Raw genomic sequence first — 72,089 nt, 5'->3', positions numbered from 1 at the left:
TTAGCCAAACTCCCCTAGTATAAAAATATATCGATATACTAAAAAAAAAAAAAAAATGAGGTTCAAGGCATTGGGCTTCATACAGCTCTTTGTTTTGCCCAAACATTTAGTGAAGATGAGATATTAAATAGGTATGATACAAACTGGTTTTATACATGGTTTCTTTTTTGCTTAAAATGTTTTCTGAAAAAAATAATAATAAAGAATACATTTCATAGATTATGTGACAGAGACAATGGTGATGCTTCTCTCTCTCAATGTGGTATAAAATCTGTGGATAATAGTGTACCCAACTTGGATGAAAGCCGATTAATGACAAATTTCTCATTGATTTTTTTGTGGGCATCCCGGCGGCAAAAGAGCTCATTTGAAGTCTTCAGGTGATTTTTTTTATTTATTTTTTATTTTTTATTTTTTTGAGCAACGCAGTTGGTTAGGGCTGAATGAAAAAGTCAGAGGGTTTCAAATGCAGTTGCTCTTACTGTGATATGGCACATTGATCAAATCACTGAAGTCTCCTTATTTTAGTAGTTGTTGCAGCACTGATATCACATTCAATTTTTTGTGTTATCTGCTGCCTTTTTTAATCTCATTATCCCCGTTTTTTTTTTGATCTTTCTTTTGTTTATAATCCTTTTCTGCTGAAATATTGCTCTTCGAATTGTTTTGAGGATATCTAAATGCCCAAATTATTGAAATTTGGTAATTTAGTGAGCTTTAATGTGCATTTTCTATTTGATTCTTATTTGAACTAAATCGAATTTGTAAGAAGTATCTTGGCATAACACAATTTTTATATGAATCCAAGTTTTTCAAGAATAGTAAAGGAGAGAAGGGAGTCTGATGTGTTTGGTGTAAAGTTAATTTGTTTGTATTCAAATATGAAGTACAACTTTTTTCTTACATATTAGACCGAATTGGTTTCAGCATGATTCAAGTCTCAGTATAGCTGGATATTGGTTTGCTCACACAAAAAATTTGTGCATACCTTCATGCGGTTTTATATAGAAATTATTGGATTTATTCATCCTGAATTCACTTTTGTAAAACTCCACCTACATGCCATGTTTTAATGATTAGTTAGTGGATTTTGTTAAAAGTGTTACATGTAAAGATTGGATACATTGAGGAATCGCTCTTTTGCATTTGGTGAAGAGGAATTACAATAACTCATGAAAATGGCCATGATGTTTGAGGAATTTTTTTTTACTTCCACCACAAGTCAGGTACTTATCTAAAACATATTTAATTACTTACATAACTTGATTTTCTTTGTTTCCACTCTGTTTGTGTTATGAATATCAATGGATTCTAAGTTTAGCATGTATTTTTTTTTTTTTGTTTTTTACAGTGGGATTAGCTACAATTCTCTAAACATGCTTACAGTGGAAAACATGATTCAGAATAGAGTGTACAAGTCTTTACAGGCTAATCCTACAGGTAATAGAACTACGTCCTTTATCTCTGCTTGCATGCTTTTTAATGGAGAAAATTTGAATTTGTATGTTAAAATTAGCGTTCTTTTTGATGTTTAACTATTGGAAAGGGTTCTTGAATTGTATTTTGGAATTAGTTTTTTTTATTCAGAACAAAAGGTCAATAATTCCCTTCCTACATTCCACATGTATGCAAGTAGTATTGTTTATTGTATATAATTTTACATGTTTTATATGATTTTAAAAAGAATTACCCTATAACCTCCCCCACCCCTCTCTCCTTCTCTCTCCTCCCTCTTTCAGATCCTAGGCCTACGCTTATGTGGTTATATATGAAAACTTTCTGATAGGGACTAAATTTAGACATGCAAGATTGTGTGATCAGACCTATAAAAAAGAGCTAGAGCAGGGATTTCGACCAAGGGGACCAAGGCATAGTCACGAAAGCCCCAAAGGAGCAACTGGAGGAATGTGTCGATAAAAACTTTTGTATATAACAATTCACCAAATGTTTTCAATGCAAATAGTATTAATGTTTTGCAACACAATCTTATATCTTGCAAACATAATCTTTCATACAGTTTTCAATCTCGCAGCAATGCGCGAGCACAAATTTCTAGTTAGGTTCTATTTCCCTATAGCTAGGCACTTTTGATATGGAGAAGAGCCAGTCATTTTCTGAATACACCGTAGCTTACTCCGGCGGGTTCGATTTCCGGGATCGGTTGAACTTGTACAACTTCAACGGGCCAACTCAGAAGGGAAGCGGTTTCGCAACATCAACTAATCCAGAACTCCAGAGGCATAAGAGGGCCGACTCATACAATGTGTTTACTATGGAAGGTGAGATTAAAACAAGTCTAAGAAACAACTTCAAGTGGATCAAGAACAGGTTCGTCACCGATGTTCTTTAAGATGGATGAATTCGAAATCCATAACATAAGCCTTTCTTGTAGTCACTAGCTACTTGTTCTTTCTTGGTTGTACACGGTTGGTTTCGTCTGTGATGGTTATTATTGGTAATCTAATGGGAAATCCTCTGAAAATTAAGATCAACATTGTAAAAAGGGTTGTTTCTTTCAATGCAAAATTGCACTAAGACTACGGTGATATTATGTTGGTGGCGGCCTTAGGGTGCGGCCATAGACAATTCATAATATATATATATATATATATATATTTTTTTTTTTTTTACCTATTTTGACCATTTAGTTTTATACAACTTGATGGGTAAAAGATCACATTTTGTTTTTTTTTTTTTGTTGAATTTTGCATAAATATTTTTTCACATAGCGATGATCAGGAACTATTTTCGAGTAGGAATCCCTCCATAATTTTGTGGAGCGAAGGATCTCATGCAAATAGACATTTTCATACCTTGAAAACGGCACCAAATCCTCCTTCACCTAATTTGTTATCGTCTGAAAACTTATTCGTGGCAGTTTCAATAGTTCCCAATCTAAATTGCAATGACTCAACAGTCGTCTTCATATCATTACTAACTACAAACATTGACCAAAAGATTAGATGTCTTAAAGTAAAAAATTTATTAAGAAATTGAAGTAATTATTAAGAAATTGAAGTAATGTATAAATACTTTTCAAATCTTTTTATTAATTAATTACCTTTTTTCTTTTGTCGTTTGGAGTGGGATCTCTCTTTGACCGTTCTGAGTCTCTTGCGAAAGAAGCATCCCACAACTAACGAACAGAAAGCAACTGATCCAAGAGTACCAACGATGATTATCATCGATGAGGATTTGCTGCTTCCTGTATGAATACAAAATTATAATAAATATATCTCTGGGCCTACCTAACAATAATCAAAGAGCTAAACGATTTTTATTTTGATTATTTGCTGTAAGAATCATCTTTAAAGGAGAATATAAAAATGAACAATTCATATTATTACGTCGTGAGATGAAACTCAACACGGTGATTTGTGGCATATGGAATTATATACGAGGGTAGCAATTTTTATCAGTCACAAGAATTGTAGAAAGCTTGAAGGATATCATCATTTACCAGATCTGTTTGTCAGAGAAGGCGGCGGCGGCGACGGTGAAAGCATAGGCGGCGGCGATGGTGAAAGCGTAACCGTCGGAGTAGATGTTTGTGACGACGGTGTGTTGGCAATTACCGTCGTCGGAGTAGCAGGTGTTTGTGACGACGGTGTGTTGGCAATTACGATGGGAACGGCATCTGTGGTAGTACTGGGCAATGCAATAAGAAGTAAGAGAGAACGTAGAAAGGGATCATGTCGCGTTGCTTGGAAAAACCAAGGGATTTTGATAAGACGATTAATTTGTTCAAGTTTTGCTAAAGTATCTAAGTTATAAGTTTATAACAATGTCAATGCACGCGGCGGCGCTTGACTGACCTGACTCCTGAGTTCAGGGGTGGGTGGAAAAAAATACCGAATATTCCAAATTGAACCCAAAAAAAATCCCGAAATCGAATCGAGAAAATACCAAACCGAAAATCTTAAAAATTTCGGTATCCAATACTGAACCGATCCCAGAATTTCAATACCGGAATCAGTCTTGCATTTTCATTCGTTCGGTAATTCTGAACCGAAAGTACCTCTTTGCCTGTGTTGGATTTTAAAACATCATTGTCTGATACTAGTCTATTTGTTAATGACAGAGATGTTATTACCAAGGTTCTAAAAAAACTAGGCGCTAGTCGGGTAGTGGGCTAACGCCTAACGCCTAGACGACTAGGAGGGATCTAAGCGGACGCCTATACGGATTTAGATAAATTTCTTGTATATCTTATAAATAAATACATATTGACACTTATAAAAAATTATACTTATGTAAAATTCATGGATAAGATAATAAAATAATGATAAAATACAAAATAAAATATCTAACAAGTCCCAAATTTAAAAACATATTAAGCCTAAATACCGTATAACTTAAGACATTTTAAATGATTATATCTAATTTAAAAAAAATAAAAGTAAAAATCCCATATAATGGATTGGGTGGTTCGTAATAAAGAAAATTCTGAAGTTAATATGGGTGATTTATAATAATTTATAAAATATTTTATTTTTTAGAGATCATATTAATTTATGTTGAATTTAAAGAGTAATAAAAATATCAAATATGTGGATGTGGAAAGGGCACACTAGGACGCATAAAGATGGACTCTGCATCAATGCTTATTGGTAATGACACTTTCAGCCTGACACCCCCATCAGTTTTTATGAGAAACTGACAGCCTATGACTTTTGACAAAAAGCAAGTAATTTGATGCTAGCTGTCCAAATTGATTGGAGAGAAACTAGGAAAAAAAAATTAAATAAGAAAAAGTATGTAGAATGATCACGTAGTGTGCAAGGAAGAGAGAGAAAGTGATCGCCTTCGTCTTTTCTCTTCGCCAAAGTGAGAATCAAAAGATACCTAAAAAAATGGTATTTTTCTTCATTTGAAAATGAGAGATTTTAAGGTCGAATTTTATGAATGACGTATTCGATATGAAATTAGGTTATATATTATGTTATTTAGCTGAACTCCCCCTAATGTAAAAATATATCTATGTACTAAAAAAAAAATGGGGTTCAAGGCATTGGGCTTCATACAGCTCTTTGTTTTGCCCAAACATTTAGTGAAGATGAGATATTAAATAGGTATGATACAAACTGGTTTTATACATGGTTTCTTTTTTGATTAAAATGTTTTTTGAAAAAGAAAAATAAAGATTACATTTAGGGCTGCATGAAAAAGTCAGAGGGTTTCAAATGCAGTTTCTCTTACTGTGTGTGATATGGTGCATTGATCAAATCACTGAAGTCTCATTATTTTATATTTAGTAGTTGTTGCAGCACTGATATCACATTCAATTTTTTGTGTTATCTGCTGCCTTTTTTAGTCTCATTATCCCCTCTTTTTTTTTTTTTATCTTTCTTTTGTTTATAATCCTTTTTTGCTGAATTATTGCTCTTCGAATTGTTTTGAGGATACCTAAATGCCCAAATTGTTGAAATTTGGTAATTAAGTGAGCTTTAATGTGCATTTTTTATTTTGTTCTTATTTGAACTAAATCAAATTTGTAAGAAGTATCTTGGCATAACACAATTTTTATCTGAATCCAACTTTTTCAAGAATAGTAAAGGAGAGAAAGGAATGTGTTGTGTCCGGTGCAAAGTTAATTTGTTTGTATTCAAATATGAAGTACAACTTTTTTCTTACATATTAGACCGAATTGGTTTCAACATGATTCAAGTCTCAGTATAGCTGGATATTGTTTGCTCACACAAAAAATTTGTGAATACCTTCATGCGGTTTTATATAGAAATTACTGGATTTATTCATCCTGAATTCACTTTTGTATAACTCCACCTACATGCCATGTTTTAATGATTAGTCAGTGGATTTTGTTAGAAGTGTTACATGTAAAGATTGGATACATTGAGGAATCACTCTTTTGCATTTGGTGAAGAGGAATTACAATAACTCAGAAAGTGCCCATGATGTTTGAGGAAACTTTTTTACTTTCGCCACAAGTCAGGTACTTATCTAAACATAACTTACATAACTTGATTATCTCTGTTTCCACTTTGTTTGCGTTATGAATATTAATGGATTCTAAGTTTAGCATGATTTTTTTTACAGTGGGATTAGCTACAATTATCTAAACATGCTTACAATGGAAACCATGATTCAGAACAGAGTGTATAAGTCTTTACAAGCTAATCCTACCGGTAATAGAACTATGACCTTTATCTCTGCTTGCATGCTTTTTAATGGAGAAAAATTGAATTTGTATGTTAGAATTAGCGTTCTTCTTGATGTTCAACTGCCTGGAAAGGGTTCTTGAATTGTATTTTGGAATTAGTTTTTTTTTATTCAGAACAAAAGGTCAATAATTCCCTTCCTACGTTCCACATGTATGCAAGTAGTATTGTTTATTGTATATAATTTTACATGTTTTATATGATTTTAAAAAGAATTACCCTATAACCTCCCCCACCCTTCTCTCCTCCTCTCTCCTCCCTCTTTCAGATCCTAGGCCTATGCTTATGTGGTTATATATGAAAACTTTCTGATAGGGACTAAATTTAGACATGCAAGATTGTGTGATTAAACCTCTAAAAAAGAGCTAAAGTAGGGATTTAGACCAAGAGGACCAAAGCATAGTCATGAAAGCCCCAAAAGGAGCAACTTGAGGAATGTGTCGATAAAAACTTTTGTATATAACAATTCACCAAATGTTTTCAATGTAAATAGTATTAATGTTTTGCAACACAATCTTTTATATCTTACAAACATAATTTTTCATACAGTTTTCAGTCCCGCAGTAACGCGCGGGCACAAATTTCTAGTTAGGTTCTATTTCCCTATAGCTAGGCACTTTTGATATGGAGAAGAGCAAGTCATTCCCTGAATATACCGCAACTTACTCCAGCGAGTTCGACTTCTAGAAGTGGTTGAACTAGTACAACTTCAACGGGCCAACCCCAGAAGGGAAGCGGTTTCGCAACATCAACTAATCCAGAACTGCAGAGGTAGAAGAGGGTCAACTCATACAATGTGTTTACTATGGAAGGTGAGGTTAAAACAAGTCTAAGAAACAGCTTCAAGTGGATCAAGAACAGGTTCGTCACCGATGTTCTTTAAGATGGATGAATTCGAAATCCATAACATAAGCCTTTCTTTTAGTCACTAGCTACTTGTTCTTTCTTGATTGTACACGGTTGGTTTCGTCTGTCACGGTTATTATTGGTAATCTAATGCGATCTGAAAATTAAGATCAAAGATGAAAAAAAATTGTAAAAAGGGTTGTTTCTCTCAATGCAAAATTGCACTAAGACTACGGTGATATTATGATGGTGGCGGCCTTAGGTGCGGCCATTTGAACTGTGATACGTTTTTGTAATAATAGATCCATCTAATTTGACATGGCAAAGAATTAAATCGCAAGGGTATATTATGGGAATGTCATGCTAACAAACCCTCACCCTTTTCATCGCTTAGCAACCTGGAGTTGTTAATTGAAGCTAAAAGCAAAGATGTACTTGGTTTTCTAGAAATGTCAATTTCAGTATTGTGCTTTCGGTTTTGTCAATTTAATCATGTTTGTTCTCAATTTTAGTCAAATTTCTAATTTCCGTCAATTGTACTAATAGAATTAGGCAAGGGGAATCACTACAACAAAAAACCTCGCCAGATGAAAAAAATTTGTCAGCTCAAAGCTGATTTGGTCGTCGTACCCTTTCACCAATAGAGGTTCACCGTGAAAAATTAGTCAGGCAAAACCTGTTGCACGAAGCCTAAAACGATCAAAATACAAGTCTATTTGGCAAAACAGAGTTAGCTTGACTAATATACTCATCGGGCGAATGTGCGTTGACTGAATTGACCTGACGAAATCTTCTTGCCTGACAAGAGCATCTTGTTTGCCAACAAAATATTAAATAATGTAATAAACTTGACTCGACGAAAGACCAACTCTAAGAAACCAAAAATTAAAAATAATATAAATTTTGTGTGACGGGCCAACAAATCGGAGCTAAAATGACTGTTAAATCGTGATTTTTCATTCTAACCGTTGAATGATTTCATCCTGCAGTTACCTAACCTCTGAATGTGTTTTTGGGCAATTTTTGGCCTAGAAGATCTCAAAGTATATGCAAACATGTTTGACGGTTGGATTGTGGAAACTAGTTTTGTAGCATGCGTGTCCTATCAAAATAATGAATTCCAAAACATTTACAGTTTAGTCTATACTTCCATTAAGTAGAATGTGAGCTTTTGTTGTATCCACATGTTTGATTGACGAACGGGTTTTGTCATTCTATTATTCTAGGGTTAAGGATTGTATTTGTATAAATCAACAAAATCGAAGCTCAAATGACTGTTAAATTGTGAATTTTCATTTCTAACCATCGAATGATTTCGTCCCCTATCTCTGAATATTTTTTTGTGGTGATTTTTGTTGCTAGAGATCTCAAAGTATATGCAGTCATGTTTGACAGTTGGATCAAGGAAACTAGTTTTGAAGAATGTTTGTCCCGTCAAAAGAATGAATTCCAAAACACTCAAGAGTTTACTTTATACTTCCACTAAGTAGAATGTAAGCTTTTGTTGTATCCACTAGTTTAAATATTTAAATTGATGACCGATCCGTTCATCATATTCTTCTAGGCTTGATGATTATATTTGTAAAAAATTGACAAAAAAATGGAGCTAAAAGGACCATTAAATCATGAATTTTCATGTCTAACCGTTGATTGATTTCGTCCCATTACCTTATCTCCGAATGTTATTTGGATGATTCTTGGCGTAGGAGATCTCAAAGTATATGCAAACATGTTTATATCCCTTCCAACTACTAATTCTAATATTACCATTAGAATCTTATGTATGCGCGTTCCAAACCCCCACAATTGGCTACCATACTCCTTCCTTTTCTCGCACTTACTCTTCTAATTTTTATCACCAATACTACTCTTAAAGCTCAAGAAAAAAAAAACAACTATTTTGATATTGGCAACAGCCACTAATAAACCTCACGTAACACTTTTAATTTAGGGTTAATCTCAGTTTACTACCCTGAAATTTTGTGGTTTTCAACATTTGATACATAAAGTTTTTTTTGTCCCAGAGTTATATCTCAAGTCTTAATTTTGAGATAGTCTCAAGTTGGTTATTAAGTTTGCCATTAGCCGATGACGTAGCGCCCATATGGACAACGATTGGGAGCCACGTGTCAATATGGGCCCATATGAATATTAAAAAATTTAAAATTTAAAAAACTAAAAAAACTAAACCTAAACCTAAACCATCCATCATCGCCCAGACCCTTTCTTCCTCTTCTGTCCTCACCAACTCGGTCTCCCTCCTTGGTCCTTCTCCTCACTCGATTTCCTTCCTCCGCCCCTATCCCACTTGCACTCATCCTTCCCTCACCACCTTCCAACCCGACCCATCCCTCCCCTAATTGCTCCATAACCGACTTAGATTCCCGATTCGGACTCTTCATCACTGTGAAAACATAAAATTTACAGGTGCTCCGTGACTGGATTTTGTCTCGGTAGCCTCTTTTGCTGCCTGATTTCTCCTCTGTAATCTACAACCTCCCCCTCAAATCTGTAGACTTAAAAGCTACTATGTGAACTACAGCGACACCACGTGCTCCAAGAAGCTCCCCTCTTCTGCCCGCAGCCTAGGCACCGAATCCGACATGTAAAAAGTGGAGGACACCGCAGATAGAGGGGAGGACATTTCAAATTCTTCGGCACCCCATTCCCATCAATGGCATCCATATACGATGACGCCGCCCCTTTTCTTGCTGCCGTTGACAAAAACGAGGGAGAAGTTCGATTCTGCTGCCTCGTTGTTGTTGTCAATAGAGACGAAAGAGAGAGAAGACAGGCAGTGGTGCTGATTTGGGAAAAGAGAATAGGGAAATTGGCTTTGGTGGCTATCGAAAAGAAGAGGAAGAACGAAAGGTCGTAAGGGTGAAGGAAAAGGAAAGCCCAAATCCCTATGGCTGATTTTTTTTTTTAATTTTTCTATATTTTTAATCCTTTTATTTATTTTTTTTTAATTTTGAATTTCCACCTGGACCCCTTAATGACACATGGCGCACAGTCATTGTCCACATGGGTGCCACATCATTAGTTAACAGGAGACTTAACAGACTAACAGATGTATGAGACTGTCCCAAAACTAACACTTTAGGTATGACTCTGGGACGAAATAAACTTCATGTACTAAATGTTGAAAACCACGAAACTTAAAGGTAGTAAATTGATATTTACCCTTAAATTTATAAGGCACTATGCTAAGGGTTCTTTTGTGCAGATAAAAACAAATGTGAGAATAAGCATGCACATGATAAGTTTAAATTTAAAAACAATTGAAATTATTAACTTGATAAATGTTAAAAAAAAAAAAATTAGTATTCGGTCCCTAGTTCCTATTGTTCATTGACTAAGACCTTATTAGTTTTTAAATTTTGATCAAAGTCCCTAGCATTAATAAAAATTAGTAATTGGTTTAGAGTTTTAATACTGACACCCTTATTAAACTCCTAAATAATTTTCAATTCAAACATTTCCAAAATATAAAAAATAAAATTAGAATAAGTTTGTTATCACATCCCGGCCCGGGTAGGACCACTTCCCGGGCCCGACTCCACCGTAGCACGATATTGTCCTCTTTGGGTCTCGACCATGCCCTCATGGTTTTGTTTCTGGGAACTCACACGAGAACTTCCCGATGGGTCACCTATCTTGAGAGTGCTCTTGCGCGCTACTCTCATGGAACCCGAAGCCAGTGAGCTCTCAAAAGGCTTTGTGCTAGATAGGGATGAGAATATACATTTAAGGATCACTTCCCTGGGCGATGTAGATGTTATAATCCACCCCCCTTAGGGGCCCGACGTCCTCGTCGGCACACCACGGCCAGGGTTAGGCTCTAATACCAAATTGTCACATCCCGGCCCGGGTGGGACCACTTCCTGGGCCCGACGTCCTCATCGGCACACCATGGCCAGGGTTAGGCTCTGATACCAAATTATCACATCCCGCCCCGGGTGGGACCACTTCCTGGGCCCGACTCCATCGTAGCACGATATTGTTCGCTTTGGGCCTCGACCACGCCCTCACGGTTTTGTTTCTGGGAACTCACATGAGAACTTCCCGATGGGTCACCCATTCTGAGAGTGCTCTCTTGAGCCACTCGCTTAACTTCAGAGTTCCCATGGAACCCGAAGCCACTGAGCTCCCAAAAGACCTTGTGCTAGGTAGGAATGAGAATATACATTTAAGGATCACTCCCCTGGGCGATGTGGGATGTTACATTTGTACCCTTAAAATTTTTAATCTTACATGTACCCATTCTTAAATACCAATTTGTTATAAGAAAAATATACCTTTTTTTAAATATAAAATGTACCCTTTTTTTATATAAAATTCATTCAATCTTATGTCTAATTCATTTTTTTTAACTTATATGGATACATTCTATTTTGTTGATTTGAGAATATATCCATGTCAAGTTTAATAAAATAAATTTAATAATGTTCTTAAGCCTAATATATATATATATATATATATATATATATTTTTTTTGGAAAAATTCACCCATGTTTTGGTACAATAATTTTTTGGTTAGTTTTGATGAACATACTCATGTGTACACACACACACACACAATACATAGGAGAGTATAATTTATCCTTAATATTTTTAATCTCATAAATTATGGGTTTTATTTATAATCTCATTAATATAAATTACTACAAATTTCATTTTTCATTTTTTAAAAAAAAAACTACATTATTATATTAATATCAGGGACTTCGATAAAAAACTAAAAACCACAATGTCACATCCCTACCCGAACCCCCACCACATTCCGGGCTCGACTCCATCGTAATACAATATTGTCCGCCTTGGGCCCCAACCACGCTCTCAAGGTTTTGTTTATGGGAACTCACATGAGAACTTCTTAGTGGGTCACCTATCCTGGGAATACTCTCACCCCTTTCTTGCTTAACTTCAGAGTTTCGATGGAACCCGAAGCCACCCCCCTTCGGGGCTCGATGTCCTCATCGGCACACTTCCACCGAGGGATTGGCTATGATACCAAATTGTCACATCCTGGCCTGGACCCCCACCACTTCCTGAGCTCCACTCCACCGTAGCACGATATTGTTCGCTTTGGGCCCTGACCACGCCCTCACGGTTTTGTTTCTGGGAACTCACATCAGAACTTCCCAGTGGGTCACCCATCATGGGAATGCTCTCGCCCCTTTCTCGCTTAACTTCGGAGTTCTGATAGAATTCGAAGCCAGTGAGCTCTCAAAAGGCATCGTGCTAGGTAGAGATAGGAATATACATATAAGGCTTAGAGGATCCACTCCCTTGGGCGATGTGGGATGTTACAACAAATATTGCAGTCAAAGAACATTAGTAGTTAGAGATCGCATCCAAAATGTCCCCAAAGATTTCAGTAAAAAATTCCTTAACACTTTCTCTCTCAAATTCTAACTTTGGCATCAGAGATTCTTCGGCCAAAGCTCTCTCCCCCCCCCCCCCCCACTCCAATTCATCATGGGTGCGTGAGGCTTTTGACCTTAATCTTAGGTGTTATTATTTTGCAGGTGCATTTTCGTTCTTCTGCGAAAATTTGCATTCATAACAACCTTTTTAGTGAAAATTTGATGAGGAGTGATGAGAGGGTTTTGAATAAATACCATTTTGATCACCTTTGACTCTTCCTTGATTGAGCCGTTATTATCCGTTGCATGTGCGTGAGAATCCCGATGTGCCTAGAGGGTAATTTTGTCTTTTTCACCCGAAAGTCCACGTGTCGCCTCCATATAATTTTCTTGATTATTTTTGGCTCCACACCTATTATTTCACGTAATGAAAGAAAATACTACTGTTGCCCCGAGGACGTAAGCACACTTGCCGAACCCTGTAAATATTATGTCTCATTTACTTTATATTCCAATGTACACATACCATCGATTATACAACAATTCTGACATATGCAGCAGCCACCCAAAAACCTCACGTAACGCTTAGATTCATAACGTACTGTGCTAAAGTTTCTTTTGTGCAGATAAAAACAAATGTGAGGATAAGCATGCACATAATAAGTTTAAATTTAAAAACACTTGAAATTATCAACTTTACAAATGTACAAAAAAAAATTATCAAATTAGCTGCAAACGAACTTTCCATGCAACATGGAAACTAATAGATATATTAGGCTGCTCCAAAAATATTCTAACCACTCAACATTAAGCTCAAAATCAGATCAAGTTAAATACCAAGTAAGACCTACCTATATATATATATATATATATATATATATATATATATGAATGACATACTTACTCGAGTAGAAGCCTTTGAAACGTTTGACATTATATGATTTTTTTGTCGAAGTTTGACATTATGTGATTAAGAGTACGAAAGACAAACTTAGATTAACATAATTAAACCGAAAACATGCACTAGTCTAAAACATTACAAATTCAGACATTCTATTAAGAATTGCCAACTTCACTCTTAACAATAAATAATATAAAAAGGTTCAACATTTTAATTGCCTAACTTCATAATTCATTATCAGTCTCACAAAAAATGTCACTTGAACGAGAAATATGTATACAGGGGTTGAATGCGAGATCTAGGCCGTATATACAAGCATATAATTTATAATTTATCCTTAACGGGGAAGATCATCAGAAATTGTTAAACCATTGATGGTGCAACTATTAGCAGCTATTTGATGTTGCATATTTGCAGATCTTCCCGTAAAAAATGCCGGTCGCTCAGGTTTGGGAAAGACCAATAGTTTCAGTTTTCAACATTAAAACAACTGATAACATGGTCGGCCTACTGTTTGCATCATCTTGAACACACAATAGTCCAATGTGGATGTATCTCAAAACTTGATCCGGCCTGCACGAATCTTTCGACGGTATTGGATCTATCAAATACAACCCTTTTCCTTCATTCCATGATTGCCAAGCCTGTAAAACAATAATTTTTAAGGATGTAATTATAATATAGTATACTACTCTAATATTTGATAGCTTAGCCAAATAATAATTTGGGAATAATGATGTATATATAAATAATTCTTATACCAAGTTATTAAATACTTACGTGTGCTAGAAGTGTAGGAAAACGGCAGTTAAAGCCTAAAAAGTTCTTTCTTCCCGTGATCAGTGGCGGATCCACAGAGGGACCTGAGAGGTCCCAGGACCCTTCGACGACCCTAAATCGCTACTAGAAATTTTCTGGGGACCCCTCGTGCAGTGCAGGTTGCAGGTACGACATCTTCTTGTCGGAGAAGATGACCGGAGAAGAAAGAAAATAATTGGCCCAAAACAACAGAGTTTTGGCCAATTGTTTTAAATTATTTTTTAAATCCCACCCAAAGTGTTTGCCCATTATTTTAAATCCCTCCCCTAACCCACATCATTCCCCACTGTCCCACCCTTCCCCCGTTTCCCGCTGTTCTGCTTCCCCCAATGCCCAATAACATATTCACCCAAATTTCTTTTCTGCTTCCCCCAATGCCCAGCTTTAACATATTCATCCAATTTCCAATCCCCAACTCCTCAGATTTCAAAACCCTAAAATTCTAAATCCGACACCCAATCCCATATTATAATTTTATTACTCTAATATCATTAAGGGTCCACTTCGCAACAAAATGGAAGATCAATGGTTGAGTGACAGCTTAGTTGTTTACATTGAGAAAGATGTTTTTTCATGTATTGGTAATGAAGCTATCATGGAACATTTTCAGACCATGAAACCTCGTCGTGGACGCTTGAATTAGGATTTTATAGCTTGTAATATTGTTATGCAAATGATTTTTGAATAAAATGTATTATATTTAACTTTTCAATGTTATTTTTGTCTATAAATTTTTTAACCTTTATTATTGGGACCCCCCGAGTTTAAAATCCTGGATCCGCCACTGCCCGTGATGATCTTAAGCAGGAGTATACCAAAGCTAAAGAAGTTTGATTTTACTGAATATATTCCTTCTATTGCATAATCTGGAGCCATGTAACCACTTGCATGTACAAAATTAATGCGTTGAGACTTTTTAGTTAGAAAAAACAAATATATTTTAGGGTTAGTCTATGGTACTTTATTAAAACAATAAGATATCAGTGCCCTTTAATTTTAACGTCAATATTGTAATTAAATAACGTTCAACACAATTGTAATATACAACATTGACAATATAATCTAATATCCACACCGTAACTGACAACCTTGGTAATCTAACCATGGTAATTTACACTTGGTAATTTACACGTTTATAAAATAAAAAAAAATTAACCAATGGTATATGATAATTCATTAAACTTAAATCTATGGTCTCAGATAATCCTTAACGTTTATGATTAAGATAATTCCTTGAACTTAATTAACAGTCTTAAATAATCCTCAAATTTTTATTAAAACAAACCGTATCTAACACTAAGATCATTTGTTGAACTTAATCAATGGTCTAAGATAATTTTAAAATATTATTATATTAAAGGGTACCGGTACCTTTATTTTTTTTAATGAGGTACAGTTGAATCGTCCTATTCTATATGTGAAGGTATATAAGTTGAAACTTAAATAGGATCGAAGGTTAGATAAGTTGAAACTTACAGAGTTCCGACGATTCTTTCGGTATTTCCTTGAGTTTGACCATCAACTCCAAACATTTTAGCCATTTCAAAATCTGATATTTTTGGATTCATTTCGTCATCTAACAAGATGTTGCTAGCTTTTAAATCACGATGTATAACTCTAAGCCTAGAATCTTCATGAAGATATAAAATTCCTCGAGCGATTCCTCCTATTATCATGCAACGTTTCGACCAATCCATGGATACTGATGACGTCGATGAGACAGGCACCTGGGGCCCCATAGGAGTAGCCTCAGTAAGGGGTGTAGGAGGCGCATTGGTCACGCTCCGACGACGAGTGATCAAATACGACATCTATACACTTAATTTGCGTCGGCTTCGAGTTTGGCGTCACTGCCTTGCGAACGAGAGGGAGAAAGATGAGTCTTAAAAATCAAATTCGGATTCAATATATGGGAAAGAGGGAAAGAGGGAAAGAGGGAAAGAGGGAAAGAAAAAGGGAGAAAGGGAAGAAGGAAAGAGGTTTATACGGGAGGGAAAGAGGGAAAGAGGGAAAGAAAGAGGGAAAATCAAGTGGTCTATTAATTATATTAAGTGGTCTATTAGATTAAGAGGGAAAGAGGGAAAGAGGGAAAGAGGGAAAGAAAAAAGGAAAAAGGGAAGAAGGGCTCACACAATCATCCATGTGGTGACAAATGCTTCATGTCCAGTTACAGTTGTCAAGGGCTTACACAATCATTTTTTTTAATTAGAGTGGTATTATCCGCATATAATATTAAGTGGTCTATAAGAAAGAGGAAAAAAGGGAAAGAAAGAGGGAAAATCAAGTGGTCTATTAATTATATTAAGTGGTCTATTAGATTAAGAGGGAATTATCCGCATATAATATTAAGTGGTCTATAATGTTACCTCAAATTGTCCAGAATTGCTAACGGAGGGGATGAGCTTTGCAATGTGAAGGGATACATCATTGTCATTCTATCACCTATGCAAATATCTCCATCATCATCACATTCAAATCAACTTTAGTTAATTGAATTAACTTTAATAATTGTAATAGGAAGTAATGATTATGTCCAACCTTCGGGACAACATTTGTAGAAAAACTTTAGTTAATTGAATCAACTTTAGTTAATTGAATTAACTTTAATAATTGTAATAGGAAGTAATAGGAAGTAGAAAAACTTACCAACGAACGCCAGGCGTTAAAAAAAGGGACCCTGATAAAAAAAGCGCCTATCAAATTTATCAATTCGCGTGACGTAGGTATACAATTCGACGTCACGCAAAGTGGTTTTGCGCGACGATTAAAGCGTCGCGCAAGGTTTTTTTATTTTTTTTTTAAGTATTAAAAAATTTACCAAAAATGTGACTTTACTCCTTTCAAGTTCAATTTTTATTTCACATAAACCCCGTAATAATATATTTTTCTATGCAAAAACCCATAATAATTTTTTTTACATATATTATTCAATTCCATCTTCTCCTTGGTGATTGCATTGAGGCTTGATCTTGGTGATTCCACAGGCTTACTCGTGAACTGGGCTGGAAGATTCTTTTGGTTTCCTCCAATCGTTGATTTTCCACAGGCTACTCTTGAACTGGGCTGGAAGATTCTTTTGGTCTCCTCCACTCGTTGATTTTCCTTTGTGCTACTCTTGAACTGGGCAGCAGGATTCTTTTGGTCTCCCCCGAAGGTCTGAGCTTCCTCCTTTTATCTGTTTCTTTGTTCAATCTTTCCAATTCGTATTGAAGAGGGTTAGAGGATAGCTCAGCATATGCAGTTGTTGCTTGTCTCCACATGCTACAATGTATCATTTTCACTTGCCTTACTTGCTCCCCTTTGCAGAAGTGGTCCCTTCTCTGGAAGTGTATCAACCGTTGAAGATGACTACTCGAGAGCAACGCTAGGTAAGCAACCAGGGAATAGATTCCAGGCAGTCGGACCCAGATCGGAAGACTGACTCCAAGTGCCGGCTGATTGCTTTTTTCACTTTGCCATGCGAGTAAGAACAAGGACAAAGAAAAAGACAGGGAAAGAGCATGATATGAGATACTTTTGCTTTTGACCTTGATGATATGAGATACCTTTGCTTTTGAAGAAGCGGTGAATGAATCAGCACATGTATTTGTTGTGCTTGTCTCCACATGCTTCGATCTACCGTTTCCTCCTGGGTCATCTGTACTCCAGGCATCTGGTATCTTCTTTGGGGAAGAAGAAAAAATTGAGTAATTCGAGAGGCTTTGCTGGGAGTGCGCCCTCAGAGGTGAGGAAGAGTTGGGCATTTTCTTCAGGTCTGCCTTGCCATAAAAGATGAAGGTCGACATATATAGGGATTTCCCAATAGCAAGCGGTGGTACTGTTCTTTTACCATTGTCGACAAAAGTTTTGATCCAGTAAATCCGGCTTTTTGAACTTCAAATAGTGATGACTCTTCGATCTTTGAATAAGCGGCCCTTCGATTTCTGAACAAACGCCTCTTTGATTTCTCGAGCCCAGAGCCAAACGGCTCTCTTCTGTCCATTCCCATCCCCTGTGAGACATCTCTCACTACTCTCATTTCAAACCTCCACGCGTCTTCAACTTTGTCAAAGATCTGAAAAGCCGAGATTGTGTCTGAAGAGTGTTGATGAAATTTATGCAGGAAAATCCGGCTTTTAAGATTTGAAGAGTGGTGTCTCTTCAATTTGAATCAGTGGTTGTGTCGCAAAGTCTTTATAGAGGTGATCGATCACCTCTAACATGCACACTTTGAAGAGTGCCCATCCGTGAAAATCGTCTCCGGCCCTTTGAGATTTTACTCCATCCAACCCTTCTCTTTTAACATCTTTGAAAATGGCTAACCCATCTAACATTTGCTTAGATTTGAGTCTCAGCAGTGATCCGATTGCGCCGCGTCAAGGTAATGTATGGTGCCTGTCTTTCTTATCTTCTAATGACCCTCTTACAGGTGAAGACTCCGTGATGACAGATGCAACAACATCTACGATAGTAGCTAGGAACCTCCTTACTCCCAAAGATAGTAGGATGCTTTCAGGACGGTCCGATGAGTTGGCCGTTCAAGAGTCCCTCGCTCTCAGTGTTCAGTGTGCGGGCTCTGTGTCCAACATGGGCCAACGCCTGCTTGCTCGATCCCGTCAAGTGGAATCATTGATGGCAGATGTGGAAAATCTTAAGCAAGAGATCAAACAGCTTAAGTACGAGAATAGAAGTTTGCATGTGCTTGCAAATAACTATTCGACGGGTATGAAGAGGAAGCTTGATAAGCTGCAAGAATCTGAAGGTCGAATTCAAAGTGACCGTCAAAGGCTTGCGGCTTATCTCCAGAGGCATCTTTTTCCTGGGTCATCTAGCGTTCCACCCAGTATTGAGGCCTCGAATGCTCTATCTTCGATGCCTCCCGCTCCGATGCCTCCTGCTCTGATGCCTTCCGCTCCGATGCCTTCCGCTTCTAGAGTTTTGCCACGTAGTGGGGCTTCACGTAAACAACCTTTGTGAAGGCTCCATCATTCTGCCATGTTTTTTTTTTTTTTTTTTTTTTTTTTTTTTTTTTTTTTTTTTTTTAATGAACATGTTTTGTTTTATTCAGTGTATTGGCTCTAAGTGTTAGTGAATCTAATGTTTTGATGGGATACGCATTGTACGAAACTAGTTTCAACGATCCAACCATCAAACTTGTTCGTATATGCTTTGAGATCGCATACGCCAAAAATTGTAAAAAACAAACGTGCAAGGATCAAACAACGGGACAAACCTTTTCGACGGCTATAAACGAAAAATCACGATTTAACGGTTATATTAACTCCGATTTTGATGATTTTTTACAACTACACTCCTTGATCTTGTATGAATGCAAGAAACTCATTTGATCGTCGATTTCAAATATTTACACAAGTGGATACCACAAAATCTTATGTTATACTTGATGAAAGCATAAATATACTCCAAGTGTTAGTGAATCTAATGTTTTGACGGGATACGCATTGTACGAAACTAGTTTCAACGATCCAACCGTCAAACTTGTTTGTATATGCTTTGAGATCGCATACGCCAAAAATCGCAAAAAAAAAAAAAACCTTGTAGAGATCAAATAATGGGACAAAACTTTTCGACGGTTATAAACGAAAAATCACGATTTAACGGTTATTTTAACTCCGATTTTGATGATTTTTTACAGCTACACTATTTAACCCTATATGAATATAATGAACTGATTTGATCGTCAATTTAAAATATTTACACAAGTGAATACCTCAAAAGAAAAAGGCAATGCAAGAACCCTAAAAGAAAAGGAAAAGGGCAAAAAAACAAAAAAATTAATAAAAAGGGACTTTGCGCGACGTAGTACAAAACATATAAATTAAAATCTACTTACCAAATACATATACCATTGAATTTGATGGGGGTACGAAATTAGATTCAATGACTCAACCGTCAAACTTGTTTGTATATACTTTGAGATCGCATACGCAAAAAATCGCAAAAAAAAAACATTCAGAGATCAAGTAACGGGACAAAAAATTTCATCAATTATAACCAAAAATCACAATTTAATGGTTATTTTAACTTCGATTTTTATGATTTTTTTACAGATACACTTCTTAAGCCTACGTCACGCAAAGTTGGCAAAAAAAGGGTAAAGTATTCTTTGTTTGGTGCCAAGATCTTGCGCGACACATAAAACGTCGCGCAAAAGGCATTTGCGCGACGGAACTTTGCGCGACTAAGGCTAACGTTGCGCAAAATACCTTTGCGCGGCGCAGGAGCTAATGCGTCGTGTAAAGCTGTTTTGCGCGACGCCACTCTTTGTTGCGCAAAGTTTCGTCGCGCAAAGTCCTTTTGCGCGACGTTTTGTGTTTTTGGTCTCGCAAACATACTTTGCGCAACGAAATGTTATGCGTCGCGCAAAATTCGGTCGCGCAAACATGTTTTTCTACTAGTGCCAACTGCTCTCATTTCTTGGGTTCTGCATGGATAACATTTATCAAAGACAAGCTAAAATTTACAACCAATCATACACACACACACACACACACACACACACACACACACACATATATATATATATATATATATATATTGTAATTAACAAAGGAAAATATTTAGTCAAATGAAATTCACAAACCAAATAGAAAATTGTCAAGACTTTTGTTGGGTACATATTCATAGACAAGTAAGGTTTCTTCTCCTTCCAAGCAAAATCCCAAAAGCCTCACAAGGTTTCTCTGTTGAAGTTTGGCTACCAATACCACCTTATTCTGAAATTCTTGCACACCTTGTGTGGAGCTTTTCGATAGCCGTTTTACTGCTATTTCATGTCCATTACCAAGTGTGCCCTACAATATGTAATGTGAACTAATTAAGCAGTAAGCGTTGTAAATACTATTAATTATGTAGTATAATATGTAATCAAAACTATTTAAGATTATTTAGTCAATCAATTATAGTAAATAGATAGATGATTCATAATATATACACACACACCTATTTTGACTTTTGATTTTATACACTTCGATGCATAAACGATCACTTTTTTTTAAAAAATTTTTTTGCATGAATATTTTTTCACATAGTGATGATCAGGAACTATTTTCGCGTGGGAATGCCTCCATAATTTTGTGGAGCGAAGGATCTCATGCAAATAAATATTTTCATACCTTGAAAACGGCACCAAATCCTCCTTCACCTAATTTGTTATCATCTGAAAACTTGTTCGTGGCAGTTTCAATAGTTTCCAATCTAAATTGCAATGACTCGACAGTCTTCTTCATATCATTACCAACTACAAACATTGACTCAAAATATTAGATATCTGAAATAAAAAATTTATTAAGAAATTGAAGTAATATATAAATACTTTTCAAATCTTTTTATTAATTAATGACCTTTTTTCTTTTGCCGTTTGGAGTGGTATCTCTCTTTGACGGTTCTGAGTCTCTTGCGAAAGAAGCATCCGGCCAGAACCACAACTAACGAACAGAAAGCAACTGAACCAAGAGTACCAACGATGATGATCATCGATGAGGGTTTGCTTCTTCCTGTATGAATACAAAATTATAATAAATATATATCTCTGGGTGGGGCTACCTAACAATAATCAAAGAGCTAATCGATTTTTATTTTGATTATTTGCTGTAAGAATCATCCTTCAAGGAGAAGGTAAAAATGAACGATTCATATTTTTACGTCGTGAGATGAAACTCAACATGGTGATTTGTGGCATATCAAATTATATACGAGCAATTTTTATCAGTCACAAGAATTGTAGAAAGCTTGAAGGATATCATCATTTACCAGATCTGTTTGTCATGAAGGTTGGCAGCGTCGGCGGCGGCGACCGCAGCAGCGACACCGGTAACGGCGGCAGCGACGGAGTGACCAGTGCCGACGCAGTCACTGATGACGTCGCCGACGCCGACGCCTTTGCTGTTGCCGGCGTTGATGCCGTCGCCGTTGCCGTCGTCAACGCCCTCACAACCTTTACCGGTGGCAACGCGGACATAGGCTGATTAGGTGGCAGTGACGACGGTGTGGTGGCATTTAAGGAGACGGTGAGGGTGCGGCGGGAGCTTCTTGTGTAGGGATCGTTGATGACATCTGTGTTAGCACTGGGCAATGCAATAAGAAGTAAGGAGAGAGCGTATAAAGGGATCATGTCACCTTGCATGGAAAAACCTAGGATTTTGATAAGACGATTAATTGGTCAAGTTTTGCTAAAGTTTCTAAGTTACAAGTTTATAACAATGTCAATGCACGCGACGTGTGACTGACCTGACTCCTGAGTCAACGTCGAAGCAGACTAGAATCAACGAGTGGAAAGACTTGGCAATAAATTGAGTGTATATTACTTGCATTCCTTTTTTAAACCGTTTATTTATTTGATACATTTTACTGACTTGACTCTTAAGTCATTCAAATGTAATGAATAAATCGACTATATAGGTATCAAGTAATATATTCATAACGAACTGTCTGTTTTTTTGATACTTTTTTATGATTCAATGATCTCCAATTCAAATGAGTATTTGTAGGATTGCTCTTCAAAAGAAGATTAATAAATTGAATGGTTCCAATAGTTGATTTTATTCGATTAAGATACGTTATTCTCAAATGAGATTATGAGAGAATATGTTCATCCCCACATGGGGATGCAAGTTTTATCCAATTATATATAAGGATAATACTTGTGTTCCCCACATGAGAAAATGCACATATTCCACCATTCTCGAATAATGTATCTTCACCATATAATGTCCTAATCAAAACCGTATAAATTGAACAGTTCTAATTTTAAGTTTATATGGTGAAGATACATTTCAGGAATGTTGGAATATTAGAGCATCTCCACCAGTTGATTGAAGGCAATGACAATTGAAAGTCAAGGGCAATAAAATTGCCCTTACTTTTCACTCCAAATAGTGATTGCCTTTGTGCAAGTCCACCAATTTGGAAGGAAGAAGAGTAAGGGCAATGACGATTACTATTCACAAACATAGTTTTTTAGTATTTTTAATATTTTCTTTGTCTTATACCCACATATCATTATCTTTTCACTGTAGGTTTTTAGGTAATTTTAAACGTTTAATGTGCATGTGTGTTGAATTTTGTAAGATTTTTAAAGTGTGAACTTTGTAAGTTTTTTTAATAATTTTTTAATTTTTTGTTTTTTGTAATTTTTAAAATTTTTTAGATTTGGATTAATCTTAACCGTTGAATTGAATTTTTTATTTTTTTAAATCAAAGGCTTATAGAGAACCACGTGGTTGGGGAACTAGGAGAGTTGGTGAACAGCTCACGCGTTAGACAATAAAAAAAACAAAATTATAACAACTCAGTTGTTCCTGTCTGCTGGGCTTCAAATAGGGCGCAGGCCCTTTGCAATTGTTGAATGGACAGCTGCAACCTAATTGGCTCCTATTTTGTGAATTGTTGGGGAAGTATTTTTTTGGGATGAAAGGCAACTCAACCCAATTGCCTTCTATTTTGTGAATTGTTGGAGAAGTATTTTTTGGGATGAAAGGTAACTCAACCCGATTGCCCTTGCAATTTGGTGATCGGTAGAGATGCTCTTATTATGGAATCCGAATCCTCTTCCGATCCTCTTTGTGAGGATTTCGAGAATTTGTGAATCGTGTCCGTTTATTATACATTGTGCGCTCCAAAATCATTTTAAATTTTTTATTTATAATTAAACACACAAACAGTATCTGACGAAAATTAATTGCATGATATACAATAAATGAACACAATTCATGAATTTCTAAAATTTTCACGAAGAGAATCTGAAAATGATCTTGGCTTGTTATGTACTCAAGATAATGCATGCCGATGATTTTACGGTACAGCCAGACACATCACCAAGTCACCAACACTGATTGAGCATAAAGTAGGATATGACTCCATCACTTTTCTTTTTTTTCGGTGATAGACTCCATCACTTTTCATAAAGTCTCCATAACACACTGATCAGTGATTAACACATACATGCATATACGCATGGCATGCTCGGGGTTCCTTTCTTTTTCAAACAAATGGGAAAAATTTACGTGGAACCTGAGGGAATTCTGCAATCGCAGAGAGATAGAGACGGGGGTGTCTGTTGCAGAGAGAGATGGGGGTGTCCGTTAGGTGTCCTTTAGTTGTCACTTTTGTGATTTGTCCACCCTTGATTGTTGTGTGATTCATGCTGATATTGTTCTTTCCCACATGCGCTCTTTTCACAATGTTTCATATTTCAATCGCAGGGGATACTCAATCGCTTACCTTATGGGCACCGGCGCCGGTGGGCTCGGCCCTTCCATCTCCTCCAACCGCAGGTGCATATCATATATACTAAAACTCGTAGGGGTTGGATACTGTGGATGACCAATGAGCTGACGTTTTTGCCCCTCAGTTTCTCCTCGCTTCCCGCTTTGTTGCCTGCTTCGTACAGTGGAAAGACAATTTTGCCCCATTCTTTCCACGCGTCCGTCATCGTTGATATCTCGGCTTCGAGTTCGAGAGTATTCTAGCTATGTTCTTCTGCGATTGTTTGTTCTTCTTAAATATTGTGGTCTTTGCATCGAAAAATATTGGGGGAAAGTTCCTGCTTTTCGTGTTTTAAGGGAACTTATTTCTGTTCTCTAATTTGATGAGGGTTTTGCATCTTTTTAAACCTGGAGTTGTGGGTGTTTTGCCCAGCCTCATAAAATTGGTCTCTATTTCTAGAGTTGCGATCGGGAGGTAAATATTTCGCAGTTTTTGCGTTCGTCTTTGTCTGGGATTCGCAAATCTTAGCCGGATCTGTTTCCTGTTTTCTTCTCTGTTTAAGCGCCGGTTGTCTTTAGATCGTTGGGAAATAAATTTTATACAACTGAGGTGTGATTCATAACTACTGTCTTTCAGTTTTTATTCTGTAATTTTGTTAGTTTGGATGAAACTGTAATAATTTTGTTTTGGGTTAGTTGTGGTCTTCACAAGCAGTGCTCCGTTTGGTGTCGTTTTGAACATCACAAGAGCCGCCTCCCTCCCCGCCGCTTCCAACGTCTCCTCTCCTTCTGAGGCCGACTGTGGATGTTTGTCTTTCTTCTCTCCTCTCTTTTTATTTATTTATTTTTTTATAATTTTTTTTGGAAATTAAGATTGCCTGCTTACTTCTTTTTCTTTTTTTTTTTCTATTTGTTTGTTGTTTTTTTAGTATTTGCCACTTCTGCTGGTGCCTCTGATATGTCGTTATTATTATGTTAATGCTGCTTTGATATTTGTTTGTTGTTTTTTAAGTGCATGAGATCGATCTTTGTTTTATTATTATTTTTTTCAACCGGTGTTTCATCTTTCTTACTACATCAATTCGAAGAATTGGCTAAGAAAAAAAAAATTAGAATGAGTTGGAAACTGATTAGAAAAATATTAGAGAGAGAAACAGAGAATGTGATTTGATAATTGGTAATATGATCAATCCTTGGGGACATATATATTATATCAAGTTAGATTAGAATTTTTTGATTAAATTTGATTAAAATTTGATCATATAAAATAAAACAATTTATACATATTGGAAATATGCATTAAAAAGTTTAAGTCTCACATTACATGGATAAGAATGACTTTTTTAGATGTTTATATGTTTTTTACTGAAGAGTGTTTTGTGTTTCTACTGCCGATAACCAAATGTTGTAACGTATACCTTAATATATTTTCTTGCTGGTAAGCAAAGAGGTTTTTCGCCAAAAATATTAGTTGCTGTTTTCGAGTTGCTCCATTTCTTTCAAAGTTTATTTCCTTAAGGGAATTAAGGTGTATGAAGCAACAAGTTATTATGGTTCTGATGCTTCTAAAATTTATGATTACAGGTTTCATTTGGCTGTTTGTTTTGCATGTTTCATTTTTGCAAAGTAAAGGACATATGCAACACCTTCCACGATTTTAGAACACTTGAAGGTGAGACCTAAGAAATAAAATAGCGGTATGAAAAGTTGTGATGGCATATTAATTCCCTTTTTTGTGAACTGATTTTAAAGCATATTTACCCATTTATTTTTTCATATTTTGTATACATTTGATTTATGATAGATTACGCATATACTTAAACGTGTTTGCATAAATTTAATGCCTTAAGCTTACACCTTAACAAATACCTATGAAATCTGTAGTATTATCTAATTGAATTGGTTAGTTTTGATTTGCATTTTGTTAATTTATATATTTGTAATAGTCGACCGTGTTGAAATTTTAGTGTATCACTTTCTGTCAACACTCTGCTTCTTTTTCTTATTATATTTTCTATGTTTAAATAGCATGAACATACTAAAAACCTGTTAATTACAAACTATCCATTACAAGTTTGTACTGCCTGTTTTCTTCTTTTACATCCAGTAGTTTTAAGACCCGCAGCAACGCGCGGGCACTATTGCTAGTATATATATATATGCGTGTGTGTGTTTGTGTGTCATATCTACTTATTTGCATATATGTTTTTGTGTAGGGTTTGTTCCTGATCATTTTTCCTTCACTTTTAGCAATATGTGCAATTATATTGCTTTGGATTACTATTTCAAATTGAGGTTTTTAATGGGTTTTGGAATTTTTGAGATTATTGGAAATTTTAGGGTTTGATGATTTTTATTTCAAATATTCAGTTTTAAGTAGCATAATAACAATGCACAAGGAGGACAATCCAGAGCAAGTGTAGCCACTGTAAACACTAAGGATTCCAGTATTGCTTCTGCGCAACACGATGGTGTACAAAATGGAGCCCGTGTACAGCCCCAATTACATGGTACAGATTTCGAAGTATCAGTTCTCTTTCAGTCTAGAAAATTTATATGTCTGAAGGAGTTGGGGAATCTTAGATAATTGTGTTCTCTTTTAACATCTGAGTTGCCCATTTTGTTTGATTTTCATTTCTTGGCAATGTATTCCTGCGACTGATTTAATGTAGGAGGTTCTGATACACCTGTTGCAAGCATGCTTCCCGGACAGCTGAAGCTTCAGCCTCCCAGAGAAGCTCCCGAACTGTTCCAAAGGCTCTGACTTCTCAGAGAAGCTCCCGAACTGTTCCAAAGGCTCCAACTTCTCAAGAACACCCACTACACTAGCGAAGGGTAAGTTCACACCCAAGACCATGGATTTTGTTGCACTCAATGGTGGGGAATGTAGGCATATTTTCACTGTTATGTAGCAATCTTATGATGTCAATGCTAGATTCTCCCTCCCAAATAGGCGATTTAGTAATGAGTTTAACGTGCTGGTATATCTATCTTCTATATTATTAAGAGAAGAGGGCTTGTCAACTTTTTGCCTCATTTTCTTCCAATTTTGCCCGGCCCCTCACTTTTGAATACACAATGCTGACATGAGGAAGGCAAAATGGTAACTTTGTACCTTTTGACAAAATGACAATCATATCCCCATTTTTCTTATTTTACCCTCACTTTTGATATACAATATTTACATAAAGAGGGTAAAATGGTAATTATGTAATATTAAGAAAAATATGCCCTTATTAAGAGATCCCATCATCATTATCTCATACTCTTTTTAAAAATTTTAAAAACTAATCACACTCCTTAATCAAAAACAAAAAAGAAAATGAAATTGTTCACACACAAAGTGTGTGCTTATACCCTAGTGATATATAAATAAATGCGAATAATCAGGTATTAACTTTTTTCTGTTGGTTTTTGCCCCAGGAGAAGCGTTCAATGGCTTTGCCTTTTAGTTTGGGTGTATAAGCCTTGGTTTCATGAATGGGATGCAAGTAATGTTATACGCTTGCGAACCCTTGATTAAAATTCTCTAATTTCCTGTATTTCTAAGTTCGGAACAAATTTATAGCATGTTTTTAAAAGCAGAAAGGTTGTATCCACCCTTTTCATCTCAATTTCTGATTATCCTAATTAGGGTTTTATTAATTAATTATGCTTAAATATTGATCAGTTCTAAATTCAATTGTTATTGGTTTTTAGAATTATTGACGAGAGTACCAAAAAAGCAGCGGTTGTGGATCCACTCGAACCTGAGAAGGTTCTGAAAGCAGCCCAAGAACATGGCGTCAGTATCAAGCTCATCCTCAGCACTCGCCATTACTGGTATATTTAGACTTCCTCATCCAATCCCTCATATTCATACTGATATATATATATATATATATATATATATATATATATATATATAGAAGTAATTCAAGATAATAGATAAGAAAGAATTGAGGTTGATTGAAGCGGAATATCCATGTATGATCAACAATAACATAAATGCATACAATTAGACTAAACATAGGTGATATTTTCATGAAAATATCACCTATGTTTAGTCTAATTGTATGCATTTATGTTATTGTTGATCATACATGGATATTCCGCTTCAATCAACCTCAATTTTTTCTTATCTATTATCTTGAATTACTTCAATGTTTATATATATTTTACTTCCGCACTCTGTATTCTATGGAAGGCTTTGCCTCCTACTTTTACTTCCGCACTCTGTATTCTATGGAAAGCTTTGCCTCCTACTGGTAGTTTCGCCCCATTTGGTATCAGAGCCAAGTGGTTGGTAATTACATTAGCATCTATCTGATCTGTTCTTTGATACTCACATACTTATATTCTATCTCCATTTCTTATTTGTCGGTCCTCACCCCATTTGGTATCAGAGCCAAGTGGTTGGTAATTACATTAGCATCTATCTGATCTGTTCTTTGATACTCACATACTTATATTCTATCTGCATTTCTTATTTGTCGGTCCTCAGTTCTCTATTCTTTCAGCCAAACAGTAAGACGTGGTCCAAACAGTAAGTCCCGAGGAGAGGCATGAGCGGGGGAAGAGTCTAGACATACGAGGAAGGTGAATCATTTAAATCTTGCATATAGCATATTGGTTTTGTGTGCATCATGAGTAGATTATTTAGATCTAATTCAATGGCCAGCACTAGCTCTAGATCCTACTTAGGAACTATACCTGACATTGTCAATGAGGAACAAAAACTTGATTTTCAAACTGACGAAAGTATTGATTTTTTTGATTGGAACATTCCAAAGATTTCTGAAAAACATGTTTACAAGAAAAAATGATCTTTGACTGCTTTTAAATCTGAACACCATGTCATAACAGTTGAGAAGGCTTATGCTCTTAGTAAAGAACATGAGACTTGTCAATTATTTTCTCCAGAACAAATTAAATCCTATAGGAAAGATGATCACAACTACATTCATATTGGTTTGGTTCAAATTGCTGTTAAACCCTTAACAAGAAAATGTCTTAATAATTCTATTCTTTTATGTCTTCGTGACGCCAGATTTACTGATTTTAACGATAGTATACTTGGGATGATTGAATCCAGTCTTTACAACGGACCTATCCATTTTGATTGTTTTCCAGATCTCACGATAAGCCTTTCAGATCCACATATGCTGAAAGCACTCACACTCAATATTAAAACTTCGGGATACCAAGTCCTAGAAGGAACACAGCCTTTGGCACTTATTTTCAGAGTTTATTATAAAGTTACTGGCACAAACATGAATTTTCAAGTGTTAACCAAAAGCCCTCGCGATCACTCTTTTGATACAAACAACACAAGAAAATGCAAATATAAAAGTTCCCAGAACGATTAGATGGTCAGATATCAGTCTCCTTTCAGACTGGTGTTTGATTAACGAAAATAAACCAGTTGCTTTGCAAAACAGTTTTGTCAACCTTGACAATGTTGAACAATATTTTGACAATGTTGAACAATATTTTGATGGTACAGTTAAAATTAATTTCGATAGACCAACAAGAAGATCTTGTGAATCGGTTCATTCACATAAATCTTTTGCTTCTAGCAGAAAGTCTTTTTTTGGATCCACGTCAACCGATAGACTGGGTCAAGATTAAGATTTAATCAAGTCGTTAGTCAACAAAAAATTAAAAGAGTAGGAAACTGCACAACAAGAATTAATCAATGATTTGCTCAAATTAAAGTCTGTCGACACTTCTTCACAAGTTGCACATCCTGTTTATCACCCTCCAAACCAAGAAGAACCAACTTCTCCAACAACTTCTGATTTTGAAACATCGGTGAATCACCAATTACTTGTTTTGACCAAAAAGCACAATATCCGATGGAGGAAGCTTAAATCTGACATCGCATCTGAGGAAAATATTCCCAGAAGAAATATTTTTTAAAAAAAGTATTGTGATGAAAAAAAGCTAGCCATATATGCTGAATGGAAAGCTTTTGTAGAACAATACCAATTTGAAAAATTTTTCTTTGATTTTATTGAAAAACATTATGAAACCAAAAACAAACTCACGGTTGTTACCAAAGAAAATTGGGTTAAGGAAGACAACTTTGATTTCTTCCAGTCATCCTCCCAAAGAAACTATTTTGATTTCCACTGGCAATACCAACATTTCAGCAACTCCTTTCAAATTTCAAAAGACCTTTTCTTGTTAAGGGTTTAACAGCAATTTGAACCAAACCAATATGAATGTAGTTGTGACCATCTTTCCTATGGGATTTAATTTGTTTTGGAGAAAATAATTGACAAGTCTCATGTTTTTTACTAAGAGCATAAGCATTCTCAACTGTTTTGACATGTGTTCAGATTTAAAAGCGGTCAAAGACCATTTTTTCTTGTAAATATGTTTTTCAGAAATCTTTGGAATGTTCTAATCAGAAAAATCAATACTTTTGTCAGTTTAAAAATCAAGTTTTTGTTCCTCATTGACAATGTCAGGTATAGTTCCTAAGTAGGATCTAGAGCTAGTGCTGACCATTGAATTAGATCTAAATAATCTACTCACGATGCACACAAAACCAATATGCTATATGCAAGACTTAAATGATTCACCTTCTTCGTATGTCTAGACTCTTCCCCCGCTCATGCGCTCCGTTCATGCCTTTCCTCGGGACTTACTGTTTGGACCACGTGTTACTATTTGGCTGAAAGAATAGAGAACTGAGGACCGACAAATAAGAAATGCAGATAGAATATAAGTATGTGAGTATCAAAGAACAGATCAGATAGATGCTAATGCAATTACCAACCACTTGGCTCTGATACCAAATGGCGCGGAACCACTTGTGAGAAATGGATTTATGGGGATTTATATCTTAGTTGGGTACATGATGCGGATTCATATTCAAGGAAAAATGATCCCCGCTCTTAAGGTCTCTTTCTTGTGTCGATTGATTGTCTTGCTATGATTTCGAGCTGTTGCAATTAGATCTTGAAATTGTATTGTACGATTTAATTAGTATAGTGGTCCTCACAAATCACCACCGATGTAGCACCTAATTAATTGTATTCAATGTTGTGGTCTGCAAAGAAGCACTAATTAAGGGAGTAATATTTAAGGTTGGAGATAAAAGATTCACTATAGCTGATAGCTCTAGATGTGTAATTAACTAATTATCATAAAAATTGGCTCTGTTGGTTAATCCAATTAGTTGAGGTAAGGAATATATTTTGACTGATGCAACTGCATGCTCTCATGGATTTCCCCCAAAGATTGGATTTTCAGTTTTTGGGAATGTTAACAATTTAGTTTTTTGATGTTTTCTTGAAAGGATATGAAATTGGAAATCCAAAATATCACGTTTTTATTGAAATTATATAATTTTTGGGGGTCCCGTTGGTCCATTTTTGACCTTATTTTATATTTTATTTATTTATTACATTTTGTTGTTAGCAATGAATTTATGAATGTATGAAAACAGTGGATGCTAAATTTAGGGGGATATTGCTCAAATGAAGATATTTTTGTATGTATATCTAGTATTAGTGCGATTTCTGCTTCTTGAATTGGGGCAAATAGCACTTTGATATTGCTTTTGGACTTCAGAAAAAATTTCCCCTTTTATGAACACGTAGCCGAGTAATTTTAGGAAACATGTGAAATTATAGAAGTTTCTATGTTGAATTCACTTTATTTCACTTTGAATCGTTGTCAGGGGATTGCTTTTGGGAACATGGTGGTGCATGAGGAAGTTCTTCGGGTTATCCAAACGTTCAAAGGTTAACTTTCCGTTTGGAGATTCTAGAAAATAAGTTGTAGTCATGAATTTTCAGCAAGAGAAGTTCGTCAGGTTAGTTTGGCAATCAATGTTTCCCAATATTTATTTGTTTCATTTAAAATGGTCTTCAACGACATCCATAATTATGTGTTTAAGTTTTTTTGTTTTTGGTTTAGGGCACTTACATGGTAATGCATGTCTTCTTTAGCTCCTCGTCGGACTCTCCTTTCTGTTTCTTTCTTCTTTCCTCTCACTACTGTTGGATTATGTGACCAAGTGGCCATATACTTTAAAATAAACAAAACAACTTAACCTTTTTTCCTCCCCAAAACAAGGAAATATGTAGTTGAAGAGAGCAAGGGAGAGTTGAGAAAGCATCCAAAGAGATGGTGAGAGCATTTGGCTATACCATGGGCACGGCAGAGAGAAATCAAGAGAGCTAGAGTGACAACACCTTTCCTTGTTTTGGGTAGGAAAAAAGGTTAAGTTGTTTTGTTTATTTGGTCCATGTGAAAGCCACGAGGTGGTTTTAGCCGAAAGCAAGAAATAAAAAAATGATGAAAGGAACATCATGATGAGGAAGAAAACATAAAGAAAGCATCCAAGGGGAGAGCATTAGGCTCTCCCATGGGAAAAGTTGAACATTCTATATTAAGGCACTTGTTATGCCTTATGGTTAGAGAGAGAGAGTTGCAGAGAGAAATCAAGAGAGCTAGAGTGAAAGGTCTCTTGTGAAAGAACTCTTGGGGTAGAGTGAGGCTCTTGGGAAAATTCTGTGAGTGGGTGTACAAGGGATATGGGATTGGGTTATGTCGATTTAACTCATGTGTAACTTGTACTGTTTTTCTCATAGTGAAGAGCAATATCTCTCCGAGGACGTAGGCAGGTTTTTGCCGAACCTCGTAAATTTCTCGGTGTCTTTATTTCTTGTATTTTAAACTATTCAACTGTGGGTTTGTATGTTGGTGAAGATAATCAACCAAAGCACAACAATTTGGTATCAGAGCTTTGTTGGAAGCTTTGGTTCATTGAAGGTTCAGATTTATTATTCACCATGATGACTACAAACATGTTGTTTTCAGTTGAGAAGTTTAATGGGAAGGGCAATTTTACTCTCTGACATATGAGAGTAAAGGATGTCTTGACTCAACAAGGCTTGGTTAGAGCTTTGAAGGGAAAAGATGGGAAGCCTAAAGAAATGACAGATGACCAGTGGGAGAAGCTGGAGTCGCGTTGTGTTAGCACGATTCGACACTGCATAGCTGATAACATTATCAACAATGTTATGGAAGAAGATTATGCGCCTGCACTGTGGGAGAAGTTGGAAAAACTCTATATTGCTAAGAGTTTGACCAACAAGTTACATCTGAAGGGGAAGCTGTACAAGCTGAAGATGGATGAAGGCGGGAATCTCATGGACCACATGAATGTGTTCAATGGATACTTGGATCAATTGAGGAAAATTGATGTTAAGGTTGAGGAAGAAGATAAAACCCTCTTACTTCTTACCTCACTTCCAGATTCATATGAGAATCTTGTGACAACCTTATTGCATGGAAAAGATACAGTAAGTTTGGAGCAGGTGCAGGCTTCTTTGGTGTCTTATGATACACAAAAGAGGAAGGCGGGAATCTCATGGACCACATGAATGTGTTCAATGGATACTTGGATCAATTGAGGAAAGTTGATGTTAAGGTTGAGGAAGAAGATAAAGCCCTCTTACTTCTTACCTCACTTCCAGATTCGTACGAGAATCTTGTGACAACCTTATTGTATGGAAAAGATACAGTAAGTTTGGAGCAGGTGCATGCTTCTTTGGTGTCTTATGATACACAAAAGAGGAAGACCATTGTTGATGGTGGGCACGAGACTGCTTTAGCTGTTCAAGGTTGGAATCATGGAAGAAAATTAGGTGGAGGATTTGAGAGAGACAGCAGGTTCAAATCAAGCTCCAAAGGCAAGGGACCACAATGCTATGACTGCAAAGAATTCGGGTATAAAAGGATAAATTGTCATTTGAGAAAAAGAAAGGATGATCTTGGTCCAGGTAGCAGTAATTTTGTGGCGGAAGACTTCGAGTATGCCCTCTAGGTACTCGAAGCAACACATCTCCTGGTGATGTATAGTCTTAAGTGTTGCAGGAGTTTTGCAGCAGGTGGAGCTATGAGAATCACAGGTGATGAGATGGTCTTGAAGAATGAGAAGTGCGAGGAATGGTTGTCTGGCTCGACGGGTGTTGCTGGAAATGGGTGCACTGACAAGTTTCCAAGTTGCAGACAATGAAGAGGAGAAAAACCTGCTGGAGGAGACGAGGATGTGTCGAGATCCTGTCTGAAGCTAAATGTTTTTTTTTCTTGCAGCAGCTGCACATGCATTGGCAGTGACTGAATCGGAACAGGACCAACGAGGTTGATTCAGAGTGTGCATGCTGGTACGTAAGGCCAATGGACTTTGGTACAGTTTGAGTCGAGGTGAAGATCATTATGAGTACCAGAAAGTTTGGGGAATTTGATTTAGTTACCGTTGTCCTTAGTTTGTACTTTGGGTACTTATGGTGAGTGTTGATTCGAGTCTCTGTGATGTTTTTGGAACTTGGCCAAGGTGGAGATTGTTGGATTATGTGGCCAAGTGGCCATATACTTTAGAATAAACAAACCAAAGGTGGACAACACCTTTTTTTGTTTTGGGGAGGAAAAAAGGTTAAGTTATTTTGTTTATTTGGTCCATGTGAAAGCCACGGGGTGGTTTTAGCCGAAAGCAAGAAATAAGAAAATGATGAAAGAAACATCATGATGAGGAAGAAAACATAAAGAAAGCATTCAAGTGGAGAGCATTCGGCTCTCCCATTGGAAAAGTTGAACATTCTATATTAAGGCATTTGTTATGCCTTATGGTAAGAGAGAGAGTTGCAGAGAGAAATCAAGAGAGCTAGAGTGAAAGGTCTCTTGTGATAGAACTCTTGGGGTAGAGTGAGGCTCTTGGGAAAATTCTGTGAGTGGGTGTACAAGGGATATGGGATTGGGTTATGTCGATTTAATTCATGTGTAACTTGTACTGTTTTTCTCATAGTGAAGAGCAATATCTCTCCGAGGACGTAGGCAGGTTTTTGCCGAACCTCGTAAATTTCTCGATGTCTTTATTTCTTGTATTTTAAACTATTCAACTGTGCGTTTGTATGTTGGTGAAGATAATCAGCCAAAGCACAACAACTACAAGTTGCAAATATGGCGGAATCAGTGGAGCTTCCCACTAGCCTCAGCATCCTTCCTTTCCAAAACAAGGTCCTCTTACCTAGCGCCATCATTCGAATTCACTGCACTTCACCCAACAGGTACCTTTGAGCCTTAAGCTTTCTCTTTTCATGCTTTATAGTGAAATATGTATTTGTGGATGGTATTTGTGGGATTTTTGAGTATCAATTCATTACCAGGTGCTGTTATCCAGATAATGTATCCTTTTTCTGGAAATAGACAGTGGATGCGTGACGTATGTGAAGCATCTGTCAATGAATTCGGCTTTCATATATCAAGTTAACCAAGTCCATGTTTTCTTAATCACTCAATTAATCAAGTTCTTAGTTTTCTTACGTTTCCGATTAATTCACAGAGTTTAGGCAAAAAATGACAGTAGAGGGAGCTTTCGATCACTACTTTCCGTTTTAGGTTTTTTTTTTTTTTTTTTTTTTCCTTTCAATTTCTCTTTTTATTAGATAAATTGTGGCGTTTAAAAGGGTGAATTTAACATGATTGGATTACAACTTCCTTACATATTAAACTGTAAAAGGGGGAGTAGGGTTGCTATATTCAAGTTCACTTTTTTATTTTTACTTGAATTTGATTTGATTTTTTTTGCGACAGGTTGAGAATGTGAAAGCTCTGCTGGAGGTTGAGGTGAGAAATTTCATTTAATTCATGATTTATTGTTGTGTTTTTTAAGACGGATTGAAGAAGATTAAGTTCACAGTGATGACCGGAGATGAACAGATCCTCTCTTAAACGTCGATCCTCACAACTGTAAAACCCTTACTTTTCACTTCAGCAGAAACCCTTAATTGATTTTATAGTTCTTTCAATTAATTTGGAAGTTGAAGATCTCCTTTTTTTAACTTGAGTTGATTTTTTTTGTGATAGGTTGAGAATGTGAAAGCTCTGCTGGAGGTAGGTGAGAAGTTTAATTTAATTCATGATCTGTTTTTTTTTTTAAAACTTTTTTTTTTTTTGTGGGATTGTGCTGTTTTGGGGGAAAACAATATTAAGTTGAAGTAATGTTTAGATATTTCTGTAATTGGGATTTAGAGTAAGAGATGAAGAACTGAATGTGATTGCAGAATTACAAGTTCAGAACTTCTTTGGTTTGGAAGCTAATTTTAAATTTAGTTGGTTGATTAGTTAATAGAGAAATGTATAATAAATGCGTGATATGTTTTTCAATGCGTATGAGCAGTCACAGGTGCTGATTCAGCGGCAGCAGTAGCTATATAATGGTTGGGAGATAAAGACCTGTTATTCGTGTCGTGTTTTTCGTATTCGTGTCATACTTGATATCTTAACGGGTTGTGTCATGTAACAATTGTTAAAACAAACGGGCAAAATGACCCGACCCCAAATCGACCCGATAATATTAACAAGTAATATGATCTGACTTGTTACCTGTTACCCATTAAGGAAAATATATTTTAAACCAACGGTACATATTTACTTTCATATATCTTACAGCTGTTATTTAAGTAAAGTTTTTAATAATTTTTTAATTAATGTAGAAGTGTAAAAAATATAGAAAAAAAATATATAAACGTTTGTAATGACAAGCTTTACAACTTTCATGAAGAGCTTAACTTCAAAATTGGCCTCTATAATCATATAAATCATATATTAAAATTTAACCGTTGATTGTTGTTTACATTTACGCTTCATTGTTCTGATCAAATTTTGTTTTTTAAGATTTTGTTTTTTGAAAACGTGATGTATTAGAGGATGTAAGAAGATGAACGATTTGTATCGTTAATATTATATTTAGAGTTTTACAGTTAGTGAAAATATTGCTTGATGTTTATAAAGTTTCTACAAACTATATGTCATCGACTTATATTTCAATTAACCGTAAATATCAAAATGTGATATCAAAGATCTGAACCGTTCATTTTCGTACATCCGTCGGATGATCATGTTTTCAAAAAGGAAAATAAAAAAAATGAAATTCAGTAAGAAGAATAAAGCATAAATAACAATTGATGGTTAAATATAAATTTAAGGTTTATGAATTATAATGTTGGATTTCGAAGCTGACCCTTTCATGAAAGTTGTAAAGCTTGTCATTATGAGTGATTGTATATTTTTTTTTTACATTTTTGACACTTCTACTATAGTTATTATTAATTTTGCCCTCAAATAAAAAAATATTACACGAGGGTTTGGAGGATTTTAAAAATCTAAACGATAATGTAAGCATAACCATTATCTACTCATCGAGGAATAACGATGAATCATGACTGTTTATATACTCCTTCACATTTTTCATACTTGTATGTATGTCTTTTTAGTTCTTGCCAATACAAATATTATACTAGTTTGTTTTAATTTTGGACAACATGTTAAGTAAAATTTATCCTAGTAATGATAATAAAGAACTTTCATAATAAAAATAAATAACGACTAAAACTTTTTATTTTTTATTTTTATAAACTTATATAAAATAATAATACAAAACTATATATTTGATATGGAATATATATTAATATGGTTGTTGTATTTTATAATAAATCTTTTAGTAATTAAATTTTAAAATTATCAAAATAATTTTTTTCTTAACAGGTTGAAATGGGTTACCCACTTGTTATCCGTGTGTATACCCGTTAAGAACCCATTATTAACAGGTTCTTAACGGATCACTCAATAATGATCCCAATTAGTTATCGTGTTAATCCGAAACCTGTTATTTTTGTGTCGTGTTAGAAATTGCCGAGTCTATAGGGAGATGAGGAATTTTGAGATGCTGAGTGCTCTTGGTGTCAGAGATGAAGACTTTATAATGATCATATCCAATGCCGCCTCGAGGTATATTTGATAATGTTTTTGTTGAACAACAAAAATATATAACATATATACTAAAAAAAAAAAAAAAAAAAATAGAGTCCATACAAATTGGGTCATACTACAAGGCAAAACAAAAATGTAATCCAACCCAAAAGATGAAGATGGGCTTTACATACAAATCAAACATCCATAAATAAATTTAAAAATAATAATAATAATAATAATAATAAATAAATAAGATATGAATTCCTTCCTACAAAAGGGGGAAGTAAAGTGCAAAATAGGGGCTCCCCTTTTTCTGCAACAAAAGAACATGAAGTCAGTAAGAGAGGTTAAGAGAAAGTGGCGGAAGACATGGCCTCTATCTCCTCCATGTAAAAGCTCTAGAGCCCTCCTAAGATGTCTATAAATAGGCATCAGTTGCAGTAAGAAGGGGGACACAGAAAGAAGAGAGACTGCTGAAATTGAGAGAAGTTTAGAGAAAATAAGCAACGTAAGACTAATCCCATTGCCGGCGATTTCGAATTGAGTCTTGCAGGGAAGGGGAACAAACCACAAACAACAATCAGAAGGTACAAAACCTACGTTTCTCTTCTCTTCATTTTTTCCCAGTAATTTTGTTTTGCAGGTAGGTGTCTTCTTGAACAAACTTTGGTCAGCAAAGAATCTATTATACGCTAGCAACCCCTGCGTTTCTCTATACCTGCAACAACAACATGAAGCAGTCCAAAAATGGCAGCACCCACATGTTTTCCTTCAGCCTAAATCTGAAGAAAACCAAAACACACAAGAGCTCCGCTCCCCGCTACTGCCGTCAATCCCATGAATTTCTTCGGGGTGGTCTAAACCACCCTGTGAATTTCCAATCAAATCCAAGAGCTCTGCTCCCCCACCGCTGCTGTCAATCCCATGAATTTCTTCAGGGTGGTCTAAACCACCCCGTGAAGTTCCAACCAAGTCTAAATGGTCCATACCCCCACAAGTTTGTTAAGTGCAGTTTCAAAATTCAAGCTTAGTCTCTGTAAAGAAAGACAGCAAGGAAGCAACATATACCAAGATGCAACTCAAGAGGAAAGAAATTGTTCTATTTGTAATTCTTTGGTGTTTTCTTTGCTACTCACAGGTACAAGACATGGAGGATGCCTTTGCATAAAAACCTATGGAAACCCACTTGGGATAATAGTCCAAGAAAAAGGAGAAATTAAAAATGCTGATGTCTCCCTTTATAATCATAAAGTTCCAGCAAAGTATATTGGGATAATGTTTGCATAGTATTTCAAAGATGGAAGAAAGTTAAAGCATGAGACTTTACCAAAAGGAAAGTTAAAGCATGAGACAAGAATATAAAAGAATGGCATCAAAGAGCTTTGATATTATCCTATCTGCAAAAGCTCAAAAATTCCAAGTTATGTTGCTGGATTCCAAAATGTTATGAATGACTAGTGTTGATGAGAAAGAATAGCGAGCATGATCAAATTATCACGAACATGGCTGTCATAAGGCCACTCATGTGACATTCAAATGGAAAAGGCATAATGCTTATTTCTTTTCTAATTAAGCATAGAAGGCAGCACATAGATGGAAAAAAGAGGGTGTCCAAAGCCTACTGACCAAACCAAGTCACATGACTCTTTACGGAGAAAACGGAGGCCGGAAAGTGATAATCAGACACGAATACATCAAGACTCATTCAAAATATGGCAGACACGATGAGTGCGTTATTACAAATTTCAGAGTGCAATTCTCACCTTTGGAGCCATGAATAAACGCTTGTTTTCAACGAACTCAGTGCTGCAAAATAATTTGTCCAACAACCATATCAAAAACTAAGTCAAACTGGTACTGAAAGCTACTCATGATAAACGAAAAGTTAAATAAATTTAGACTACGAAAACTACCAACATCAAAATTGGGTTTATCATCTACCAGTACACAAAAAGAGGGTTTTTACAACCCAATGAAGCTCATTACCTGAAGGACACATCAACAACCAAATCGAAGAGATGATGTTGCCAGTGACGCCTGCACGAAATAATTAAACCAATCAGTTGCAGTTTAGAGCTTCAACCCACTCCGAATCAAATCTAGAACACAGAAAATGAAAATGGGGTCACCTGCTGGTTATCTTCTCCTTTTCTCTTTGAATTTTCGATCCACAAAAGGAGCACAAGCAAGGTGGTGAGAGCAAGAGAACAATGCAGCAGAAGGAAAAAAAAAGCTTGTGACCTGCACAAGAAGCCTCTGCAGTTTGGGAGGAAAAGAGGATAAATTGGAGCAATTCAAAACAGTTTGAACTCCACCAATCTTACCCATCTTCATTTGGAATTCAACAGCTAACAAACCCAAAAGGAATTATAAAAAAAACATTGCGAAATCAACGGGGAGCTCGAGTATATCGACATCGCTATTTAGAGAAACGAATACTGGAGCAGGGAAGATTTCTAATTGGGTTTTTGAACAGTGCATCTCACGTGGGACTTGGAGCCCCACTTTATGTCTTCAAGTCCTGAGCTACTTAAGGAAAAGACTGAACTGTGCATCTCACGTGGGATTTGGAGTCCCACTTTATGTCTTCAAGTCCCGACGTACTTAAGGAAAAGATAAATCGAAGTCCTATTTCAGAGACTATTAGGCGATTACTGAAGGTCATATATATGGGTTTTAAATAAATCCCATTGGCTTCTCATTTTGCCAAGTCTGAACACAAGTCTACAAATCCAAATCAAATATTTCACGAACTACTCCGGTTTGATTCCGTTAAGGATACGTAAGCAGTCTGATATTAAATTTTAGATGCAACCATGAAACCGGAATGAATTCCTGGTTTATATAAACTAAATTTACTCTTGCTACTTTGACCAATTAATTACAAATTCTATAAAGAGTAAAAGAAGAGTCTACAAAGCATAGTTCCTAGATTTTTAGCCTCGACCGTATTTTCTAGGTTTTTCTAATCCATTATATCATGTTCATTTAACATTGGTTACTCATGTGCATGCATTATTGTGATATATAATTACATGAATTATTTCTTGATTTACATTTCTGTTGCCATTATAATTACTTATTTCACTTACAGTATTTATATGGATGCTGCTTATGCAACAAAGTTCCTAATTTTATAGGGAATGTTGCTCATATGAAGAACGAAGAAAAGATGAGATGGAGACAAACTGATAGGGGTCCCAAGGCAAAGAAAAGCAAGGAAGAAAAATGGGCAACCCCATCTCATCGACACCAAACAAAAAAAGAGGGAGAAAAAGAAGTGCAACAAGACAAGTCAAAGCACCATCAAGTTCCCTTTTAAGGGTGAATGCGACGTGGCTCTAAAACCCTTCTAGATCGTCATACTGAAATTCTAATTAAAGGGTCATTTACCTATTAATTATTAATAATAGGTAAATGACGATTGTTTGTTTATTATTATTATTAATGGAACAAGAAATACGAACGTCAAATCTCTTCCAACAGTTGGAAGAAAAATGCCATGGGAAGTTAGTACATGAGCTCACAATTTATCTTGGAAGATTTCACTTGTATGACTAATGAGAATGCCATTTTACCCTGTATCGTCGCATAGCTTCTTCTAAGAATTCTACCGGCCATATGAAGGAACTTTCGGGTTTCAACAGAGACCTTGCCGTCATTGGCCTTAAAGAACAGAGCGTACGCTATCTTGGCCGGAAAACTAAATCAAGCCCCTAAACACAAAACCCTAATCAAAAAATCATTGCATTATACACGAAACCAAAAATTCATGATTATTCATGTTGGTCAATGCTCAATAGAGGGAAAAGGACTACAAGAAAAAGACACGGAGCAGCTCTACATGCTCATCCAATGGGGCCTAATCATCAAGAGCATAATCTTCTAGCTCCCTTGGATTGAACCTTCTGAACTCTCTAGTGGATGCAGACCTGTTAATCTGATTGTCTTTGCTGGTGGCACGCGCTTTAGATTTGCGTAATGGGGGTAGGTTCTTGACGTACTTAGTAGCACCCGAAAGGCCTTCAACTGGTGAGAGGGAGAAGATCGGGCTTTCCTTCCGGCCTGCCTGGTTTGCACTGGAGGAGTTGCTACTGGTAGTGCTACCTGGCTCACTTTCAAAATTTGAATAAACAGTTTTCTCCTGCTCCTGCAAACCCTGTATACATATTACGTAATCTTTAGTAATCCAATCAAAGATATAGACCCTATATACATATCTCTAATGTCTCATGATCAGAAAGATGTGCCGAACAGTATAGGTGGGAAGGGCTAGACGAGGCTCCTCCCCGACGTTGTCGTATCTTCTTCCTTCTTTTCTTTTTATTTGAACCTTTTCTTTTGCCTTCCTCTTACATGCATGATAGGTTGGCTAGCCTCAGTTAATTATGTGAATTGTTCGTGCGCCATAATCAAAAAAAAAAAACCACAAGGGTCCCCTGAAATTTGAAAGTAAGGAACTATATTTACCTGGTTGGAAGATGCAGAAGTTTCTTGTACTTTCTCAGCAGATACATCTTGTCTCTGGCGCTCACGTGTTCGAGACCGTCTTACTTTAGAATTCCTAGACCTGATAAAAGGAGAAACATAATCAGTTACCTCAGGCAATGAAATTCACATTAGGAAACATTTTCCAAGTACATTAAAGCAAACATATCATGGCTTAGAAAATAATTAGCACCGCCCATTACAAGCTACTACCTGATTCCAGTCAGTAAAAGATCTAAATATTAAGTTGATTACGAATTCGATTGATTAAAACTATGCCTAAATGGTTTCAAGGCTTTGATCCACACAGGTTAGTACATAACTACTATATCCCATTCCTTCAAATTCCACCATTTTATGAGAATACAGACAGTCTTTCCTTTAGCAGACTAGATCAAATGTCTTCTTTCTTCACCTTTACTTACTTTGCACGTCATCCCTCATGTCGAGAGAGTTAAAACACTAACGAGAGTACTTTAATGTTGGTTATTTAGGGGTTAGTGTTTTAGCCATGGATCAAATGGTACGAGATCAACTACTTGATTGCTTTTTTTTTCTGGTCAAATACTTCAGTTAAAATTTTTATTTAGTTGTCATAGCATATGTGTGCGTGTGTACTCATGGGTTTCAGACACCGGGATCATGCATCCTCTAATCTGATAACTCTCGAAATCACACACTACCATACAATTGGAGGATATACTCAGTGTGATATCTACAGCTTTGTGCATGAATAGGTTCTTGCACTTTCACAGTTAGTGCAAGCAGAATCCATCAGAGACGTTAGTGGACGGAACAGAAGGAAGACCAAATTCAATTAGAAAGCCAGGTTAATGACATTGAACCACTTAACAGGATGTTTATGTCATCTATCTTACATAAAGGAAAGCATCAACTTACTTTTTCTGCTCATTGGCTAATTTCAGTTCTTCATCCTCATTGCAGATTATAGGTAGACCGGAAAGTTCACATGCTAAGGGGCTTCTGAAAAAGAACTGTAAGCAGAAGTCCTTTTTAGTATATAATACTCACAAATTAACTCACGAGTAAAACATGTACTTGCAAGACAAATTCAACACCAAAAACAAGAATTCATACTATTGTCATGGATTCCTAAAACGTAGGGGGAGGGGGAAGCTAAACTGAAAAGAGATGCTTTTCAATTAGGTACAACTTTTTCTACTGATCAAGTGAATTTTTTATGACGACCAGTAGTACATTACAATTCAGCATGAGATATCTTAAACTTGCAATTCTGAACATAGATCGATAGCCTTACCTTTGTACCGCCTCAAATTATCAGCGAGAAGAAAATACTAAGAACAATAAAGTAAAAGACAGAGAATAAACGTTTAGCAAAATAACTTGCAGCAAACTGATGTGTTTTATGTTTTATAACCAAAGTATATTATTCATAATTGTAGACTCAAGCGTATGAAAATAGAAGAAAAAACGCTGGTTGCAATCTTAAGGACACAAGTTACTTGAATAGCATGAAATTGGTACAAAACACTTCATTGTAAGAGTAAAACTTTCAATTTTTACTCACTTCGTTTCTGAGAGCCGAAGATGCAGAGCCACGATAAACAGGATCTAAAGCAAGAAGAGTGCTCAACAGACCCAAAGAAGAAATAGGGAAACCCTTGAAAGCTTCTTGAAGACTGGGTTTGTATGAACGTGGAGGTCTAAAAGTTGTAGACAGCTTCAATCTTTTCCAGTATTCCTCTGACGGAGTGCCACAAAGCCTGAAAATCCTATGAAGTTGCTCAACCTGAAAGCAAGTAGAATGTGAGCTACTAGCCAGCGATAGTAAGATCAAATAATTGATCTTCTTGCCTGGACAAACACACATGCGCACGCACAACATTGAATTACCTCTGTTCTACCAGGCAGAAGTGGTCTCCCTGTAAACATTTCAGCCAAGACACAACCAGCACTCCAAAGATCAATGCCGACTCCATAATCTGTAGAACCTAACAGTAGCTCAGGAGCTCTGTACCAAAGTGTCACAACTCGGTTTGTGAGTGGGCGCTTAGGGCTTTGAACATAATAGTTTGCAAGCCCAAAATCTGCAATTTTTAGCATTCCACTTTTATCTATCAATAGGTTTGATCCTTTGATGTCTCGGTGTATAATTCCCCTCTCGTGACAATGCTGCAGACCTGAAAGTAGTTGATGCATATAGCACTTGACCTGTATCAATAATTCATGTTAGAAAATGAGAGTCCAACGAATCAAAGCATCCAAATTCAGAATCCACAAGTTAGGACAAACTTAAACCTGTGGTTCAGTAATCCCTTTGGGGCTGGAAATAATTCTTGTCAAATCTGACACCATGAAACCAAAAACAAGATAAATGCTGTACTGCATTCTTGACGTAGCCAATCCTTCAAGCTTGACCACATTGGGATGATCCAATTTCCTTAAAAACATAATCTCTCGTGCCATAAATTTAACACTCTCGGGTTCTGATGTATCAAACCGGACCTTCTTCAAGGCAACAATTTTTCCAGAGTCCCTGTCTCGAGCCTTATACACATTACTGTAGGTTCCTTCGCCAACCTACAACATAAAAAATTCAGGGGTACAAGAAAAAAAAAAAAAAAAAACCAAAGTTGAAATGCCGGCTTTTTCTCAACAATAATCCAGCCAACTAATGAATTTATATCCAAATTTATTTCTTAAACTTCTAGTGATTTTTGTAAAGATGGGCAACCCCAAAATTTAACTAGAGAAGATCCAAACTTTTCCATTAGTCGCATACTTCACTTTCAAGATTTTGTTTTCATTCATTCTTTTTTATTTCTTTCCATCTCCAATCACCCTTGTTCCTCTCACCTTCCCCCCATACACTTGTCTCATATCGCAAGCACAAAAAGTGAAAACCAAAAACGAAAAATGGTCCCTTAGCTTTTCGATTGCATCCACAAAAGCACTCAAGAATCTAAAAATATATCGGAACAACACGAATTCCAATCACTAATGAAGGAACAGAAAAACATCCATATCACACTTCTAATGAATCCAAAACATAAAAATTTGAAAGCGAGAGTTCAAAAAGAATCGAACCTTATCAAGCTTGTCATAAGAGTCAGCACTCTTGGGAACCAAGCCAGCCAAAATCTCTCTCGAAATATTATCGGTGAGCCACTTGGGCCATCCATCCACCATCTCCCCATCATCCACAGAAACTTTATGAGAAACTTTGTGACTCCCATCATCTTTCTCTCCCTCACTCCCACCATTCAACACCCCCCACTCATCCGCCACCGCTGCCGCCGCATTTTCATTGCTGCTTCCGCCACTGCCAGGCTCGACATTTGAAATTCTGGCCTCACCCCTCTGCAGCTGCGGCTTAAAGGGGTCCCTATGGAACTGGCCAGTTGATCGTCTGTGACCTTTAAGGGGACCATTTGCGACGTACCCATTATCCAGTTTGAGCTTCTCTAGCCCCCCAGGAGTGGAGTTCGTGAGAGGCTTGGCCTGAACGCAGCCCATTGGCCTGTGTGTCGAGACCAGTCTGTTGTTTTCTGAGAGTAACGGGTTGCAGAGCAGAACAGAGGAGAGCAGAGCAGAAGAGAGAGCAAGAGGAGGAAGAAGACGGAGAATGAGAAAGCAAAGGAGGAGGGGTAGTAGGCGAATATGTGGGAATCTTGGCCGTCCATGGACGGCAATTTGGAGGCATACTGTGCGGGAGAAAATAGAGGTGTTTTGTCCTTGATTGGCTCCTTTCCTTGCGTTTCACTGTCAGTTGAAAATCCGGAGGACCTAAAGAGGACGATATAGCCACGTGTAAGCACGTGACAATTACTTCATTTCTTTTTAATTTTTTGTTTTGGTCATGGACAATATTTCCTCTATTGTTCTCCTTTCCTTCTTAACATCTATTTGCAGACTAAGATTATTTCATTAAAAAATTTATGATTTTTTTTCAGTTGTTGAGACATCTGCTCTGTTCTTGAATTATTATTCAAGTATAAATTAAGTCAGTATACTATTTTTTCAAATAAAAATAAGTCTTTAAATTTCTTAAAGGTTGTCAATTGCATCCTAACTATAAGACACAAAACTATTCTATTCAATTTTTTGTCAATTTAAGTCACATAATTTGCATATGTTACATTTTGAAGGATATTGACAACTTTTAAGGAGTTTAAAGACTTGTCACTTTGTACTACGGTCTAGTAGTATTGTTTTTCATTTGTAAATGAGATATCTTATGTTCAATTCTCGCCAAATGTGAATTTGAACTACATTATTACTAGTCTATTGTGAGTCTTAGCCCAATCCCCCACCCTCTTACTATAGATACTATCGTTTGTAAAAAAATAAAAATAAAAAAGAGTTTAAAGGCTTATTTTTCTAGACAAGAATAACATATGTGGTTAACTTTGAAAGATAAATTGCTAATTAGATTCACAATCTATATGCAATTTTAAGTGCTTCTTTGCAAGAAAATGCTAGTATTATTCTTTAAAATGTGTCACGCGCAAGCTACGTGACTTAATTAACAAAAAATTGAGATTTTTTCATCAAAAATAAAATCTCTAACCTCTAGGTCAATCAATTCATCAAAAAGAAAATCAACAGTTTCGATTATAACATTTCTACACGTTAATGGTAAATCAGAACTTTCTTCTTGAAACGAGAAAAGTGTAATTTTAAAAAAAATAAAGCCCAGCCGGTCTGATGACGACACGTGATGAGATGCGAGTGGCCCAGGGCCCATGGCCTCAACCCATAGTAATACCTATTTGGTTTGGCTGCCTGACTGACGGGTGCGGACATCACAAGTCTCCCGACCAGTTTTTCTCCCAATCTTGAATCTTGACTGGTAAGAAACCCTCAAAATCCTGGAGAATAATTGGCGACACCGAGCCCCTCAGCTCAACAAGAAAATACAAGATTCTCTTAAAAGGTATGCATATTTTTAATCTGTTTTTTTTTAATTTGTTTTACTTGTGTAAAATGTGGGTCTTTCGCAATTAATATGGTGAAATTAGATAGAAAATCGAATCGCAGCGGAGGAAATCTATGAAACCCAGAATGGAGGTAGAAAATTAGAGTTGTAGATCATTTCTACGATGCACTATGGATATTGTGGCATTTACCGAAGCGTCTGGAGATGTGAGTTAGGCTAGTTGGTTAGGGCAGTGCCGGCCTCCTTGCGCCCAGTTTGTTTACTCTTCTGCATATTAAGGTAGTTTAGAATATCGTGTTGTCAAAAAATGATTAAGAAAACGTCATCAATCACACTGTATCGTATGTTGTTGAAAGCACTAGGGCTACCTTGATTTGCACCGACAGCTTTGTGAAAGTATGTAACTTAGAAAATGTTATGATGTTATCCAGGAATTTTAGTCTGTTGAGCTGAGATGTGTAACTATCAAGCTTGGGAAGACGATTCTCTGCAGGGTGAAGATTATGCACAGAGCACGGCAGATGGTGTGGATGTTGGGGAGACAAGGTGGGGAGCGCGGCTGGCAATGTTGGAAGCGCGGATAGCTCGAGTGGAGGCTAGGGTGGAAAGACTGGAGGCAAAGATGCTCTATCTGCAAAAGGGAATGCGTGTCGTTTGCGTGCTGTTTCTGTTTACTCTCATCTATGCAGTTGTCAAGTAAATGTTAGGGGTGATGAGCTGATTAGTTTCAGCTGTGTATGCTCTTCTTTTTCTGTAAAATATGTAGTTAGGCATCTGAACTCTGATGATTCTCTCAACTGCACAATTACCATTGTTCTTATGATGCTGTACATGTACTTTTTAGTTTTGACATATGTGAAAGGATCCGGATTCTCTTCTCTCCCATTTTCCCTCCCCTCCGGTCCCCTCCTATTTGAACGCTCACAATTATAGCCACATCAACATCTTGTGTTGCTTCTCTATAGAGAGAGAAAGAATAAAAAGAGAGAGCGAGAGGAGGGGAATGGGAGGGGAGAACCCTACTCGTATGCGAAAACGAATGGACATAGGCGTTAATCAGTTTATGCATTGGAGTTTCTACTCAGATCATCCAGCCGTCATGTGTATGATCAACCTGCATTTCGAGCATTCATGAACAACTCCAAATATCACGAAACACTGCCGCAGACTTTAGTTCACCAATTTGATGTATCTTGACACGAAAAGCATTGAAAATGTGCTCTGAGGTGCTTAGTCAGTGGCGCCTGAAGGCTGTGTTTTGGGTTTTTAGTTTAGATTTTACAGTCCAACACACATGACACGCCAATGGAGTTGCGTGTAAAAATATTGACAACAAAGAATTAGTACAAAGTGCATAATGTCCGTTTGATAACATTTTTGTTTTTGTTTTCAAATTGAAGATCACAATAAAGAGAAGGGAGATGATAAAGGTGAGGAAGATGGGAAAGAAAATCCAGGGAATAATCTTATAAAACAAAAGTTAAAAAACAGTTTCAGATAGTTTTCAGTTTTAGTTTCAATTCTTGACCTCCCTCTCGACCTTCCACCCATTCTTTTAGCCGTTGTCTCTGTTTACTTGAAAAGGAAACAACCCGAAAACAAAACAAAACAAAAATGTTATCAAACGAGCTCTGAGCAACTTTTTCCACTGTTGAAGTACTGGTGAACATTGTAAATTTGCAAGTAAACAGCAGCGACAATGGCCAAGTATTTCTCGGAAATGAAATTTAAACAAATTACTCAACAAAGTTACAAGTGAAAGAGTGAATGTATCTGCACCAGCTCCAGAGAAGAGAAGGTATTGAGGCTTTTAACGCCCCGCCGCGCTGGTGTGTATCATTCCAGATCTAGAATTCCGAAATTGGAGAGAAGTATCTTTACTTGATCAACAAAGTCCGAGCCAGTTGCATACTCTGTTAGCATTCCAACAGCAAAACCGAACATTGCCCATCTGTAATGCCAAAATCACAAATACATGAGAACAAGATCAACAAACTAAACTATGCCACACAAGTGCGCAGACCCAAATAGGAAGCAGAATTCCTTTCTTTCTTTCGGGAAATCCTAGTTTGGTCGAGGATCGAAAAGAAATGACAAACTCAGACATAGAACACAACCTGAATTCCGACTCCAAGTTAGGGAAAGCATGTTGATTCTAATGAATAAGTAAAGCGACAGAAGTACGGTGTCTTATTGTTTCATCATTCGAAGAACAAGCTGACTACATCACCATCCATTACTACAAATAGACGAGGCAGGGAATATAAGAAGTGTGCTAATATATAACCCAAACCCGATGATTTAACAGGTTCAGTTCGAAAGAGGGAAGCCAAAGCTCAAAGAAGTAGGATAGAAGAAATCCAACTCAATGCGTGCGCTTGACATATTCCAAGCACACTAATCGTTTTGTTGGTTTCACATATAAGTGGAACTACTGCCCTTTAGAGGACATATTGAACGATACATAGAAGATTAACATGAACGAACCCGGCCCAAGGATGACACGCATAAATCAAGAAAGGTCTGATAGATAAACCAACTGCAAAGCTTTTACCTGCCATTGCTAATCTCATTCTTGCCAACAAAGCCAAAAAAAGGACCCTGGTTAGCTTCCTCAAGCTTCTTCTGCTTGAAGTACTCCTGAATCTCCTTAGCCTTCTGCCTCTGGAACTCCAAGGTCACCGCATTCATGTCCTCCACCATGGTCAGCCCGGAAACCTGTTCCGGCTTCGAGGGCTGCTGAGGCGGCGGAGAAGGAGACGGAGGAGAAGGAGGCGTTGGTGTGAGAGGGGAAGACGGGCGGGAGGGTTCCCGGAGAGAAGGAGCACCAGGTCTTCTGATAGGGCCTTCAGTTTGGGAGCTCCTTATGCTGAACTTGACATAGTAAGGCTTTGTTGAAGAGGAAGAAGAGAGCATAAAAGAATGGTTTGAGGAACAAGAAGAAGAATGTGAGCAGGAAGATGGTGATGCAGGTGGGGTTTTGATGCAGGGGAAGGAAGATGCCACTGACATTTTCGTGTTCTTTTTCTTTCTGAGGAATTTGGCGTTGGGATTTGTTTGTGTTATCCATTGAAGCAGATGGAGTTGGAAGTGCTTTTTGTGGATAAGGTGCGGCCAAGTTTGTGAAAAAGGAGATGCCTGGCTTCCTTCGAATTCTAATTCTAAAGTCACTCTTGTGATGCAAGACTAGTCAGGTTTGTTGGCTGGCTTGAGTTTTGCGCCTAACGGTTTATACAATCCCGAGAGACACGTGCCAGTTATTCGTCCTGTTATTTTTCGAGAAAATGATTATCATGTATCATTTTTCGCTTAGTACAAACTCATCTATGGTGACTTGTATAAATAAATCGAGCGAAAACAACATATAGAATTAAACAAGTGTATAGGGAGAGGAAAGAGGTGAGCGATTATTATTTCTCTATTTTATGGATAAATAAGGAAACATGATTTTTTTTTTTTTTTTTATAAATAAAATATATTGATGAGAAAAAGAAAATATAAGCAACAAAGAGTAGTTGAAAATACAAACAGTTGCAACTAGAAGAAAAGCAAACAGCAAAGCTAACAACGTTGCATCAAAGTAGCAAAAATAAGCACTAACTATTCATAGTTATATTCCATTCCTGTAAAGTAGAGTCATTAGCAGCGGAATGGGCGATTTTCAAAGTACTCAATCTAACTCTAATGGTGACTTAATGGAGTTGAGAACCATTGCAGCAGGTTGACATGAGTTCTTGAATCTATGGTTGTTCCGCTCCCTCCAAACATAATACACTGTAGCAGCAAGACTTAACTTCAAAACTATTGATGATAAAGATTTTCCCTTGCAACGGCTAGTAGCCCACATGACAAAAAGAGGCCAACGAAGCCTTAGCCAAGGGACACCACATTTGAATAGCACCAAAGACCAAATACCATTGGTAAAAGGACATTCGAAGAAGAGGTGGCAATGTGACTCCGTACCAATAGAGCAGAGTATGCAAGTGACAGAAACTAACCGAGCAAAAGTCAAAATTCTATCCATAATAGAAAGCTTGCATTTAATAGCCAACCAAGGAATGAAGCTCATCTTGGGAATATTTTGATTATACCAAACAAGCTTAGACCAACCTACTGTAGGCTTGGATTGCTGAAACTTATTCGAAGCAAAAGCAGAAGAGTAAATGCTCGACGATGAAGGTGTCCATCAAATCATATCACCCAAGTTACGATTTGGCACAATATTAGACATAGAAATTTGAATTTCCAACAATTCATGAGAAGAATTATTAGGCCAGCACTAATTAGAACTATTCCAAATATTGCAAACCAAAGCAGTTTTTGGAAGCTTGGAATCAGCAATGATATGGCAACCCCAATTGACAACAAAAGGACCTAAAGGATGCCACTTATCATACCAACGAAATGTTCCCCTACCATCTCCAATTTTGTGGAAAAAGAAAAGTTGAACAGAATCTCTCAATCGGAGAAGCTTCCTCCAATTCCACGACCAATTTTAGGGGATCTTCATTTGCCAAAAGTTCATATTTCTCAAAAGATAGATTCTAGCCCAGACAGACCAAATATTGTCATCATCAATGAGCAAGTTCTAGATGTGTCTAACCATACATGCTTTATTCCAGTCAATCAATTTTTTAATCCCAATACCTCCTTTAGATATAGGAAGACACACTTCATCCCAAGCAACTTTAGCAACACAATGACCAGAAAGCTTACCAAACCATAAGAACTTTCGGACCTTTTGCTCAATATCGTAGAGAATTTTCTTAAGGAGCATGAGGTGTTAGGCCCAAAAAACTTGCATACTATAGAGAACAGATTGAACAAGTTGTAAAACAACCGGTAAAAGAGAGGACCTTGTTCTCCCAAGCTCTAATTCTAGCCTCAACGCACTCGATAAAAATGGAGCAATCTTGCAAATTAAGCATTGTTGAAATGAGAGGCACACCAAGGTAGCGAATAGGCAACAATCCTATGGTAAAATTGAAAAGAAGCATAATTCTGGAATGCTCATCTTCATCCACACCTGCAAGAAAAATGGAGCTTTTAGTTAGGTTGGCCTTGAGACCAGACAAAGAATTAAAGCTGCATGAAGAGTCCTTGATAATCCCCTCCACAAAACATAATGAGCTCATCAACAAAACAAATATGAGCAAAATGGACTGCACAGCTCCAGTGGTACTTGAAAGAAGGGCTAGCATTTATATTAGAGGTAATTAATAAAGAGAGTACCTTCATAGCAATAACAAAAAGGTAAGGGGACAAAGGATCCCCTTGTCTTAAGCCTCTGTTACTAGCAAAGAATCCTGTCAATTCACCATTCACATAAATGGAGAATTTGGGGGATGAGATGCAGCAAAGGATCCAATTGATCATGACAGGAGGGAAGTTGAACACCACCAAGGAGCTAAGGATGAAGTCCCATTCAACCATATCATAAGCTTTCATAAGATCAACTTTGAGAGCGCACCTAGGAGACCCCTTATCCCTGTGATAATTTCTAAGTAACTCTTGGACTAAAATAATATTGTCTCTAATCCTCCTAACATGAACAAAAGCTGTTTGGGACTTGTTGATAATATGAGGAAGAACATATTTGAGCCGATTAGCAAGAACCATGGATATGATATTGTACATAGTATTGCAACAAGAAATACGCCTGAAATCACCCATGGTAGATAGGTTGGGAACTAAAGTGATGATGGTTGTGTTGAACTCCTTGAGAAGCTTTCCGGAAGAAAAAAAATTCTTGAATAGCATGTATAATGTCTCCACTAATCACAACCAAGTTTTTCTTAAAAACATTCCATTAAAACCATTAGGACCAGGAGCCTTGTTGGGATTCATAGAGAAGCACACATCTTTTATTTCATCTCTAGTAACCTCACAGCATAAGGGATTTGCCATTTCACAAGAAAGCAGATTCTTGATAAAAATTTTCAGAACCTCTAACCGATGGTGATTACCCTTAATGGACTGACCCAACAAGGATTCAAAAAAGATGGTTGCTTCATTTTTGATGTCACAATCACTAGTAGCAATGGTGCCATCACTTCTTGAATTAGAAACAATCTTGTTTATTTTCCTCCTCTTAGTCATGACCTTGAAGAAGTAGGACGAGTTTCTGTCCCTAGATTTAAGTCATTGCACACGAGCTTTCTATCTGAAGAAACTTTCTTCAGCAAGAATCGCATCAGAGTATGATTTAAGAAGTTTCTCTTGCTCCCTCAACTGAAGATCAAGATCACGCTAGCAGCAATCCAGAGCACCTTAGCCTCTCTAGCCACTCCTTCATGTTCCATCAATAATAAGCCTTCGCACATACAATTAAACAGCAGGGGCCAAACTCCAGCCTAGATGCATATGAGGCTTACAATGCATTTTGAGTTTGAATACCGAGACCCGACAATGCTATAAGAATTCAGTAATTAACGTGAATGAACGATTCTCACCTAACATTCTTTTTATTAATATGAAAACATTTTGAATCGTAGATCTTGTCACCCGTGAACAACACACGCACGCCCACAAACCTATATGATTTTCTTCACAAGCTAAGCCACCACAACTGAACCCGCAAATGAATCCTCTACGTCGCTCTGATTTGCTCTCGTCACACAAACACAGGAGTTGTAATTTGACGTTATTTTTCCTAGGTTTTTATTACATAAGGTAGCTTGCTTAGCGCTTTCGCTAAGGATCTAGTCAGCGTCAAACCTGGATTCGGAATAAATAAATAATAAATAAAAAAAGCAGCCTTCCCTTATCAGCCAGAGTAGAAGTGTACTTCTTGATCTTTGGTAAAGACAGATTAAGCCCAAAAAAAAAAAAAAAAAAAAAAATGGTTCCCCGTTAGGGTCACTCTGCGAGACGCCCAGCAGTCTGTTGAGTACCAATAAATCTCTTTCAATTATGCTCCTAGCTCAGGTTACTAGCTCAACATACGCAACGGGGACGAATGCTCGGTTAAAATCCAACAACGTGCCTTGGACTATAGAGCATAACATCAGTCATTCTTCAAAGGTTTTAGTTTTTGGAGAATAGGAAAATACTGAAAATTCATTAACCCAAATCAGAAGGACAAAAAATAATACATTAATTACGACAAAATAATGAACAGTGCAGTCACACAGGAGGAAGAATAACAAACGAAACGATGTCTCCAAACCCAAAGGGACAAAATTGAAACCCACAGCAACCTGATATACACATGAATGTTCATTCCGACGGACATGGTGACAAATAATACTCCTTGCTATGGTGGTGTTTTGCATGGACTCAAAAACCGTTTTCTTCCGGAAATAAGTATCAACCAAACAAGCTCTGTTAGCGGTAAGTTACCTGAAGAAATGTTTGCATCTAGAGAGAGGAGAAGCCCAAATCATCGTCAGGTAAAAACCAAACTACATAACCACACATGCACAACTTCTTTCATTCCCATTGTCGAACTCATCATCTGATCCGTCCATTTCACTGCCAATAGGACACCGTTTCCATCTCAGCAAAAATTAAATGTGGTAAGGAAAAAAAGAAATGAAACAACGCAAAATAAGGTGAAACAAAAAGGAAACAGAAAAATATATACTTCCCGGATTGCACGGAATGCAAGAAAAACATCTTGCAGAGAACATATGACAAATTGTAAAATTAACCCTCAAATATCCGACAAAAACTAATATAGAAGTATTCAACAAGTATAATCAAGAACATATTGATGACAGTCGATCCTTGTTGCTTGTTTTCTTTGTCATTTCTTCCCAGCAGTGGAGTGCTGGTTTTTTTTAATTTTGCTTTTAGACCGGACAAGCAGAACCGAAGGGCCCTAAAATGCTGAGATGCTAAAAATGGCAAACTTGCAAAGTAAATGGACAATGGCAAAAGGTATGATCAATACACTCAACTCGCCTTTGAGCAAAGTGCACAAACGGGGAGATAACAACCATACAACTTTTTCCTTTGGAGCAAATCGCATGTGCTAAGTTTCCTATGGGGCACCAACCATGCAAAAATATTCACTTGAATAGGTGCACTAAGGTTCCAAATTAAAGCTAAGCATGGGTCAAAAAAGTGTTAACAAAATGAAAAACTAATTTACAAGTGAAGCTCCAAAAGCATGAATATCCATTTTTTTTTTTCAGGATCAACTAGATTAAACGAGAAGGTCAAAAGGAAGCAAGAGAAGACAATAGCACATTCCTGTACATATGAAGAAATTGGAAAAGATGATTCACTGTACTAACTCTTTTCCCAAAACCAACTTTAACACCTACCACAATAACAAGCATTATGATTCAATAATCTAAACCAAATTCAGAAAACCTATTGTCCTCCCTCAAAGTACAAGAGATACATCCACAAACTGCAAATAGATATTTGGGTAGCCCCTTCTGATAAAATAAATCCCTCCATCCCGTTACAGGGAAACAGTCCACTCTACCAACCTAGTGTTGTGAAAATCACGTTTAAGAATGGGAAAAACAAACTCTAACACCGAAAACAAATAACACCAAGAATTTACATGGTTCAACTATGTGGCTACGTCCACAGGGCAGCAACAACAATTTTTCGCAATATCAATAATGAGTACTAAGTATCTTGCCAAGCCTCATGGACAAAGACTTGACGAAAAACCTGAACGAACAAGAAATACACTCTTATCTCTTTTCTTTTCTCTCGCACACACTTTGCCCCTTACATTATTCTCTCACTCTAACTCCTTGAGTGGTATACAACTTATTATTTTGCTCTACTTCAATGCTATTGCAACCTTTATATAGACATAATAAAGGTCTTCTTCAATAAGGAACGCTAATCCTAATTGGAATCTAGTTATCAATCCTTCTCCAATTGAGAAACCAACTCCAATTGGAAAAACAACTTCAATTGGGAAAACAATTAATCCTCTTAAAGACTATAATTCCTAATAGACTAACGACAACTCATCATGGGCTCGAAGCTCTAAGTTCATCCTTCGGCCTACCATAAAAAGTAAATGGGAAAATAGCTGAACAAAATCTCAATTTAAACACCTTGGTTGAATTCCTGTACAGGTTTGTAACCAAATTTATGGGTTGGGGGGTTGGTAAGCCCCAACTTGCCAAGTTGGACGTTCATGGTGATGAAAAAAAAAAAAAATAGTTGTAGCCTAAGTCCAAGCATTAACAACCCAACAAGCAGGTAGCTCCTAGTCATAAATCCACCTAGCCTTCCGAACTATACAACAAAACTATAATTGAAAACCTATCCAACACTAGGGTCTGTTTGGACGAGGAATTTCCAATTTACAAGGGAGTTAGGCATACTGATGAAAAAATGGATGACAAAAAGTTGGAAAGGAGGGACTAGAAATGTACCGCATGAGCATTACAAAACTATTATCGAGGGATTTGAAAATTACTACTTGGAGGAGTCATTTACAATTCTGTCACATGCCCTTGCAACGCACATGAAGTGCATTTTCTAATTCCTTTTATCTTATCCAACTTTTTCAGAGCCATTTCTTCTTCGTTTTGGCTAAATGCCTTGGAATTTGGAAGTCCCCCACCCAAACACCCTAGAGGTACATCCCTACCACAATCAAACACATTCCGTCCATCCTTCTGATAATGCAACCATCTATATTTCTCCTCACTAATTGGAAACCTACCTTAAATTTCACCATCTCATATATGTGTATCCTCACTTTAATACAGGTGAAATGTCAATGAACAATAGAAATGCAAAAGTCCATGAAGAGAGATGCTACTCTTATATTCCAGTACTAGGGAGAAAACACCAAATTAAAACCCCAGAAATGAGGCTTAGTTTCTGGAGAGCCTGCAGCTAGTTTACTCTAAGTTCAACTAATGGGCTAGATAAATATGTGTTTAGTAATATTGTGATTCATAATACTTAAATATAAAATTTAAAATACCTGGGCTCAAATTCCCTGATTTCAACAAGCTCACTCCCGCAAACATCTGTCCACTGCACTTTCCTCGTTTCCGCATGACCAGGAATATCACTACCTGGTTCACTCGATGCTTCACGTTCATTAGCACTCTCAACAGAAGCTGGATTTCTTTTGGATGGATTCTTCAGGCTACTTTTAACAACAACCTTTCTTGCAATATGGTCATCATCAGCATCAGCAGTATGATCCTTGCCTTCGTCAGAAACAAGAGATCCAGGCAAGATATCCTGCTGTTGGGCAGGGCCCACTTTAAGAGGAGATGGAGTGTCGAGCCCGGCGGAAGCGCGACCAAAGCAGACAAAGGAAGCGCAGCCGCGGGAAAGTCGGTTCTTTGTGGAAGCCAGCTGGAGGTCAGTGTCAGATTCTTGATCCACCAACCGGTACTGATTCCACGGCGAAACTCTCATGGGTTTATCTTCTTTCTTCTGACCCAAGAGAAGAACGGCTAGGCCCTTGCTATACCCAGCAGCTGAAGATGAGAAGAACCCTCCTCCTTCTACTGCAAATAACATCAGTTCTGCTCATTTGGTCACCAAGATGTGTTTCCTATACAGGTGGCTCTGCTCAGAAGAACCAAATCCTGACTTTCATCCACCAATAACTCACTGTAAGAAAAGAAAAACATAATCAGTATTTGCATCATTGCAATTCTACCAATTTACCAACAGAAACTAATCCAGTTCCCAAATGTTTTATTTTTTTTTTATAAAAAGTGCATATATCAGGCTAGATCAGGGGTGGAATTCCGCACTTGTTCGTGTTCAACAAGCGCGCGCACACATATATAATGCCTTTCCAAAGAAAGGATTCCCATTTATATGGATGTCATGTGGGCCTGACATGCAATGTGGTTCAATGATCTGTACCACTCATTTTTCAGGTCATTTCGGAAACCATTGAGTTATCCAACTATGGCCAAACAAATAGAAGAACAGTATCTTCTAGATAAATACTGAAGTAATCATGATGGTAATCAAACGGCTAAACGATTATATGGTTCAAAATTTAAAATCAATAGAGCACATTGCTATAGATGCTCCTTACTTCTCTAAAAATGAGGACATCCTTATTAAAGAGACACCATATGCGTGGTAATGTTGTCATGTAAGTATACTAACATGTTTTCTTGCCACACTAAAGATCAAGACCATCTATCAAAAACCCTCGTATCTAAATGCCATTCTAATTGACAATCTGATAATATGATCCAACAAAATACACAGACGCACACACAGGATTATGAATTCGAACTGTTGATGACATGGAATTATGTTTGAATGCATGTTCTTGATTAACGACTTGATAGTATAAGATACCAATATCCGGAAAGAGATCATAGCTAGATATATGCACATATGCATGTTTGTGAGCACAAAACTCATCAAAACTAAAGGCTTGTAAGGCATTCAAAAATCTTAGAAAGATGTAAATTAGTATGATTAAGTACCAAGTAACACGCAATTGCTCAAGATCATATAATGTCAAAGCTTTGCCAGTTTTCAGATTCACAACATATATGAACCTTAATATAAACCAAATTTCGATAAACCAAGGTTAACAAGGCTTCTGTAACATGTTCATTTGACCCGAAAGTAGAGAATTACTGATACCCAGAATCGCATACATACAGTGCAGTTCCTAGTAAAGTACAGAATTACTAAAAAATATTTCAGCTCTGAAGAAAAGTTATACATTACCCATCACAGCATTTCATTTGATTTTTTTCTCTACTAACTGTCGATCATTAAATTAAACCAACAGTAACTAATACTCTTATCTAAATAGTATCATATTTATAAATAGTCAGATGATTTTATAGTTCCTATTTTTGAAAATTTGAAAAGAATAAAAAAAAGCAACAATTTGATTCGGAATTAAAATTTCGTATAATTTCCTCAAACGAAATTTAAATTCTGAATCCGAATTTTCCCATGCAACTGAGTAGAATGTAACGTATTGGCGCAATTGAAGTGAAATTTGACCTTTTCTTTCAAGAATCCAGAGGGAGTACAACTTTATTTCTTTTCAGTTCCATAATTTTCTCTGGAAACAAACAGAAAATCAGATCAAAGAGAAAGGGAGAGGAGAGTCAGCAGCAATACCTGAGGAAGCTGGAAATCCAGGAAGCAGAGAGATTTCCAGATGTTCGGCGGCTCTGACTTCTTCGATCGCGGCTGGTTGCTAAAAAACCGGTGATCAATCGGAGAGAGAGAGAGAGGAATAAAAAAGAAAAGGATGAAAAAAGGAAAAAGGAAAAGGCGTGGGATTATTTATGGTTGGTATTATTTAAAGGTGGATAGGGATAGCGACTCCCACTATGATAGCGACGGGCCCTCATTCATTACTTTGTTTCTCTTTTTTTTCTTTTTTCTTTTTATTTTTTCTACTATTTTGCTTCACTCACTTTTGTCTTCTGGTAAAGTATATGAATTATGATCCGTCGGCACGTTGCTATTTTGATCTCGAAATTTGTAAGTATCTTACTGAGTAATGTTAAATATAGAATATATTTTCAGACTGCTTGAACTGAAAATTACTTTTAGGGTATGTCAAATTATGAGGAGTTCAAATTAATTTTAAAAATTTTGAAGCTGACTAGTAAATTTTTATTTACTATTGACGAGAATTATCTTTTATTATAAGGAAAACTAATGAAAAGGGTTTAAAAACTTTGAGTTTTAATGATAAGGACAAAATAAAGGGTAAAGTGAATAGTACCAGGATTGACTTTTTAGTGTAAAAATATAATTTTTCGTTAAAATGAACAGTACCGTAGATTTTTCATTAAAACTCCCTTTATTATATTGGTGAAGTCCAAGTTCGTTTCACACCAAAAGACCTGAGCTATTGACGACATTTTCTTCAAGTTCATTTGCCCATGACAAGGAGATAGGACAAGAGAATTAACATAGAATTAATAATCATTCCTACTTTTAAGTTTTCCACACCAAAAGATATATTCCTTTATTCAAAGATGTACATGTAACATCCAACCAAGAACTCTCCAAAGATAAGTCTTAGATATTATTATTAATTTAATATATCATTAAGAATTATTCTCAAACATCGTTAAGATATCTCAACATCTTAATGATACTTTCTAACTACATCCAACGAATGACACACCTTGACCAATTGGGAGTCGATGCATGGTGCAAGATCCATCACCCGGTGGTCAACTCTATTCTCTATAAATACTTCATTCTATACCAATTTTTTGGTGAACTTTTATTAAGCCATCGAGTCCGAAACTCTATCTCTTTAGATCTATTGGCCAAAACTCCTCCCAAGTCTTTAGGCGCATGGCTTTGGTCTTTGATCAAAGGTGTTTAATCGTTTTGAAGATACAATTTCATCAAGACTGAAAACTGCGGATTTTTGCTACCACTAATTGGTGTTTTGATTGACAACTTGATTTAATTCTCAAAGAAACTGCAATTCTTTCCGAATTTCTCCAACACACGCAATCTCTAAATTTTTAATTCCTTGATTCGTGTGCCCTAAAGAAAGAAAAATATGGTTAGAAATTCCAAAACCACGACGAATGACACTCCTTACATGCCTGAAGATGGACTGAAGAATGGAGAAAATAGGGAGGCCCTGGTTACAACCCCGTTGGCCGCTCTGCACGGCGGACCTTAAAGTCTCAACAGCTACCTCCTCCCGCAGGCTTAGATGCAACCGCTACAACAATAGCCATAACTAATGTTCAAGCCATGGAGGCCCAAACTATAGCAACAACAGCTATAATAGCAGCCTCAAACTAGCCTAATTCATGCAAGCCTAATACACAGTGCAACTAGCCTACGAAGCAGATTTGCAGCTGCTGTTGCAGTCTAATAGGTCCAAGCCCGAGCTGCCGTGTCACATCCTAGTCTCGGCTTTGCCGTAGCACGATATTGTCCGTTTTGGGCCCCAGCCACACCCTCACGATTTTGTTTCTGGGAACTCAAATGAGAACTTCCCAGTGGGTTACCCATCCTGAGATTGCTCTCGCCCGAACTAGCTTAAGTTCAGAGTTCCGAAGGAATCCAAAGCCAGTGAGTTCCCAAAAGACCTCGTGCTATAGGAGGTGAGCATGTACATATAAGGAACATCACCCCCTCTCTGTTGATCGATGTGGGATGTTACAATCCACCCCCCTTAAGGGCCCGATGTCCTCATCGGCACACTCGCACCACACGGCAGAGTGGCTCTGATACCATTTTATCACATCCCAGTCTCGGTTCCGCCGTAACACGATATTGTTCGCTTTGGGCCCCGGCCACGCCCTTACGATTTTGTTTATGGGAACTCAGACGAGAACTTCCCAGTGGGTCACCCATCCTAGGATTGCTCACGCCTAAACTCGTTTAACTTCAGAGTTCTGATGGAACCCAAAGCTAGTGAGTTCCCAAAAGGCCTCTTGCTATATGGAGGTAAGCATGTACATATAAGGCACATCAACCCCTATCTATTGGTTGATGTAGGATGTTACATGCAGCAAGTTCAGACGTAAGCCCAACGCCCGAACCAAGCTCATGCGCATAACCTAATTGCAGCTTCAGACCCGTTCAACCAAATCGGTCGTTGGTTCCCCAGTTAAAACTGGACCAGACGACTTGACCTGAGAACTAGCAACTAAACCACAAAATTTTTCACCCCATTTTCTCGTAGAGTTAACCCGTCCCGGCTCAAATTTTGTGTCCCATGTCCAGTCCACTTTCACCACTCATTGAAATGTCAATCGAGCTCCTCTACTCCAAATGGCAATCCAAAACTATCCCGGTAGGTTATAGACCTAATAAACACACTCGTGCAGCAGACCACCTTGGTGAGTTAACTTCTCAAGCACATCGAGATGTAGCACGCTCCTAATGACGTATCCCCGAGTAGGACAAGAGTTGATGACAATTTTTCTTTCTTAATCTGTCCCGACATATAGCCACTTAACCAGCCACTAATTGAGTGTTCAAGCAGTGTGCATTTCCACCTTAGCCCCCACGTAAACTTTTTCTCTCTCCTTAGTGTGCAGAGACGTATGCATTCCTTGATTGCCCAGCGAGCTAGTGTACACTCCTGGTTGGGTCCACACTTTGACAAGGAACACTCAATACCTAAACCCAGGTGTAATGTCCACTCACAACTTGGCTTGCATGAAGCTCTTCCTATGTCACACTAGAACAGGCAACAAAGGGAACAAAAAGATACTCAAAGATACTCAAGCTTAAGTCAAACTGGCATGCAACAGTAAATGCAAACACGAGTAGCACGCTCGCCAGCTGGAGACGAATAACGTGTACTGCAACCACGACATAGACGAGCAGACCTCTGAGAAAAGCAGCGCAGACCTACAGATCACTGTCTGAGGCAGCGGAGGGCACCATTATGCCCACTAAAGGCAAATCCAGAAAGAAGTAGAAAGTTTCTTAACTGAGCAAGTGCGCAATTTACAGTGCATGGTACCCACAGATGAAGCACTCCAAACGGACATGATGAACATGAGTAGGTCACCATTCAAGGAAATGATGAACAAATACACCTCGCAAGTTCACTATAACTCACTCCACTTTATTCAAGGAAACGAGGATTCAAAGAAGTGCATCCGGCAAGAAACACTAGTTATATGCTTCCAGCAAGAAACAATTGAAATGCTTTTTTAGGATAAACTAGCATTTTTACTAAGACGATCTCCAACCCTTGGAGTAAAACCTAAAATTTTTAGCCTAGAAAATTTAGGTTTTAACCCAAAAACAGCTTTTTTGCTCCAACCCTTCTAGCCTAAATTTTAGCTCCAGATTATTCAAGAATGAATTTAGGATATTTTTTTTTTAACTTAACTTTTTAAAGAAAAAAAAATTATGTAGACTATCCTAAATTAATTTTATGAACATTTTGACCTAAAAATATTTAAATTCCGATAAATATTGAAAAATCACTAAATCAACACATGAAACTCATGAAACACTATGGAAAAATATGAAACACATGATAGAGATTGGAAGAATCTAAATGGGAATAAATGGTTTTGGAATATGGTAGAAAGAAAAATTGGAAAAATTATAGGAGAAAAATGAGTTTTGTATGGATGTTTGAACAAATACATATGTATTTATAGAGTTTTTTGGTGAATTTTGAGTTAAATAATTTTTTTTAATTATTTTAGCTGTTGGATTTAAATTTGGGTGGTTAGATTTTTTTTTTTTTTTTTTTTTTTTTTTTTTTTTTTAACCTTTAGATTCAATAAATATATAAATATAAAACTAAAAAAATAAAATTTGAATGTTGACCGTTGGATGAACCAACAGCCCAACTGATTATGGCCGCCAAATCTTAAAAGAGTCGTTAGGCTCATTTACACATCAGACATTAGGGCAGACAGCCCTATGTGGGTGGGCCATATTCTCTGGGCTCCACCAAGTTTTTTGGGCTAAATCTTGGGGGGAATTTGAGTTTTTTTTAGATTTTAACACTTAACCCAATTTTAAAACAAGGGTTGGAGAGAAATGCAAGGGGAATAGAAGGAAAAATTTTAGACTTACTTCAAGGGTTGGAATTGGTCTAAGGATTGATTTTAAAAATATTTTCTCTAAAAGCGATTTCATTAATTTAAAAGCACTTTCCAATTGTTGCCTCAAAGGATGTGGTTTATGCGTTCAAAGCGGGCATTATGTAGAACAAATAGCTTAGTGGATAGAAGAGAAAATAAACCGACAGAAGACAAAGGGATGCAGTGAATTTGCAAATTTGGCGTTCAAGCTCCGATTTATGCCCATGATATCTTTTCAGCAAAGGAATGACGCCATGGTTTAAACTCATAGCGTTTGTCGTGATATACAATGAAATTTTTCCATCTGAGGCCGTTTAGGCTTCCAGGCTACATTTCAAGTTCTAAAATAAAAATCGGACTTTTCGTTTGTCGTCTGATTAATGTCTTTTGAGTTCATTTTTAATTACCTATGACCTTTGAGTTGTCCCAAGGAGTTGTAATCAAATTATTTAAGCAATTGGCTGCTTCATCATCAATTCAATCTTTAATCAAACAACCCTTTGGGATTTCTATCAAACTGGTGGATTCCATAATTGGTTGAGCAGACAAAGTCCTTATTCGCCGACAACGACAAAGTTTTTGCAAAGGGTACCAAATAAAAGCAGAAAGTTAGTTTTCTGAGATTGGCTAGTGGAAGTAGATAGATTATTCGCCGTCATGGAAGTTCCCGAGACAAAAATGTTGAAGATGATTGCCTTCCATCACAAAGAAAACATGTCGTTGGTTAGCCAGCTAAAACCTGACTAGCTGACTTGACCGGCAAACTGGCGACTAAACCACAAATTTTTTCACCCCATGTTCTCTTAGAGTTAACCCGTCCTGGCTCAAATTTCGTGTCCCACGTCCACTCCACTTTTACCATTCATTGAAATGTCAATCGAGCTCCTCTACTCCAAATGGCAATACAAAACTATCCTAGCAGGTTATAGACTTAACAAACGTACTCGCGTATACCACCTTGGTGATTTAATTCCTCGAGCACATTGAAATGCAGCACACTCCTGACGAGGTATCCTGAAGCAGGACGAGAGTTTATGACAATATTTCTTTCTTGATGTGTCCCGACAAATAGCCATTCAAGCAGCCACTAATTAAGTGCTCAAGCAGTGTGCACTTCCGCCTTAGCCCCTACGAAAACATTTTCTCCCTCCTTAGTGTGCAAAGAAGTGTGCATTCCTTGATTGGCCAACGAGCCAGTGTACACTCATGGTTGGGTCCACACTTTGACAAGAAACATTCAAGACCCAAACCCAGGTGCAATGTCTACCCACAACTTGGCTCGTATGGAGCTTCTCCTATCTCACACTAGAACATGGAACACAGGGAACAAGAAGAAACTCAAGGACACTCAAGCTCAAGTCCAACTGGCATGCAATGCTAAGGGCAAACATGAGCAGCACACTCACCAACTAAAGACGAACAACATGTACTGCAACCACGACACAGACGAGCAAACTTACGAGAAGAGCTGCACAGATCTACAAATCACCGTCTGAGGCAGCAGCACCAAAGGCAAATCCAAAAGGAAGTAGAAGGCTTTTAACTGAGCAACTACGCAATTTCCAATGCATGGTACCTATAGATGAAGCACTCCAAATGAACATGACGAACATGAGTAGGTCACCATTCAAGGAAAAGATAGCGAACAAATCCACCTAGCAAGTTCACTATGACTCATTCCACTTTATTCAAGGAAACGAAGATCAAAGAAGTGCATCCTGCAAGAAACACTAGTTATGTGCTTCTAGCAGGAAACAATTGAAGTGCTTTTTTTAGGATAAACTAACATTTTTACTAAGGATTGATTTTAAAAACATTTTCTCTAAGAGCGATTTCAGTAATTTAAAAGCACTTTCCAATTGTTGCCTTAAAAGATGTGGTTTCTGCGTTCAAAGCGAGCATTATGTAGAACAAATAGCTTAGAAGAGAAAATAGACCAACATAAGACAAAGGGATGCAGCGAATTTGCAAATTTGGCGTTTGAGCTCCAATTTGTGCCCATGATATATTTTCAGAAAAGGAACGACGTCATGATTCAAACTCATAGCTTTGTCGTGATATATAATGAATTTTTGCCAAAGGCCGTTTACGCTTCCAAGCTACATTTCAAGTTCTATAATAAAAATCGGACTTTCCGTTTGTCGTCTGATTAATGTCTTTTGCGTTCATTTTTAATTACCTATGACCTTTGAGTTGTCCCAAGGAGTTGTAATCAGATTATTTAAGCCATTGGCTGCTTCCATTGTAATCCTCAATTCAATCTTTAATCAAATAATCCTTTGGGATTTCTATCAAACTAATGGATTCCATAAATGGTTGAGCAGACAAAGTCCTTGTTTGAATGAGAGCTTCTCGAATGCCATTCATTTTACAATAGGAGACATGCCTCTTATTCACTATTCGCCGACAACGATAGAGTTTCCGCAAAGGGTAATGAATAAAAGCAGACAGTCAGTTTTCTGAGATTGGCCGGTGGAAGAAGATAGATTATTCGCCGTCATGGAAATTCCCGAGACAAAAATGTTGACGATGATTGCCTTCCATCACAAAGCAATTGTCGCTGCTTGGTGGGATCAATTGCATAACACTCGACAGAGGCAAGCGAAGAATCGGGTTCGAATACAAGGATTTTTCATGCGTTCATGATCTTAATTTATAAATTAATGACTGAAATCTTCAATTGTCATGTAAAGCAGAATCAATACATTTACAGAGATAATCTTTCAACATTAAAAGCAATGCCTAATAGAAACACAACGGTTTTTGGTAAAACAAAACGAAACAAAAAGCAATACAAAAAAGATGCTTACAGAAGATGGAGAAGACCAAGCCATTCTCAAACAAGACAGCAAAAGTAAATTAAATTGATTGCATTACCGCTTCCATGTGCCGTCTTCCCTATGGAATTGCACCAGAGAGGAGCTTTGTATTGTCAGGGTTCTTCCAAAGACTTCTGACACCGTCCCATGGGAAATACTTGGATGAACCAACTGAACATTCAGTAGGTAGAATCATGACCAGGACTATCCGCATGCATGTCCATCGAGGTATCATTAGAACTTGGAGGATTAGCATCCCGGTTTGGGTGGAGAAAGCTAGGTTCACTGTTTCGGGCTCCATTTCCAGACGGCAGACCTGCTCCTGGATAATATCCATCTTGAGAAATGTGATAGTGCTGAAGACTCTGGCGAACAGGGCTCGACAAAGCATTTGAGAAGACTGAATTCTTAGATTGGTGATCGCATTGTTCAGAACGAATTCCCTGCCCAGTATTTGTTGGACCAGATGACCCAGAAGTAACTGGGAAACCTGAGTTTGAAAAATGAGCAGTGGGCTGCAGATGCTGATGTTGGAGTGGCAACCTGGGGGACATTGATGGCTCCTCCCCACAATAGTCCAACTCATTCTGCATGGAGATAAGAAGGATATTTGTAAGCTGTACAAATGAGGTTTAGATTATTAAATTTTACATATTGTAAGAGCACATCCGTTGCTACACATCATGAATTTCTTTATTAAAAAACAGGCATGATCCATACACACAAGAAATAAACTTATCAGTACAAAACCAAGGTTTAGAAACATTCCTCCATGGATGTTGATTGGTAAGAACCACCTAAGAAAACCAGACTCTTAGGGCCTGTTTCATAACCATTTTGGTTTTTAATTTTAATTTTATTTTTTGTGCTTGAGATATGGGGGAAGTATACAGTAGAAAGAAGACATGAAGAAGAGTAGAGGACTGTATACTTTTGTTTCTTATACATTTCTCTACATCTCACCCACCATCATTCCTCCACCCTTCATCACCCCTCCTTCCTCCTTATACTTTCCCCATATCTCAAGCACAAAATGTAAAAACTAAAAATCAAATGGTTACCAAACAAGCCCTTAGTTTCTAGTTAACAAAGGGTATAAAAGTATTCCCTTGAAAAAAGGAGAATCATTAAGCTGTGCAATGTTTAAAGTTTCAAACAGGTTTGAAAGTTAAATTCTGGATACAGGCCCAATTCCACAGAATATGCCAACCATGAAATTAATTCCTTCCGTTGGGCAAAAAAAGAAGGTTGGAATTCTTCAACTGGGAAAAATATGGAAATAAACCCTCACAAAAGTTCAGCTGAACCACAGCAATGGTAATCTGAAATGAAACCATAGGTCACAATGTTGCACTTATAAAAGGTCTTAATCTAGCAACACCTAACCCTATGCTCTCTAGAAGGCAAATACAAACATATACGAGATATATACTTAGCATGTACATCAAGTCTAGAAAGAGCAAATGTCAAGTAATCAACATGAGATTCAAGAAATGCATTAGTAACATGTTACATGAGGGATGGATAGAATGTACAGAAGAGAGGAAGTGACATCATCCAAATAAACTGCAAATATTTTTTAAAATATATAATAAACCCGTAAAAAGTTAGTTGATACAAAGGGTGTGTGCTTAATGGACTCTGCTAAAAAAATTAACGCCGTCACTAATATATAACATCCCTGAACGAAAGACACACTTAAGTTTGATAGAACCGTTTTGTTTTACACAAAGTTTGAATGTCAAAGAAGCAACTTCGTGTGTATGTCTCTGCGCGCAACATCCCTGTGGTTTTTTGCCCTCTGGATAGGTTATCACACTATGAGACAAACAAGATGGAACAATATATCCTTTACAAAATCAAACATAGAAAATAGTAAACAAACCTGAAGATAATTTACTATATCGACTGTTGTAACTCGTGAGCCTCCGTCTTGTTGTCTACAGATCCACTGATAAATTTTATCCTGAAAAAACATCCGGCGCAGTTTCATCAATGAAATGTAGAAAACAGATATGCAGCCCATCTTTAAAGCAAATTTACACATTAATAGGGCAATTATGTGTGCAAAAAATTTATACAAGAATGAATATGCACAGATATTAATAAACATTGTAGACCAATTGCACTATTGGCTACCAGCAACAAAAATTGCATGTCATTTTGAACATGGAAGCATAAAGCAACATTTGAGACCTCGCACATTCCATCAACTAAAAGGAAACAATATATTTAACAAAATTTTAAATTCATAAAAAAGTCACACATCATCCGGCTGGTTTAGCCAGTTCACAAGAACCCTGTATATCGCAGGAAGAAAATGTGAAAAGCCAAAACAATGTACAAAAAATATGGCTACGGGAGAAAGGAAGAAGGAACATAAAAACCGCTTACTCCAAAAAATGGTGGAGCCCAACTCAACAGAGAGTAGAGACTTGCACCATAATTTGCAAGAGAACGGCAAATCAATCAGTTGGAGAAAGGAAATGGTACATATGTTCGTGTAATGAGCGTTGAATACAAAACCCTTTGCAAAACCAACTTTTCAAAAACATATCCCACTCGAAGTTTTATGCCAAACAACATCAGAACAGCAGCAAGAATCATGCAAATTTACTGACTTTAAGTCCGACTGCCGTGTTTGGAGGGTAAAAGAAAAATCATTTTGTCAACATAGGGATAAAAATCATTCATGTTATCTAATGTTTAGGGTTTATTAACATGTAAATATAATATCCAATTACAAACAAAAAATTCCTTTCACAATTGGAAATCCCCACCAATTATCTTAAGCACTTTCGACAAGTTTAACATTAATATTCATTACAATTCCTACAGATACAGAAAAAGTTGGTGTCTTTCTCATCCAACCTTATTGGCAATGACATGACATGCTCACTCAAAACTACCATTCACCCAATTCACAACCAAACGAAATACACCAATTAACCACGAAACCCCAATTTCTATCAATAATTGGAAACAAAAAATTGTGACTTTGATTTGATCCTGATGTAGAACCAAAAACCCAATGAGGGAATCAGCGATTAGATAAACAATCAACAAATAAAGAAGGTAGAGAGAGAAAGAGACATACAAGGGCGTGGCGTTCACCGGCTTGAAAGGAGAGTTTTTGGTGGTTCATGGCCTGAGTGTAGAGCTGAGAGAGGGAATTAGCGGCGCTGCAGAAGGAGGTATACATGCTTCGATCAACCTCGTCGAGGCTGGTGGCCACCGACTTTCTCTTCTTCCCCATGGCAGGCAGTTTCTGTCTCCAACAATCTGCTTCTTCTTCTGATATGATCTTATCAGAAGAAACCAGGTTGTGGGTTTTGCGTGTGAGGCCAAACTGGTCCTCTGAAAATCGAAATTGATCGATTGAGAGAGGAGGAAGAAGAGTGAATCGAATTTATATGGGAATTTGGGATTTTTGGGGATTTGGGGGACTTGGATGGAAATCCAAATGGGTGTGGGTGTCTTTTGGTTTGGGCTTTTTTTGTTTGGTTTTCCTTTTGCAACAATTATCACGTCGACATGGAGCACAAGAGGGGTTTTCACCGTTTCAGAAGAGGGAAGGACACATGCTTTACTATCTTGGCAATTCGCCCCACGTGAACATTGCTTCCATATCCCAACAGTTACTTGCACTCTAATCTTATTTTATTTCCGATCACTCTTTTATTTCTGATTTTTTTTTTTTTTGAACAAACGATATTATTTATACTTATGGAGTCAAGGATGGACTAAGTCTCACACTAGACCTTCTTTTTTTTTTAGCAAAAAAATTAAAAAAGAGTCTCACACTGACTCTTATTTCTTCTTCTAAATCAATGATTTATAAGAGGTTTCTTAAGGTTTAGTTGAATTGTAAGGATATCTCTCTCGCTATTGAAATTACACAAAGATCTAGTCACACTATACTCTAATTTCTTCTTCTAAATCAATGATTTATAAGAGATTTCTTAAGATTTAGTTGAATTGTAAGGATATCTTTCTTGTTGTTGAAATTACACAAAGACCTAGTCAATTTGTAATGTCCCTAAATAATAAGTCCAAGAAATATATAATAGAAAATTGTAGTATCAATAAGTTAGAATCTCAAGTTTTTTTTCTCTCATACAGATATTATAAATGTTTATAATCCTGATCATAGGAATACTAGCTATGTTGGAATATTAGTTGTTTATTTTTATTGTTTGGGTTTTAGGCCCAACCCATTACAATTAGGCTTTTGTTTCCTTGCTTATTAAGATTAGTTTCTCTTTCGTTTAAATTAATAAAGTTTTATGTTTTGTTTGTCCGTCATATCCTCTGATTTTCAACTAGCTAGGTATTTACAATCCTCGAAGATCAATGCCTATTATATTTTCTCGCTTGATAGAATGATTGGTCTTTGAGTCGTTGGTGTGAAGGAGACCAACACAAATATGTCGGGTGAATTCATTAAACACGACCAAACAAGAGTTCTTATATGCAATGGCGTAGTTAGAAATTAATCGATGGGTGAGCTAAGCTAAAATTACTACTAAAGTAATAACTTGAAGCAAGATATTTGTACTATAGGAGTTTTAATTTGTTAATATTAAATTATAATATTGGTTAAGGTGATGAGTCTATTTAAAATTTATTAGCTCTTATTTTTGACACACCCCGACCGAGATCAGGGCGTGCTGGCCGTCACACGAAGGTGACGTAGCCATGTGCGCGTGCGGAAGCTAAGAAGATAGTAATATAAAAGTACGAATAATTAAAAACTAACTAGCATACAAAGTACTAGTGTATGTGAGACACAACTCAGAGCAAGTCTACAACAGTCCAAAAGGAAAAGATACGACATAAATACACCCGAAGGTGACCCTACAATGGTGAGTGTCTGTCAGAAATGCCGGGACGCCCTCTGGGAAAAAACCACCGAACCTTCTAAACCACTAGAACCTGGAGGGGCGCAAAAACAAAAGCGTGAGTGGGCAAAAACAAAGTTCTTTGAAAACTCTTTAGCAAAATACATTCTAACCCCTCGCCGTAAAACCTGTATACTTCCCAGAAAATGAACATATATGCGTATATATAGGTATGCCAATCATGCTTCACCATATGCCATTCATGCTCACAATATGCCATTTATGCTCGAGAATATGCCACAACAGAATCTCATAATCAAATATAAATGCTCAAGCGTAATTCACATCAATAACATATAATCTGGCAGCCGAGAGTCACCTAACGTGACCTGTACGGCTGCAGATAGAGCTCCAATCTCAACTCAATATCTGAATCTGCACACGAGTCGGAACCACCTAACGTGGTCT

General features: G+C 37.0%; 4 protein-coding genes, 2 long non-coding RNA genes and 1 pseudogene across 6 annotated transcripts; 1 reads left to right on the top strand and 6 right to left on the bottom strand.

Annotated features, from left to right (window-relative positions):
• Positions 1–13,632: 13,632 nt before the first annotated feature.
• LOC137725072 (cysteine-rich receptor-like protein kinase 6) lies at positions 13,633–22,227 on the bottom strand (annotated as a pseudogene).
• A 15,967-nt stretch (positions 22,228–38,194) lies between these two features.
• LOC137727087 (uncharacterized) lies at positions 38,195–40,411 on the bottom strand. The gene is made up of 3 exons (XR_011067723.1): positions 40,201–40,411; positions 40,058–40,108; positions 38,195–39,877 (listed from the first exon to the last, which is right to left on the bottom strand). It is a non-coding gene; the product is annotated as an uncharacterized lncRNA (long non-coding RNA).
• A 1,397-nt stretch (positions 40,412–41,808) lies between these two features.
• LOC137726885 (probable serine/threonine-protein kinase At1g54610) lies at positions 41,809–46,273 on the bottom strand. Its single transcript, XM_068465837.1, has 7 exons — positions 45,629–46,273; positions 44,840–45,121; positions 44,435–44,752; positions 44,109–44,330; positions 43,460–43,554; positions 42,542–42,641; positions 41,809–42,230 (listed from the first exon to the last, which is right to left on the bottom strand). Exons 1-7 carry the CDS (start codon positions 46,055–46,057, stop codon positions 41,934–41,936), a joined length of 1,743 nt encoding a protein of 580 aa, XP_068321938.1. The 5' UTR covers positions 46,058–46,273; the 3' UTR covers positions 41,809–41,933.
• Positions 46,274–47,341: 1,068 nt separating this feature from the next.
• LOC137725957 (uncharacterized) lies at positions 47,342–48,360 on the top strand. The gene is made up of 2 exons (XR_011067567.1): positions 47,342–47,477; positions 47,912–48,360. It is a non-coding gene; the product is annotated as an uncharacterized lncRNA (long non-coding RNA).
• Positions 48,361–49,095: 735 nt separating this feature from the next.
• LOC137725956 (light-harvesting complex-like protein OHP2, chloroplastic) lies at positions 49,096–50,633 on the bottom strand. Its single transcript, XM_068464803.1, has 2 exons — positions 50,035–50,633; positions 49,096–49,431 (listed from the first exon to the last, which is right to left on the bottom strand). Exons 1-2 carry the CDS (start codon positions 50,490–50,492, stop codon positions 49,317–49,319), a joined length of 573 nt encoding a protein of 190 aa, XP_068320904.1. The 5' UTR covers positions 50,493–50,633; the 3' UTR covers positions 49,096–49,316.
• Positions 50,634–54,554: 3,921 nt separating this feature from the next.
• On the bottom strand, positions 54,555–59,661 carry LOC137726859 (uncharacterized). Its single transcript, XM_068465814.1, has 3 exons — positions 59,535–59,661; positions 57,394–58,037; positions 54,555–54,953 (listed from the first exon to the last, which is right to left on the bottom strand). Exons 2-3 carry the CDS (start codon positions 57,942–57,944, stop codon positions 54,884–54,886), a joined length of 621 nt encoding a protein of 206 aa, XP_068321915.1. The 5' UTR covers positions 57,945–58,037; positions 59,535–59,661; the 3' UTR covers positions 54,555–54,883.
• Positions 59,662–66,625: 6,964 nt separating this feature from the next.
• Positions 66,626–70,289, bottom strand: LOC137725601 (uncharacterized). Its single transcript, XM_068464342.1, has 3 exons — positions 69,878–70,289; positions 68,666–68,746; positions 66,626–67,367 (listed from the first exon to the last, which is right to left on the bottom strand). The coding sequence occupies exons 1-3, from the start codon at positions 70,034–70,036 to the stop codon at positions 66,960–66,962; spliced, it is 648 nt and encodes a 215-aa protein (XP_068320443.1). The 5' UTR covers positions 70,037–70,289; the 3' UTR covers positions 66,626–66,959.
• Between the last annotated feature and the right edge of the window lie 1,800 nt (positions 70,290–72,089).

The sequence above is a fragment of the Pyrus communis genome, chromosome 2 (assembly GCF_963583255.1).
Source record: "Pyrus communis chromosome 2, drPyrComm1.1, whole genome shotgun sequence".
Classification (NCBI taxonomy): Eukaryota; Viridiplantae; Streptophyta; class Magnoliopsida; order Rosales; family Rosaceae; genus Pyrus; species Pyrus communis.
Note: the sequence above shows the minus strand (reverse complement) of the source record. Positions and strands in the feature narration are given on the sequence as shown.

Coding starts and splice junctions, on each gene's coding strand:
- LOC137725956 (XM_068464803.1), bottom strand. CDS start 50,492: ATGTCAGTGGCATCTTCCTTCCCCTGCATCAAAACCCCACCTGCATCA. Junction 49,432..50,034: donor AATGAGATTAGCAATGGCAG/GTAAAAGCTTTG, acceptor TTGGCATTACAG/ATGGGCAATGTTCGGTTTTG.
- LOC137726859 (XM_068465814.1), bottom strand. CDS start 57,944: ATGTTATTTGCAGTAGAAGGAGGAGGGTTCTTCTCATCTTCAGCTGCT. Junction 54,954..57,393: donor ATCAGGGAATTTGAGCCCAG/GTATTTTAAATT, acceptor TCCTATTGGCAG/TGAAATGGACGGATCAGATG.
- LOC137725601 (XM_068464342.1), bottom strand. CDS start 70,036: ATGGGGAAGAAGAGAAAGTCGGTGGCCACCAGCCTCGACGAGGTTGAT. Junction 68,747..69,877: donor CCGGTGAACGCCACGCCCTT/GTATGTCTCTTT, acceptor ATGTTTTTTCAG/GATAAAATTTATCAGTGGAT. Junction 67,368..68,665: donor ATATAGTAAATTATCTTCAG/GTTTGTTTACTA, acceptor ATCTCCATGCAG/AATGAGTTGGACTATTGTGG.
- LOC137726885 (XM_068465837.1), bottom strand. CDS start 46,057: ATGGGCTGCGTTCAGGCCAAGCCTCTCACGAACTCCACTCCTGGGGGG. Junction 44,753..44,839: donor AAGGGATTACTGAACCACAG/GTTTAAGTTTGT, acceptor TTATTGATACAG/GTCAAGTGCTATATGCATCA. Junction 43,555..44,108: donor CTTCGGCTCTCAGAAACGAA/GTGAGTAAAAAT, acceptor TTCTGCTTACAG/TTCTTTTTCAGAAGCCCCTT.